Source organism: Bidens hawaiensis, unplaced genomic scaffold (genome assembly GCF_021521415.1).
Source record: "Bidens hawaiensis isolate Kalapana, Puna unplaced genomic scaffold, B.hawaiensis_p1.1 tig00023395_1, whole genome shotgun sequence".
Classification (NCBI taxonomy): Eukaryota; Viridiplantae; Streptophyta; class Magnoliopsida; order Asterales; family Asteraceae; genus Bidens; species Bidens hawaiensis.
Genome location: NW_027493665.1, coordinates 216067 through 288155, shown reverse-complemented (window position 1 = coordinate 288155; position 72089 = coordinate 216067). Strand labels below are relative to the sequence as shown.

At 35.8% G+C, this 72089-nt stretch overlaps 7 protein-coding genes and 1 pseudogene across 8 annotated transcripts; 3 read left to right on the top strand and 5 right to left on the bottom strand.

Moving 5' to 3' along the window:
- Window positions 1-1501: 1501 nt before the first annotated feature.
- Window positions 1502-4319, bottom strand: LOC143567379 (RPM1-interacting protein 4-like). Its single transcript, XM_077053817.1, has 4 exons — window positions 4191-4319; window positions 2864-3385; window positions 1987-2172; window positions 1502-1752 (listed from the first exon to the last, which is right to left on the bottom strand). The coding sequence occupies exons 1-4, from the start codon at window positions 4194-4196 to the stop codon at window positions 1729-1731; spliced, it is 738 nt and encodes a 245-aa protein (XP_076909932.1). The 5' UTR covers window positions 4197-4319; the 3' UTR covers window positions 1502-1728.
- A 3916-nt stretch (window positions 4320-8235) lies between these two features.
- On the bottom strand, window positions 8236-10051 carry LOC143567369 (putative pentatricopeptide repeat-containing protein At3g25060, mitochondrial pseudogene; annotated as a pseudogene).
- A 12580-nt stretch (window positions 10052-22631) lies between these two features.
- On the top strand, window positions 22632-24008 carry LOC143567391 (putative late blight resistance protein homolog R1A-3). Its single transcript, XM_077053829.1, has one exon. The coding sequence runs from the start codon at window positions 22632-22634 to the stop codon at window positions 24006-24008; it is 1377 nt and encodes a 458-aa protein (XP_076909944.1).
- A 2553-nt stretch (window positions 24009-26561) lies between these two features.
- Window positions 26562-27737, top strand: LOC143567390 (putative disease resistance RPP13-like protein 3). Its single transcript, XM_077053828.1, has one exon. It carries the CDS (start codon window positions 26562-26564, stop codon window positions 27735-27737), a length of 1176 nt encoding a protein of 391 aa, XP_076909943.1.
- A 17434-nt stretch (window positions 27738-45171) lies between these two features.
- LOC143567389 (uncharacterized) lies at window positions 45172-47305 on the bottom strand. Its single transcript, XM_077053827.1, has 11 exons — window positions 47245-47305; window positions 47074-47169; window positions 46801-46877; window positions 46588-46667; window positions 46436-46493; window positions 46257-46324; window positions 46073-46154; window positions 45910-45993; window positions 45717-45818; window positions 45516-45635; window positions 45172-45417 (listed from the first exon to the last, which is right to left on the bottom strand). Exons 2-11 carry the CDS (start codon window positions 47165-47167, stop codon window positions 45229-45231), a joined length of 954 nt encoding a protein of 317 aa, XP_076909942.1. The 5' UTR covers window positions 47168-47169; window positions 47245-47305; the 3' UTR covers window positions 45172-45228.
- Window positions 47306-48642: 1337 nt separating this feature from the next.
- LOC143567368 (xyloglucan endotransglucosylase/hydrolase protein 2-like) lies at window positions 48643-50340 on the bottom strand. Its single transcript, XM_077053809.1, has 4 exons — window positions 50160-50340; window positions 49947-50047; window positions 49397-49590; window positions 48643-49067 (listed from the first exon to the last, which is right to left on the bottom strand). Exons 1-4 carry the CDS (start codon window positions 50338-50340, stop codon window positions 48674-48676), a joined length of 870 nt encoding a protein of 289 aa, XP_076909924.1. The 3' UTR covers window positions 48643-48673.
- A 14158-nt stretch (window positions 50341-64498) lies between these two features.
- On the bottom strand, window positions 64499-66278 carry LOC143567388 (putative protein FAR1-RELATED SEQUENCE 10). The gene is made up of 5 exons (XM_077053826.1): window positions 66133-66278; window positions 65912-66021; window positions 65704-65798; window positions 65130-65603; window positions 64499-64921 (listed from the first exon to the last, which is right to left on the bottom strand). Exons 1-5 carry the CDS (start codon window positions 66276-66278, stop codon window positions 64499-64501), a joined length of 1248 nt encoding a protein of 415 aa, XP_076909941.1.
- Window positions 66279-66876: 598 nt separating this feature from the next.
- Window positions 66877-70560, top strand: LOC143567367 (protein XRI1-like). Of its 2 annotated transcripts, none has more exons than XM_077053808.1 (9): window positions 66877-67007; window positions 67918-67964; window positions 68073-68192; window positions 68273-68421; window positions 68500-68563; window positions 68927-69026; window positions 69114-69148; window positions 69223-69306; window positions 70078-70560. In XM_077053808.1, the coding sequence occupies exons 1-9, from the start codon at window positions 66985-66987 to the stop codon at window positions 70353-70355; spliced, it is 900 nt and encodes a 299-aa protein (XP_076909923.1). In that variant the 5' UTR covers window positions 66877-66984; the 3' UTR covers window positions 70356-70560. The 2 variants fall into 2 exon arrangements, with proteins under 2 accessions (XP_076909923.1, XP_076909922.1); XM_077053807.1 differs by having other exon boundaries at window positions 68485-68563.
- Window positions 70561-72089: the final 1529 nt, after the last annotated feature.

Below are 72089 nucleotides of genomic sequence, written 5' to 3'. Positions count from 1 at the left end.
TAAATAATATTTCAGGATAAATTTGTTTAATAACTTATTACCGAGACCAATAATTTAAAAATATAGGATACAACGAAGTGAACGAACGAATGAACAATCGAAAATATAAATTTTACTCTAATAAACATATGAAGTAAAGATCCTTGCCTCACTCCTATCATGTTCAAATTATGTTCTAATTACAAATTTAACTTTGATGCCATTCGATAAGATTATGATTAGCTGTACTCATTTTCGTATATTTCAATATTGGTTATATTGTTATGATAATATCAATTGCTATGATGATTCAAATAATTTGCATTATGTTATCCCAAGCACTCACTTCTTGTGGAGTGTCCCACAAGTATGTTCTTGCAGCGTCAACAACATGTGTTCCTTCTGTGATGGAAAGATTAGTTTACGGCGTCTCTAAAGTACAAGTGTGGTACATATGGCTACTAGGATGTTTATGAATAGATCATATGATCTCTGGTTATAAGAAAATGGATGTTGAGTATGCCAGCCCAACCGTTTCAAGTAATTGATATGCAAGAGTAGCTACCTATGTGTCGTTAAGTACTATTAGTTCAATAATGCTTATGGGTATGTCCATATGACACAATATAGTTCATTAAATGACATTATGTTGCGTGATAACAATTACCTAATAACATATCTTGAGATCGTTTCTAATGATAATTGTGATTAATTGAGACTATTATTCCGTACTGGACATTCAACTCACTTCGTAAAAGTTTTGTATACAAAGATTCACATATTACTTTGGGCAGGGTAAAGATAGAGGAATAAACTCTAAGAGTAATCTGAAGCTGTTTGTTAGATTGTATTTCATGAAAATTACGTATTTGTATCTCGAGTTTGAATTACCCTTTAACCGTACTTCCGACTTTTATATTAATGGAACTATGTCTTTCATTTTTGAACTATTGTTATAGTGACACATCATTCCATTCGGGCCGGGGGGGGGGGGGTGTTAACAATAGTTAACGTTAATACACAAACTCGTTACAATTTGAGACCTCCAAACCCAAACTTGTTATCTTTTGCTTAGTATCCAAACATGTTACTTTAGTCAAACTATATGAACCATTTATGTAATTAACTCTAAAATTCAAATATTCAATTCGACTTAAATAAAATAATGGAAACTTTTTTTGAGTTGAACAACTCAAAATTAGTTTAAGAGTACTAAATTTATACGTTAAGAAGTTTAGCACCAATATTGCCATAGATGAGTTGGCAAGCAATTTTAACTTTGAATTGAAGTTAGTCTACAACTTGCAAAATATTATAAGCACTTAAAATGTAAGTTGGATGTATAAATTCGATTAAATTGTGTGTTTTGGATGTATATGTGTTACATGTAAGTTGTATGTTAAACATGCAAATTAAATGGTGTGTTGTGTGTTATATGTTGAAGTCCATAATTAAACATGTTTTAAAGTCTTCTTCAAGATTAATGAATTTCTATATTATCTCATAAGAATAAAGATTAACATACAGAAACTAAAATGAAAGAATATCTACTGGCATTGTTACAGCCAGATATATAAAACCAAAGTTAAACATCAAACTCTCATTATGTCATTAACCCAATTTCACCCACAAAACACAAATTCAAACTTACAAATTGCAAAGCAAATAACCCATTTTGATGTATGCATAGAACCCTTTAGAAGCTATTCACAAATCTTCCAAAATCCAAAAAATCTTCATTTACTTCTTCTACCATGGGAAGCAGCAGGATTGCTAAACAATAAAACAATATAATGTGTTACAACTTACAAATAGTAGTTATGTATCTTGTATTTAAATAGCTGTATATTTTTACTTGAAATTATTTATAACGTGGTCGATTTTTTATAAAAAAAATCGGTAAGATGACATGTTCGATAACTGATCTAGTTATAATAAGACGTGTTACAAAAAACAAAAGAACCCTGATAGTTAATTAAAAGTACAAAGTTTAAGTAAAGATGATACCTTCTTATTGGTTTTTTGGTTTCTAGGAATATTGTAGTTTGGTCTTGCTTCTGGACCGGTTTGCATTGGTGAACCGGTTACACGTTCCTCGCGAACCTTGTTGAAGATATGCGTATAGTTGTCGCCTGATGACGGGTTGTTTTCATCCCACTCCCCGAATCTAGGAACAGCGGCTCCTCTATCGGGCTGAGGGTAAAAACATAATTCAAGAAAAAAAAATTATTAGATTAAAAATAACGAAAAGAGTAAGATTTTTGTAGTAATAATATAATTATTGTAATCATATTTGTCACAATAGATACTCTTAAGAAAGAGTAAACTGCGGTTTTCGTCTCTGTGGTTTGTCTAAATATGCGGTTTTAGTCCAATAGTTTCGAATTTGCGATTTTCATATTTGTCACAAGGGAAATGAAACCACAGGGACGAAAATCGCAAATTTGTAACTATTACTAAAACCGCAGATTTGGACAAACCATAGGGACGAAAACCGCAATTTACTCTTTAAGAAAAGAGCAAATATTATAAAAACCAAGATAGTTTCTGTTTTTTTCTTACGTGTTAAGTTCGAACAAAATTGTGATATTTTTTAAAAATAATTTGGAACTGGTACATCCGAAGGGAATAAGTTTTGTCTAACAAACAAACTACATTTTGACTTTTGACTTTTGAAGTCAAACGCACCGGATTTCAACTTCAAAACGGTATGAATTTGTTAAACTAAATAAGAAACTGATAGTTGCATCTAACTCTATAACCAATACTCCACACTGCAAAACTGTTTTTGTTAACTTGACACAAAATAAATGTAATGTTTTGGACCTATAAAAACCACAGGATTGACTCAAAAAGTCAAAGTATATAACAACAAATAACTTACAGTATCATCGCCTTTCGGCTTCATTCTTGACCGGCCCGGTGTACCATGACTACTATCATAAGAATTCTTTCCTTCCCATGCAGGGGACCCGGTTACCTTACCCTGATAATGTGGATGCATCGGTGACCGGTCAAAGCTATTTTCAGACCCGACGCTATGCTTCGCAGACCGACCCACACCCGGCCCTTGGCCGCCACGTTGATGGGCCGAGCCACCAGAAGTTCTCCTTCCCGGGTTAACATTCTGTGCCGGGGACTCATAGTCTTCGTGGCTAACCCGAGGGTCAGGAGTGGGTCGAACTGCCCGCCTGTGGACGGGCTCCTCAGGTTCAGCATATGGTTTGGCTCGAGGTGCGGGTGGTGGAGGGTTTCCATTATTAGCAAACAGTTCGGGGTATTCTTGTGGGTCGTTTGGGTTGATCATTTTGTCGCCCTTTTTACCCTTTCGGGCCTTGTCGAAATAAATCGTGTAGGGGACATCGTCTTCTCCCCAGTTGCCGAATTTCGGTACTGTTGGACGCTTCTACAAATAATATAAAAATGTTTAAAGTGACATATTAATCACATACTACTATACAGGTCGTAAGAGGTGTTATACTGACACATCATACGGACAATAATATTATACACACACCGCTAACATACTAACTAGACACTAGTGACACATCAAGCTAGCAGTATAGGGTTATACGGGTCGTATGATGTGTTATACTGATACATGGACAATAATATTGTAGCACCCAAAGTAAACAATGTAGAAGTTCAATCATAGAACATTAGAACATATCTCATAACTACTATTGTCAACTAAAGTCAACTCCATCAATAATATCTTCAACAAATCAACAACACTAAAGCAATTCAAATATTCAATCATCAAGATTCAATACAAGAAAAAAAAACATGGATCTAATTATCATTTCAAAGTAATTATCAATCATACCAAGATCCATCTAAGAACATATTCACTTAATAATATTAATATCTCAAAAACAAAAGTCAACTCTTGACTTCTAATACCAAAATTGGATATTTTCCAAGATCAAAAACCATTGTCACCTAATTCAAGATTATCATCATAAGATTTGTGAACAAAAAACACAATTTAAACATATTTAGTACAAACTTATGTTAACTAGTTGACTTTTTGCAATAGCTTGAAAGATAACAATTGCATAAAACATTAAAACTTCCAAGTTTTTCATTTCAAATTATTACAAAAAAAAATGACAGGTAAACTGGCAACAAGCTGCGCTACAACAGCTTTTGGATATCAAAACTGATCCTACGAAAAACAAAGCTTTGGGACTCAGGGGTCGAAAACTTACCGCCATGTATAACTAGAAGGAAGTGATCCAGATATTGCAGAGTATGATAATTCTTTAGGAACTTGAGATCTTAATATAATATTTGAAATATGAATATTAAGTTTTTTGATATTGGGAGAATGAAAAAGACAAGAGAGAAGGAGAGATTAATATGGCGGAAATAAGAAGAAAGAGTCTTGAATGAAGAATGGGTTATCAAACCGTTGACTGGCGCCACCGGTCATATTTGACCAAGTTTTATGGATCGTATATTATCATACAACAACTGCCGACTTTTTCAAATTATTTTGTCTGGCTTGTAAAAAACAGTTAGGACAAGAGAAGTGGTGGCACAATGGTTATTGTGTTCATTTTGTTTATTTAAACAAACGGACATGAACACATGTTTCATTCGTTTGTTTATGTCCGTGAACGTTCGTTTATTTATGTTAATTTATGTCCGTTTATTTATGTTCGTTTGTGTTCATTTACATTTTAATAGCAAATAATTAAACATTATCTTGGAGAGTTATCTTACTTAATGGTTTTATATTTATTCATTTCTGTTCATTAGAGCTTGTTAATATATGTCCGTTCATGTTTGTTTGTGTTCATTTACATTTGTTCATGTATGCTCATTTTATGTTTATTTATCTTTTTTTATTTATGTTCGTGAGCTGTTCGTTTAGACTTAAACAAACGAACTTAAACGAACACGAACATGTTCATTTTTAAAATAAAAGAATACGAGTACAAAATACATGTTCGATTAAGTGTTCGTGTTCGTTTAAAGTTAAATAAACAAACACGAACATGCCTACTTAGGCTAGCCCACTTGTTCGACACACTTGCCTTGGTTCAGACGTGAGGGCAATGAAGTAGAATTATTAATGTAATAAATTATACTAGGAGTAACATTTACGGTTTAAAAAATAAAAACTATATTCAGTTTAAAAAACTATATCATAAAAAAGGGGTCTCATATTGTTTGGAACAACAAGAGACTTGACAAATTTAGGAAGAATCACTACACATACATGTGTGTTTTTACCTAAAGTACAAACTCTCAATCTTGTCTCATAAATGATGATTACTATTTTATTCTTGTCTAATCTAGTCATTAAAATATGGTTTCATGTCCCATTTGGCCACAAGTACCACACCACCCACCATCAACCTAACGCATTTTAAACATTCTTCAACACACAACCACCACTTAATTGCCTCATACCACCATGTACCAACAAACTCACACCACCACCATTAATAAAAAAACAAATTGCAAATTCATAAATCATATCTACATATATTTTCTCAAAAGCAAATAGAAATATAAGAAACCAAACATCACAAAATGAATAATATGAACATGTATGTAGATAAAATAATGTAAGCAAAGATCGAATATCACACACATATGATGTCGTGACCGGTTCTAAGAATACACACATAATGAAATGGATCCGCAAAAATCAAACACGCAAACTTTTTTTACCCAAAGTTATATCAGTTCGTTATTGTGACAACACTTATATCTATAATAGCCGATACCAAATGACACAATCGGGACTTGAAGCCATGCAAACTTTAATATTTTTTTTTTGAGAAAACGAAAGTACTTTAGATATTTTGATTTTAACATATTATTAATATTTTTTTTTGTTTTTTTATATTGTTGACAGACGTCTACATGAAGTTAAATAAGGAGAGCTACCAACTACCTCCAACCGCTTTTTTGTCATCACCAGCTGTGCATTAATTAATTAGTAATTACAAACTTCAAAATTCTATCAAGTTGTGGACTAATTTGTATATATTGCTAATCAGATAAAATATAAAAATGGATTAAAAATGGAATGTTATATCACAATAAAGTGATTAAACATAGATTAATAATTTACTTTTTAACAAACCAACAAATAAATCATAACTACCTGGGCTAACCTGATAATAAAAGGCAACCCCATATGTTTACGATTGCGGACAAACATACATTGTTGGTAGCCATAGCCCATCATCCAAAGTTTTGGGTAATACCCACCCACCGCTTGAAGATCTATTCCATTAAACCTTGTTGGGATCAGATACAAACTCAAAACAAAAATCTTCATTTATCCTTTAATGTCAATTAAACCAAAGCTCGTTGACTTCCAAAAAATACTATTAATTGATTTTTTAGAAGTCACCTTATATTTGTGAAAAAATTAAATAACTCATTTCACTCATTTTTAACATGAATAACTTTATTACTAGTGAACACGTTAAATGATTGTTGTAATTAAAAATTTAATGATTTTGATAAAGTAATAATAAAACTCGGTAAAGTTAAACAAAAGTCGCAGTTCATTTCTTAAAGTATAAAGTTTCTTTTGAAAGGCATGTTTTAACTCGAAACCTTATTTTACCATCATATATTTTAACTCATCCTTGTTTAAGTCAAACACTCTTAAAAGTCAAATCATGTTGTTGGACTTTTTAATCCACTTCCCACTGGCACCCATATTGATTCCCGCCGTCGTCTCCTAACACTGATGCCATTGCCCATTGCCACCATTGCAACCTTCACTTATTTTATATACATCTTTACAAACTTGTGAAATAATATATATTATACAGGGATGAGTTAATGTACAATTATCGCTTAACATACATTACATACGCATAATACGTTCAAGGTAAAATATAAAAAATGTTCAGGCAAAAAAACTTAAAAGTTCAGGCTTAAAATTGATAATTAATTGATCAAAATTGATCAATTGAAAATTGATCAATTGAAACTTCAAATTGATAATTAATTGAATCGATTTCAAAGTTTAACCGATCAATTGGCTTTACTTTCAATTTCAATTGTTATCAAAAGCAAAACAAAAGCATGTGAAACAAGGGAAGCGGCTTTCGTGTTTTTTTGGCGAGTTGCGGGACCCTCGTTGTCGACTCCCGGTGATGGTGAAGGAGGTGTGTTGATGCCGGCGAGTGGTGGATCGGTGGTGGTGGAGATGGATGGAGGGAGAGTGACGGGACATATGAGTGTATTGTGTGATTTTAGGGTATCTGAAATCAGCGTTTTTATGTGCTCGTGCACGTAATGTACGATAAGGAATTAATGTATCGGATCCTTTATCATTATATTCTAGACAACCATAAAATATCACATACTCTATTAAAAAGTAATTAAAATATCATATTTAAACATACACATAATTCGACCCATAATACTATTAGCTAATTTCAATTTCCTCAATCGTAGCCAAGGGTAATCCCAGACTCATAGTAGTGTAACATCATAGATTTACATTCGATTACATACTCGACTTTCTTATATGTTTTTATGTTTTATTTTAAATCATCATTATGTGAGAAATAAAATTGAAATCAAATATAATCTATGATGATCATACTACATGAATTGTTCTTGGCTATAAAAGTGAAAGTAAATAGCGTCAATGTGGTCAAATTGTAATTGTAGATTTAGCGATCAGTGAGTAATAAACTTACAAAATATTTAAGGTTATTTTTCGATCATAGGTTCATTTTTAAGTTTGTACAAGTCATTATGACATTAATTTTATGGTTTGGTAAGACGTCACATATCCATAAAGTTGATAATTGTTTAATGTCATGTGTGTAATTTATATTCAATTAAACTTTCATTTTCAAACGTCTAGCAACCATGTCCCATGTTTATTTATTTATTTATTTACTTTTAATATTTAAACATATAACCATGTATTTTTCAAAAGAGAAGCACTGTAATTAAAATTCAAGAATACGAGCCAACTCCAACTACATGCCGGATTGAGTTAAACGTATTAGATAAATTGAACAAGTATGGTCGTCCCTTGTTGGAATATACTATTAAATCTAAATTGAGTTTATCCGCTAAAAAACTAATGTAGAGCTTGTTATGAATTCTTCATGGTGGCTTCAAACGGGTAATTTTCTCCCCACCTACGAATCACATACTACTTGGTGTTTATAGGTCAACCTAACCTGTCATGAACCACGATTCTCCACTTTTAATAATAACCTGTTTAATATACTTCACCGTCAAATTTACAAGTAAACAGATCAAAATTGTCACTTGACTGATACAATTTTCGGCCCGATTTTCATTACATCTAATCCTCTAATGTTGTCATCTCAATATCCAAAATTTCCAAAACTTTCAAGATTTCTTGATACTCAAAATGGCTCTTATCTTCCATAACAAATGCATGAAGCATTCCATTCACTTCCACAACACTATTACCAGCCACTTTCTTTATCCCACTTTTCTTCATTACATTCCTCACATTAGCAACTTCATCCCACTTTCTTAACTTAGCATAAAAATTAGAAATCAAAGCATAAACCCCAGTATCAACATCCGGGTTCAACTCCAAAATCTTCTTAACCACCATTTCCCCTATCAAAAACTTTCCATGGTTATAACATCCAGACAAAAGCGCAACCCAAAACGCTAACCCTGGTTCGGTTTTCATCGAGTTTAACTAGATCATAAGCCTCTTCAACGTGCCCCCCACGCACCAAAAGATCAGCCATACACGCATAATGTTTATCACCCGGCTCAATGTTATATTTATAAACCATATGTTTGAACCATAACCTTCCTTCTTGTACTAACCCTGCATGACTTAACGCTGACATCAACGAAGCAAAAGTTGTATGGTCCGGTTTCGTTTTTGCTTCTAACATGTAATAGAAAACTTTTAGCGCTTCGTTCCCATGCCCGTGTATCCCGTAGCTAGCAATCATCGCGTTCCACATTATTAAATCTTTTTTAACCATTTTATCAAACAGGCAGCGTCCGTAACAAAGTGAACCGCATTTCGAGTATGCATCGATCAACGCTGTACCTAGAATCTGATCAAAAGCTACGGTCTTTATCGCATACCCGTGTAATGATTTAGCTAGTTTTAAAGATACGGTTTGTGAACAAGCTAAAAGTGCACCAACAATGGAAGCCAAATCCGGTTTGAACCCGAAAGTTTGCGTGTTTACTAATAAATCAAACACGTTACCAGCAAGCCCGTTTTGCGCATAACCAGAAATCAAGGCACTGCAAGCAACTATATTCTTGTGATCCATTGTTTTGAATACTCGAGACGCAAGCTCTATGTTACTAGTTTTAGCATACATATCTATTAAACTAGTTTGAACAACAACATCCATTGCAAGAAGACGTCTTCGTATAACATACGCATGAACCGAAAGACCTAACTTTACATTTACAACATTAGCACAAGCCTGAACCAAACCCAATATCACAACTCTATCCCCCACAATATTTTCCATTCGCATAAACCGATACATATCTATCGCTTCCCAACCCCTCCCGCATTGTGCAAACCCCGTAATCATCGTAGTCCACGACACAACGTCTCGTTTAGGCATTTCATCAAACACCTTCAACGCATCATCCATTTCGACAACCTTCGCGTATAAATTCAACACCGAAGACGCGACAAACACGTCGTCCTTATACCCGCACTCGACCGCACGCTTTCGTATCTTTTCTCCCAAATCCAAGTTCATTAAACTTGTGCAGGCTTTTATTGCCAGTGTAAAAGTGGAGCTGTCAGGTTTAATTTCAGTCAAATTAAGTTCATGGTAAAGGCTAATTACTTCATTGGGGCAATTGTTACGAGAGTATGCGGTTATTATGGCGTTCCAAAGGTCCAGTTTTCTGTTGGGCATTTGGTCGAACACCTTGTGGGCATGTTTGATATTACCAGTTCTTGCAAAGGATGATATGAGCTGTGTGGTGTACCTGCTGTTGGTGATGTACCCGGTTATTATCAGTAAAGCATGGATCTTTGAGACAGATGATGCGTGTTTACAACTGAGGAATAAGGATTTGATGTTCTTTTGGTAAAACATTCATGTATGGTTTAATAATATGAATGTTTATGAACCATGAAGTGTACATAACATGTCAACTTGTTTGATGTATTTAAGTGAGCTTGGCAATCAAAACATGATTATTTTTATGTCTGTGTTCGTGTCAATAATCTCATTGTTAAAAATCACTGCCAAGAAGAAAAAAAAACAGTTTTTAGAAATCAATGACAAAAGAAATCATATGACATAATTAAGGCTAATTCACTAAACTATCCTATATACATCATAATCAAACTAATGAAATAATTAATAATCAAGTAAATGCATAACCAATAATACAAATTGAAAATCAAACTTTGAAGCCACTTATTTTTTCATTTTCAAGAGTATAATAAATTTTCTAGTAACTTATTATATGGGAAGGGGTGATGGATAATTGTGTGAGCGTGTAAATTCGTGTTTTCAGTTTACACCTATTTATTTTATCATTTTTAAGAATATAATAAGTCACATTTTCCTTCCTTTTCATCTTATACTAGAAGAAAAAACCCAAAAACTTTCAAATTAAGAGAACTGAAGCTATAAAACCCATTTCTAAACCCAAAGTTATGCTCCGCCCTTGTACATGAGCGAAGCTAGAATAACAAGACTCGAAAGAGAAAAAAGATCATTAACAGATTAAGCAATAACAGGGTAGTTATTCAAATTTAACTAATGTTATTCAATCAAAAGATTACAACAAGAAGTTTAATCGATTAATTTCTCGGTCCATTTATGTTTAGATTACATTTTTAAAATTATTCTGAATTCTTCTTGAAGGCAAATAAAACCTTATAATCACCTTTAATAATTTCTCAAAATCTGCTTCAATTTTGATATAGATTAGTAAAATTAATCACTTAATAATCACCTGTAACAATCTCACTCAATATCCATTTCGGTTCATGTGCATTGAGGACCTTTGTGTAAATTTTTATACTTATGGGCTAAACGTGTAATATAGATAAAATAGAAGGACCATAGTTGGTTAACTCTAAGAACTTATAAGGAGATTTTTACAATGATGTTTTTGTTATGAATTATTGGTGGATGCATGAATTATTGGTGGATGACACAATTGTCAAACACCTTTATTCACACGAACACTTAAGTGAAAATTGAATAGTTTAGATTGTCGGTATTTTACTTTTTGCACAGTAGTTTTTTTTTCCTTATAAATAGAATGATTTGAACGAAGGTTGATATCCAGTAAAAAATTCTCATATTCTCATATTTCCTTGTTTCTTGAAGTTCATATATTATAAGCTTGTTAAAGTTTGGGCTAATATCACAACACGTTATCAGCACGAGCCGCTTGTATCCTAACCAAGAAAGGTAATAGACACAAAGGTATCTACATAAGCATCATAAACACTTCTTTAATTATGTACATTAGATATATATCTATGCATATACATATACTAACTAATATACTGAGTAATAGCAATAATGTGTATAAACATTGTTATTAAAATTTGATAACTGTTTTAGAAGTTAGATTTATTTACACTAACAATTCTATTCTTATTATTGTGCATACTAATTATATATATTTTATAAAATAAACTGTATTTAATATCTTATTTATTATCTTACTTTAAAATAATTAATATTATATATTATATATACACACACACACACAAACGGTAATATAACCGTTATAAACGGGTTATAAACCTCCACTATAAATAACCAATCATTAACCCCATTTCATTTACAACAAACATTCTTCTTATTAAATTTATCCAAGATAAAATTCTCAAAATGATTCACCCGGTTTTGATGTTGGTCACTATAATGCTTATACTACTTCTCATTCTAATTTTTAATCTCCCATCTGAAGATTTCGGCATTTTCTTTTTCTTTTATATGTTTATAGCTCTACCAATGTATTGTATCTCATTGTTGATTGATATATATGGATTCTAATATTTATCTTATTATTTGCTCTATTATGTTTAGCAACAAAATGTCAAATATAGCAAAACTCGAATTCCCAGCACTCAACATTTCTGGAGAAAATTATATGTCTTGGACAGCAAATGTCAAAAGACATTTAAAATCTATGGATGTGCTAGACGCAATCCAAGAATACAATGATTGCTCTGACCAGGATAAAGCAAGAGCTGATGTTTTCATCCATAAACATATTGATGAATTGCTACAGCATGAGTATTTTAATTATGATAACCCATATATGATATGGGAAGATTTGAAAAGCAGATTCGGTCATCTAAAGGAAGTTTTACTTCCTACTTCTAGAGATGAATGGAACAGTCTTAGGTTCCAAGATTTTAAGAGGGTAAATGATTACACCTCTGCTTTATACCGAATTTGTTCAAAGCTAGAATTTTGTGGGTATCCTGTAACAGAGGAAGAAAAGTTAGAGAAAACTTTCTCCACGTTTCATGCATCAAATATAAACTTGCAAACACATTATCGTTTGCAGAATTTTAAGAGATACTCTGATCTAAATGCATTACTCCTTGTAGCAGAGAAAAATAATGAATTATTGATGAAAAATCATCAATCTCGTCCCACGGGTTCATTAGCAATACCAGAAGCACATGTTGCTCACAAAAGTTCTCATAAAAATTCTGATCATAAATGGGAACAAAGCCGAGGACGAGGCCGTGGACGTGGACGTGGTCATTTTGACAAAAGGCATTTTAACGATTGTAAGCATCCATTCAAATGGAACAATAACTCTTACGGTCGTGGTCGTGGCCGTGGTCGTGGTCGTAACCAGAGAGCCAATAATTATCATGTCCCACACAATACCAATTCCAACCACCAAAATAAATGGAATGAAGCTGGTAGGTCCGAAAACAATGGCACTTCATGTTTTAGATGTGGAAGTACAAACCACTGGGCAAAGGCTTGTCGCACAGCTCCACATCTGTGTGAACTGTACCAAGCCTCTCTAAATGGAAAAGAGAAAGAAGTGAACCATGTTGATAACTTTAATAATATCAATGCTGAGCTGAGCGTTGAAGACTTTGGGGTGGAATTTTGAAACAAAGTTGCTTGACTATTATAATTAGATGCAATTATTAAGTGTGTTCTCATTATCTTTAATTATGTAGTTTCTCTTTCATGTACTACTTGTGTTTCAATTAAATAAAGTTCTTATTAAAATATCATATGTCTTCGTTATACACTTATTTTTTTTTCTTAATATTTTTCAAGATTTAAAATGAAAATCACCGGAGCACAAGATCAAACAAATGAAGAAGATATATGTATAGCGGATAGTGGAGCCACGCATACTATACTTAGATCTAAAAAATATTTTTATAAACTGAAACCAACAAAAGGGATCATCAATACAATATCAGGTCCTACAAACTTGATAGAAGGAGTGGGAAAAGCTAATTTAGCATTACCAAATGGTACAAAGCTCAAAATAGAAAATGCTTTATTTTCCCCAAAATCAACAAGAAATTTGTTGAGTTTCAGAAACATATATCATAATGGATATGATACTCAGTCAAGGACTGTCAGTAATAAAAAATATTTGCATATCATAAGCAAAGATCAAATATTGGAAAAATTGCCAATGCTCCATTCTGGTTTGCATTATACATATATAAATGTGCCTCAAGCACATATGGCAGTCAAAGAAAATTGTTGCGATTCTGGTATCATAAACTTATGGCATGACAGGATCCACAATGATGAAAAGGATCATTGAAAATACACATGGGCATCCACTGAAAGGTCAAAAGATCCACAAAATAGATAAAATGCCTCAATGTACATCTTGTTCTCTTGAAAAATTAATTACAAGGCCTTCGCCATTAAAAGTAGATAAAGAAACACCAATGTTTCTTGAAAGAATTCAAGGTGACATATGTGGACCAATTCATCCACCATGTGGACCATTTAGATACTTCATGGTCTTAATAGACGCATCCAGCAGATGGTCTAATATCTCTTTATTATCGACTCGTAATGTTGCTTTTGCAAAATTTCTTGCTCAAATTATCAAATTACGTGCACATTTTCCGGATTATACCATTAAAAGAGTAAGGCTTGATAATGCGGGAGAATTTACATCACATGCTTTTGATAATTATTGCATGTCTGTGGGGATTGTTGTAGAACACCCTGTTGCTCATGTACACACACAAAATGGCTTAGCCGAGTCGTTGATCAAACGCCTACAGCTAATAGCTAGACCATTAATAATGAAGACAAAACTCCCTGTTTCTATTTGGGGTCATGCAATTATGCATGCTGGATCATTAATCCGCGTGAGACCAAGTGCAAATCATAAATACTCTCCCACACAACTTGTTTCTGGAAATGAGCCAAATATCTCTCATCTTAGAATTTTTGGTTGTGCTGTGTATGTTCCTATTGCACCACCACAACGCACAAAAATGGGTCCCCAAAGAAGGTTGGGAATATATGTTGGATATGAAACATCTTCCATCATAAGATACCTTGAACCTTTAACAGGTGATGTATTTACAGCACGTTTTACTGATTGTCATTTTAACGAGACAATGTTCCCGACATTAGGGGGAGAGATGAAAAAACAAGAAAGAGATATATCATGGTGTGTGCCATCATTGTTACACCTAGACCCAAGATCAAAACAAAGTGAGACAGAGGTTCAAAAAATAATACATCTACAAGAAATTGCAAATCAGTTACCTGATGCATTTACTGATATAAACAGGGTCACTAAATCTCATATACCAGCTGCTAATGCTCCAGCTCGAGTTGAGATTCCAAGCAAGCAAAACCATAATAATGCACCTTATGAATCTCAAAAACGTTTAAAACGTGGAAGGCCAATCGGTTCAAAGGATAAAAATCCTCGAAAAAGAAAGAGTTCTGAGAAGGATACTGACCCTAAGGAAGGAATGATTGACAAAACCTTCCCTCAGGAAAGAATAAATGATATAACATTTCCTTAGGAAGAAATAAATGATTCCAATAAAGAATTGTCAATAAACTATGGTAAATCACATATAATGTGGGATCGAGATGAAATGGAAAATATTGATGATATATTTTCTTATTCTGTGGCAAGCGATATCATGGAAGAAAATGATGACCCTGAACCAAAATCTGTAGATGATTGTAAAAATCGACAAGATTGGAACAAATGGAAAGATGCTATGCAAGCTGAATTAAACTCACTAAACAATCGAAAGGTTTTTGGACCTATTGTCATTACACCAAAGTCAATGAAACCTGTAGGATATAAATGGGTTTTTGTGAGAAAACGAAATGAGAAAAATGAAGTTACAAGATATAAAGCAAGACTTGTAGCTCAAGGTTTTTCTCAGAGGCCAGGAATTGACTATGAAGAAACGTATTCTCCTGTCATGGATGCTATTACGTTTAGATATTTAATCAGCTTAGCAGTCTCTAAAAATTTAGAGATGCGTCTTATGGATGTTGTCACAGCTTACTTGTATGGATCACTAGATAGTGACATCTATATGAAAATTCCCGAAGGATTTAAACTCCCCGATGCAATAAGCTCAAAGCCTAAGGAAATGTATTCCATCAAATTACAAAGATCCTTGTATGGACTGAAACAATCTGGAAGGATGTGGTACAATCGTTTGAGTGATTATTTGATAAGCAAAGGATACACAAATAATCTTATTTGTTCATGTGTCTTCATCAAGAAGACAACATCAGCATATGTGATCATAGCTGTGTATGTTGACGATCTAAATTTAATTGGGACACAAAAAGAAATTAATGAAGCAATTGCTCTTTTAAAGAAAGAATTCGAAATGAAAGATCTTGGAAAAACCAAATATTGTCTTGGTTTACAAATTGAGCATATGCATAATGGGATACTTGTGCATCAGTCAACTTATACTGAGAAACTCTTAAAACGTTTCAATATGGACAAAGCAAATCCTTTAAGCACACCGATGGTTGTTAGATCACTCAATGTTGACAATGATCCATTTCGTCCTTGCGAAGATAATGAAGAGATTCTTGGTCCCGAAGTACCATACCTCAGTGCAATTGGAGCCCTTATGTATCTTACTAACTGTACAAAACCTTACATTTCTTTTGCAGTTAATTTATTGGCAAGATTTAGTTCATCCCCTACTAAAAGACATTGGAATGGCATTAAACATATTTTTCGGTATTTAAAAGGAACTGTTGATTTAGGTTTATTTTATCTTAACGATTCAAAAGAAGGGTTAGTTGGTTATGCAGATGCAGGTTATTTATCTGACCCCCATAAAGCAAAATCTCAAACTGGATACGTATTTAAGAATGGAGGAACTGCGATTTCATGGCGTTCTCAGAAACAAACACTCATTGCAACATCTTCAAATCATGCTGAAGTCATTGCATTGCATGAAGCTTCAAGAGAATGTGTATGGTTAAGATCTATGTCACGACACATATTGATTTCTTGTGGACTAGAGAAAGATCGAATTCCAACTCCTATCTATGAAGATAATGCAGCTTGTGTCTCGCAAATGAAGGAAGGATATATCAAAAGTGACAGAACAAAGCATATACCACCAAGATACTTTGAGTATACTCGAGACCTTATTAAAGACAATCAGGTTGAAATGAGATATGTCCAGTCCAGCAACAACTCAGCTGATCTTTTCACAAAAGCACTTCCCACAGCAACATTCAGGAAACATGTTCATGATATTGGCATGCGCCATGTACGAACAATGTAACGACCTGCAGTTTGAGGGGGAGCTATATACTGCACTCTTTTTCCCTTAGCTAAAGTTTTTTCCCATTGGGTTTTCCTTTAGCAAGGTTTTTAATGAGGCAGTACTTCAAGACCCCGACGTTTTGAAATTGTGTCATCCAAGGGGGAGTGTTATGAATTATTAGTGGATGTATGAATTATTGGTGGATGACACAATTGTCAAACACCTTTATTCACACGAACACTCAAGTGAAAATTGAATAGTTTAGATTGTCGGTATTTTACTTTTTGCACAGTAGTTTTTTTTTCCTTATAAATAGAATGATTTGAACGAAGGTTGATATCCAGTAAAAAATTCTCATATTCTCATATTTCCTTGTTTCTTGAAGTTCATATATTATAAGCTTGTTAAAGTTTGGGCTAATATCACAACAGTTTTATTTGTTTGTTTTTTTCTCCTCTTATTTTTTTTTTAACTTAACGCTTTTGTTAGCTGATCGCCTGATCTTGTTTCGCTAACAGTAATACATTATTGAAATCATTAGAAATAGAACATGCAATTTTATCAGTGGTCATGTTGTGTGTCGAAAGTCTAAGATGCAAACTCAAACTAAGTCGGTTGACAAAATTGACCAGATCAATGTGCCTGTCATATCAGGTTCAATCTCGAATAATCGGATGAACACAAATTGTTTAACTTCCATCTTAAATCATCTGGTAAGTTTGCCATCCTACGTGATGCAATAATATATCTAGTAAGAACATCAAACTTTTGATATTTGTATGTTTAACACCCAATAAATAACTTTTATTTTAAAACCACTAAATTATCCCACTATTAATTAAAAAAAAATTCTTCCTCCCAAAAAAGTACTATTCACTTTTGTTTATCTTCATTGGCGGTAAGACTGAGGGTAGTGGGGGTGATCGGTGGGCGCGCCGCCTACGTGGCTCGCGAACACCGTTACACCCCTCCGGTGAGCGAGGACGCGGCCGGCGTGGCTGTGGTCGCGGGGCTAACTAGCCGTTGGAGAGGTTTTGGTTTTTAAAAATAATAATAATAATAAAATAGTATAGGGGTTACAGGAAGAGGAGGCGAGGTTATTTCGGGAGGGCGGAGGAACGACGAAGTGAGTGCCGACATCGGAGATGAAGATGATAGTTGTTGCCTATTGTTGTAAATTAGATTGAGGACGGTCCGTTCATCGGAGATGAAGATGGTGGTTGTGGCCTTTGTTGTAAATAGAAAGAGGATTGTGATTGTGATATTATGAAGGTGAGGTTGGTGGTGGGAATGAAGGTGACTTTGATTTGGTTTTGATATTATGAAGGTTTGGAATATGATTTTTCTATTTAATTATGTAATATTTAAAATAAATAAAAAAATCAATCAAGACCCTGATCACCTGGACCACTACACCCTCTGGGGCTTGGTTGAGGGACTTGATCCATGGGCATGTCATCGCCTACGTGTCAGATTTTGCTTGGCTCACCTGGGGCTCAACCAAGCCCCATTACCCTTAGCCTAAGTGGTAACTAAATTACAAGAAATTAAATTGGCACAATTGGTGTAAGTTTTGTCTGACGTGGGTGTTTCGGTTTTTTTTTGGGCTTTCCTTCGGGTTGTGGAGGCTGTTTGTGGCTTCTGCCTTTGTTTATAGAAGTTCACAGTTTGAAAAATAAAGTCGTAACTAAATGATCAAGCCATGTGATTGGTTCAACTGATTTTTTTTCTTTTTGTTTCTTTTGATATGTGCTCACAAACTCAATTTACACGCACTGACGAAGGTTAGTTAGCCACCCCCCCAGTTTTTTTGCATAGTAGTGTAAATTTACTTGTTTTCGTACGAAAATTTTTATATGTAGTGATTTAGCCGTTTTCAGCCGAAAATTTGAGCTCGACCCATTCGTTTGTGAAATATTGTATACATTTTGAGTCTGTCCCCCTCCCCCTGGTGTCTTAGTCCAAGCTTCGCCACTATTTACATGCAACTTTTATTGCATATCATATATCTTTAGATTTATTCCCTTGAGTATTATTAAAAGTACAAAGTAACCCTTATATATGGCCGGTTCACTTTTAATTTTAATAAACCCTATAGGTCTATACTTTATAAATTTATCTAAGTACAAGCTAACCCAATTGAATTGCGAGTTAACATGGTACAATGCGCACGCATGTCCCATAGTAACGTGCTTGACTTTTATACATAAATTTTTAAATACCATCTACGTCTTTGTTATAACGCGTAAGTTTAGATAGAAGATTTTCTTTGTATATAAACTTTGGGATTTTCTAACATGTGCCCGTACCATTAGATATGGAAATATTCTTGTTGAATCTATAATTTTATATTAATTACACTAATAACTACTATATTTAGCGTTATATATTCTCCTCCTAAATCTTACCTTCATTGATGACTACTAAATAAAAAATTTTAATTCCCTTTAAAATTACTATTTCATCTCCCATCATTTTTATATTCATATAAATTTATATGTAAAGAATATTCAAATATGAAAGTAATTTTTGAAATTCCTATAACGTCTCCAAGTGTTGAACCAACTCAATTGCATTAGCTATAGGATCATTATTTTCTGTAAAAGTTGATGTAATATCCAAAGTTTCTTTTTGGTGTAATTTAGAGACATTATTGAATTGAGCCTCTTATCGTCTCCATTGTGATAGTCAATAACTAAAAGAAATTTCAAAGCAACCCGTATGGAAAAGAACACTCAAAACATGACGACAAAATATCCCGACAAATTCAAAGTTTTTCAAGTCCTGTTAGCCATCTTACTATCCCAAACCACCTTATGCCATCAAGCCGCTTTGTAATGCTTGACAACAAAACTTGTGTCATTTTCATTGCAAGCCGAATATTGAATCGCTAGATCGGAGCAAGCTGATTTTGAGTTGGTTCAACACTTGGAAACGTTATAAGAATTTCAAAAGTTACTTTCATATTTGAATATTCTTTACATATCAATGAATATAAAAATGGCGGGCGATGAAATAGTAATTTTAGAGGGAATACAAAAAATTATTTAGTAGTTATCAATGGAGGTAAGATTTAGAAAGAGAATATATAATGCTAAATATAGTAGTTATTAGTGTAATTAATATAAAGTTATAGATTCAATAAGAATATTTCCATAACTAATGGTTCTTACATGTGCCCATGTGCCCTAAGGGCACATGTTAGAAAATCCCATAAACTTTTGAATACATTACAATCTTTCGCAATTTAACACGTAATTTGTATTTGTTTTTAATAGCTTCGCTTGTTTTTCTAATAACATGTAATTTAACACGAGTGTATGAAAATCGTAGTTTTTTCATAAGATTGTAAAATACTAGAAAAAAGAAAACACAAGGGCAGCCGACAAATAGAGCTGAAAGCCTGAAACCTTTACCATATGCTAGTTCTAAACCACATAAACCCAATGCTAAAATTATTAGAGTCAACATCGAAGTCTCTTCTACCGCCGGACGACCACCATCAGCATCCAAACACTGCTGCCATCAACAACCGAGAACCTAATATTCACTAGAGTTTACTTGGAGATCATGACAGACGTAGATCTGGAACTGTTCATGGTGAATTTGAGAACGTTAGTTAACGAGAACGACAATGACACGTTGTTTAGAAACAATCCTTTGATCGACGCAAAAAAGCCTGAAATCCAGCTGCTGTATGAGGAACTTAGCCACCTGATTGGATGATGTTTCAAAGACGAAGAGCAACAACCACATGATCTTGAAGATGTGGAAAACTGGAAGAGAAGGCTAATGGAAGCAGCACAAGAGGCAGAAGATACGATTGATATGTTCGTATCTTCCGCCGTCATCAAGAAGGATGGCACTTCGGGTTCACTTTATTATGACTCTGACTCAGACGAGTTGATATCTCCACTGACTCTCTAACAAACCTTAAGGGGGTGTTTGGTACAGAGAATGGAAATGGAGAGAAAATAGAAATGGAAATGGAATTGTAGAGAAAGAGAATTGGTATGGAGAATGAGAATCATTTCTCTTGTTTGGTACACGAGAAAATAAACAAAGAACTCTACCATACCCAACCCCACCTCCACCCAACCTGACACCACTCACCACCGCAGCCCCACCACAACAGCCCCACCACCACCAGCACCACCACCATAGCCCCACCACCACAGCCCCACACCACCAGCACCACCACCACAGCCCTTTCTTCAACCACAGCCCACCACCACCGGCTGCCGCCACCAAACCCCCTTCTTCAACCACAGTACACAAGAAATTAAAAAGATTCAAATTTTTGGAACATAAGATATAGAAAAAGGAGGCTCAGATCTGTCATCACTGCCTCTTTGGAGATTTTGTGGTGGTGGTTGTGGTGGCGATGATGATGATGATAATCAGAAGCCACCTGCAACCACGCCGATTTCCACCACCACTGTCACCCACCTGCGACCACAATCACCCGACCATCTGAAAACCCTAACCTACCACGAACCACCACTTGAAACCCTAATCTCTGTTCACCCGTACCACCTGCAACCTACAACCGGTTACCATCTCTGTGTTCACCACTGCGAACGGCGGAGACGGGGTGGTGGTTGCAGACTTGGAGACGAGGTGGCGGTTGCAGACTTGGAGACGAGGTGGCGGCCGGAGACAGGGTGGTGGCCGGAGAAGGGGTGGTGGTCGGAGACGAGGTGGTGGCCGGAGACGAGGTGGTGACATGCTATGAGGAGGCTGCTGAGAAATGGATTTCTCTTTGTTTTAAAGAGAAATGGAATTCTCTAGTTTTAGAGAAATAGAAAGAGAAATAGAAATGAAAAGTGGAAAACAAACAAAAGAAATATTTCTAATTCCATTTCTCCCCAATCAAATCCCTCTACCAAACACCCCCTAAGTATGTTATGGACGACCTGAAATCTATCAGAGAGGAGATCATCATGAGTAGTAATAAGGGGAACTTGTTCCAGAAACATTTGAACCCGCAAGACATGATGATGGATGAGAATATTGATCACGAATCAGCTGCTGGAACAACTTGCTCCACCGGAAATACAAGTGCGACGACACTTAGTGCAATAGAACATGAAGAATTGATTGTGGGATTTGAGGACGATGCACTATTAATATTAGATAGACTCACCGGAGACCGCAAGAAGCTAGACATAATCTCCATTGTGGGTATGGGAGGACAAGGCAAGACCATTCTGGCTACAAAAATATTTAATGATTCTCTTGTAAAGTATCGTTTCAGCAAACGTGGGTGGATTACTGTTTCTCAAGCATATTCAAAGAGAGATTTGTTATTACAACTCCTAATGTCATTAGGCAAATCAGTACATGAATCAGTGACTGAATCCAAACTGTGTGAGATATTGTACCAGAGCCTAAAGGGTTGGAGATATTTGATTGTCATTGACGATATATGGAGTTGTAAGGCATGGGATGATGTGGGACTATGTTTTCCAGATGATAAGACCGGTAGTAGAGTTCTTATAACCACCCGGCTTACAGAAGTCGCTTTGCATATAAGCCAGGGCGGATTCACTCACAGCTTATCGCATTTAAATGATGATCAAAGTTGGGAGCTGTTGTGTAAGAAGACTTTCAGGGGACATGAGTGTCCTGAAAGTTTGGTTGAGACAGGGAAGCGTATAGCAAAAAGGTGTGGAGGATTACCGCTTGCTTTAGTTGTCATAGCAGGACTTCTGGAGAAAGGAGAGAAGAGTAAAGATTTGTGGGACGAAATTGCCGAAAGTGTCGGTTCATACATTATTAAAGACCCTAAAGGATGTATGGATACGCTAGCTTTGAGTTATGACCATTACCTTGTCATTTGAAGAAATGTTTTCTCTACGTAAGCGGTTTTCCAGAAGACTACAAAGTCCAAGTACGGATGTTGATCAGGCTTTGGATGGCTGAAGGGTTTGTAAAAGAAGCAAGCCAAAGAAGCTTGAAGGAAGAAGGCGAGCATCACCTGATGGATCTAATTGACAGAAATTTGTTAATTGCTGCTGATAAGAGTTCTAATGGAGGAATTAAGTCATGTCGTCTGCATGATCTTTTGAGAGAACTATGCTTGAAAAAAGCGCGTGAAGAAAATTTCTTCAAGAAAACGAGCATATCCGATTCTACTTCCAGCATGGTGAAGCAACGCCGCATGTTCATAGACTATGAAGCTTTGTGTGAGTTCAGTTCACATGATTTTACTACACGCAGGAGGTCTGTGTTGTGCCTTCATAACGATCACTTCTTTGACAATAGAAATGAAAGGTGGGTTCCTTCCTTTTTGCTTCTTAAGGTGTTGGATTTACTAAATATTCCAATGTCTAACCTCGGCAAGATAACAATGCTAGTCCATTTAAGATCTTTAGCAGTTTGGTTACGCTACAATCAATCTTCATTCTCAGACGTTGGCAAACTCCCATTTTCAAAAGCCAAATTTGGGAGCCTTCAAACTCTCATTGTTAAAGGCAAGTTTCAAAACATTAAATTATACCCAGATAAAATGGTGAATCTAAGGCATTTGCGGTGTGACAGAATTGACTTCTCAATTGATTTATGTGCTCATAGCGTGTTCCACTTGCAAACAATTTCCAGGCTAAAATTAGATCATAGGGCTCAATCTTTGCTTGAATCTTTTCCTAATATCAAGAAGCTTGGGTGTTCTATTTCTTCAGCATCAACCAAGCATGGATTACTTAGCTTTGCCTTGCTCACTCATCTTGAAGCTTTGAACATTGACAAGTACATTTATGGCCCGCTAACTTTAGCGAGCCCAATAAGGTTTCCAGAAACTTTAAGAAAGCTGACATTATCATGTTTACGCCTTCCTTGGAATTATATGTCAACTATTCAACGATTACCCAAACTTGAGGTTCTCAAATTACTAGACTCTTCCTTCATGGGACACATGTGGGAAACTGGTGATGAGCAGTTTCACCAGTTGAAACTTTTGAAATTAGAGAAGTTGAACATCCGCTTTTGGGAAGCTTCTAGCATTAACTTCCCACGCCTCAGGAAACTAGTAGTGAGACGTTGTGACGATCTAAAGGAGATTCCGCTAGGACTAGGACAGATCTACACACTCGAGCACATTGAGCTTGATCATTCAAACTCTTGTGTACTTGAGTCTGTCAGTAGAATTCAAGAAACACAACGTGAAATCGGGAACAATGATATCCATGTCAAGTACAACTCTTGTTTACTTGAGTTTTTGGGAATTGTATTTGAATCTTCAAATTATAGAAAACAAAGATTGATTAAATATAATAAAGATGTAAACAGATGAAAAAGCCATTGTTATTGAAACAACATATCATAACATCAATCCCCTTTAAAAAAGAGAAAAATAAACCCTAAATCAATTATTAACTCTTCTTATCATAATCAAACATTTAAACAGGTTAACCCTACCATCATACCAACCCTTAAAACTTCTAATAAACTATTAGTTTCATACTTGACTCAATGCAGAACTACACAAGTCCACTAAATACATACATCTCCAGTCAGATGTTATTTAAATTACACCAACATATTCTCAGCATATCATAAAACGATTTTAACAACAAATTAGCAAAAAAAAAATCACTCAAAACTACACATACATAAATAAAAATATCCAAAAATTGTTTTAAACTTAAGCGGATAATCATAAGAAGAAAGGTCTTTGATTAAAGCTGAAATACGCAAAACTACACATACATAAATAAAAATATCCAAAAAATTAACTAAATTAAGCTAGTCAAACAAATTCTCTTCAAATACAAACTAATATACAAATACATCCAGATCTATAATTAAATTCAACTAATATACCTTCAAAAATCAGCTATGGCAACAGTGTGTCTTATGGACAAAATAGTTATTCTTCAAATATCACCTACAAGAAACCTAATTATCACTAATTTAAGATAAATATCACTAATTTGAGGATTATGGCTCAAACAAAGAACTTTACCCGGAAGAGGAGTTGGCCACGTTTCAAAATGTTACACCGTTTGTCATTTTAGTTAGTTTTTCTCATGTCACATGCCTTGCACATAAGGACAAATTGGTAAATTAACCTATTTACTTTAAAAAAAACAAATTAAATTAAAATATTTATAAATATATTATATATTGTTAATTAATAATTACACATTAATAACCCAGCCCAAACCAATTAACACCACCGACTCCCTTCCTCCAACATCGCCACCACCATCACCTATATATATCACAAAAGGATGGCTCGCCGGAAACGTGGAGTTCGGCCGGAATAGTTCCCAATTGAAACCACTGCTACCACCTTGATTTGCCTCCATGACCCGCATCGTGACCGGTTTAAAGCTACAACAACCGAAGCTGCGCCCTACCGGAAAAGCGGCGCATGGCTGACCCTAGTTGCTGCCGCCGCCGCTGCCCGCTGGGTTTCGCCGTAACAAGCCCATTCAAGCTTCCTTGCCATGACACAGCAACAAAAACACCAATAGAAATCGCCGGAAAGATGAATCGGAGTTCGAAAACGCCCAAATCAAAATCTAACCCTAGTTCTTCAAGGCTGAATTTGAAAATCAAATTAGGTCTAGAAATTTGGGGAGAGTTGTGAATAACACCGGAACTTAGTCAAAAGTTTGAGTTTTCCTGCAATTTTGTGAGATTAAATATTAATGGCCATGGAGGTTGAAAGAAGCAGCTAACAGATTTGGTGGTCGTGGATTTGTTACAGGGAAGAGTAAGGGAGAGGGAGCGTGGGGTGTGTTTTAGAGAGAGAAAGAGTATATTATTATTGTTATTATTATTATTATTATTATTATTATCTTGTAAATAAATAGATGGATAAAATTACTAATGTGCCCTCGTGTGCATTGCACATGATCATATTTTACAGAAAAAATTAACTGGGTTAAGGCTAAAGGGCAAATGGTGTAACATTTGGAAACGTAAAGTATAAATTTTGTTACTTTTAAAGATAAAGGACAACCACTGAAATTTGATGCAAACATAAAGGACAATCTCTGTAATTCTGTCTTTACTTATTGCGACGTGAATTATTTTTGTAAATAAAAGAAAAGGAAAACTAAAAAGAAAAATACCTATAGCCACGACTTATCATCGTTATAGGATTTTCGTTTGGCGCTTACATATTGGCTCTGCTGCTCAACCTTATGTCAATGATTAGCCGTCGCTATAGGGTACACCGTGGAACATTTTTGTCATTCCCTGTGGCAACGACAAGTCGTCGCTATAGGTTAAAGTGATAAGACGATAGTGTAAAATCTCCTATTAACTTATGTTCTTATATGACGTCGACTAGAAAGGGTCCTATAACACCGAACATTTATGACTTATCTACAAATGCCCTATTAACTTATGTTATAAAAAGACCTCCAGTGATCAAGTGTCCTATTACATTACTACATAATGAGACACCAACAACTACATGTCTTATAGGTTACTTTATTAGGATTTAGATTTTAAGTGTCTTATTAAGTTATATGATAATACGACCCCAAAGAATCATCCATCCTATTAAATAACGTTTTAGGACACCGGTTCTGTGGCGTACATTGTAAAAGGACCCTAAATGTTCATTTATCCTATTAAATAGATTTTAGGACGCTATTTACAAGCGTCTCACACAAAAAGGTCCTAAAAAGCCCTTTTTGTTGTAGTGTGTATAGATAATAACATTATCTATCTATTAATAATATTTGGTACAATACAATGAAAGCTAATACCAATGCATAAATATTGTTTCGCTGAATAAACCAGTTGCAAACATTACCAAATTAAGATGATCAGAAAACGAAAAAGAGAGAACAAACTGCCACACCCCCAACACAACTTGATTAAAGAGATGACATATACAGATCTAGAGATGTTCATGGCCAAGTTGAGGACACTAGTTTGCGAAACTACGTTGTTCGGAAACAATCTTTTTATCAAAGCAAAACGGTGTCAAATCCAGTGGCTTTATGAGGAGCTTGTCATTTTTACTGGATTTTGTATTAAAAACAAAGATGATCTTGAAGATGTGAGGTGGGATTTGAAAAGAAGGCTTATGGAAGCAGTACAGGAGGCAGAAGATACTCTTGATATGATCGTATCTTCTGCGATCATCAAGAACGATGGCATAGACTTTATACTTGATCGTGACACGCGGGGGACATATCTACAGAGGACATACCCTGTTGACATTGATTCTTCTCTTATGCATGTTATAGATGACTTAAAATCTATCAGAAGGAAGATCATGAGAAACAACAAGGGCTACTTGTACCAAAACCATGTTAAGGGTAACAAGTTTGAAGCTACTGGAACAAGCGGAAATACAAGAGTCAGTGTTAAAGCAACAGAACATGAAGATTTGATTGTGGGTTTCGATGACGATGCATTGCTAATAATAGATAGACTTACTGGAGACCGCAAGAAGCTAGACATAGTCTCAATTGTCGGCATGGGAGGACTGGGTAAGACTACCCTGGCTACCAAAATATTCAAAGATTCTCTTGTAAAGTATCATTTCGACAAGCATGGGTGGGTTACTGTTTCTCAAGCATGTTCAAAACGAGATTTGTTGATGCAAGTACTCGCATCAATTGGCAAATCAGTTCATGAGACTACCGGTGAATCAAAACTGTGTGAAATTTTGTATCAGAGCCTAAAGCGTATAAAATATTTGATCGTCATTGATGATATCTGGAGTTGCAAGGCATGGGACGATGTGGGACTATGTTTTCCGGATGACAGCACTGGTAGCAGAGTTCTTTTAACCACTCGGCTTACAGAAGTTGCTTTGCATATAAGCCAAGGTGAATTAAGTCACGTCCTACCACATCTAAATGAAGATCAAAGTTGGGAGCTGTTGCGTAAGAAGACTTTCAGGGGACATGAGTGTCCTGAAAGTTTGGTTGAGACAGGGAAGCATATAGCAAAAAGGTGTGGTTGTCATAGCAGGACTTCTGGAGAAAGGAGAGAAGAGGAAAGATTTGTGGGACGAAATTGCCAAAAGCGTGGGTTCATACATTATTAAAGACCCTAAAGGATGTATGGATACGCTAGCTTTGAGTTATGACCATCTACCTTGTCATTTGAAGAAATCTACGTAAGCGGTTTTCCAGAAGACTACAAAGTCCAAGTACGGACGTTGATCAGGCTTTGGTTTGCTGAAGAGTTAATAAAAGAAGCAGGCCAAAGAAGCTTGGAGGAAGAAGGTGAATATTACCTCAAGGTTCTAATCGACAGAAATATGTTAATTGTTGCCGATAAGAGTTCTAATGGAGGAATTAAATCATATCGTATGCATGATCTTTTGAGAGAACTTTGCTAGACAAAAGCTTCTGATGAAAATTTCTTAAAGAAAGTGAGTATACCAATGTCAGATGTCACACCCCGACCAAAGGCGGTGGAACATGCCGGGGTGCAACGATTGCTCATAAGCGCATGACACTATTTAAAGCGACAATATTTAACAAACTCATTTCATTTCACAACATCGAAAATGTCACATAATTAAATATTCATAACTCAAATACAACAAAATATAACAAAATATAGCAAATCAAATATTGTTCATTTTTGCTAATATCCTAACGGTATTTGTGATGTTTTCTTCACCGAACTCCATAATCAACCTAGATGCAAACCTGTAACATTTCATAAAATAAAGTTTATCAACACAAAGGTTGGCGAGCAATTCATAAGTTGAACAATAGATATATAGTATGAAAAGCCACAAAACTAGTATACAAAACCATAAATAATAGCTATAAACTTGGATAAATAGTTATCGCTAACAAGTTAGCGACACCCAACTATAAGGGGTTGCCAAATAGTTTAGGATTTTATAGTTATCGTTAATTGCATTACGTTAACGACACCTTGCCATGAGGGGTTGCCAAATGGTCTAGGATTTATAGTTCCACCATCCAAAAGCGATAAACACATAGTCAAATAAGCATAGAACACCAAATCGAGCAATTATTCAAGTAAGGTATACAACAACGTTTGTGGTTTAAGACCCAAGTATAAAACATTTAGTTTAGATAAGTTGAAATGTCACCCCCAAAATAAAAGATAGAAAACGGGGTATGAAGTTACTCACGTTCAAGTAATAAACTTGAAAGATTGATTATTTGGAGATTTGCCAGAACGACGAGTTTAACGTATGAAGCCTAAATAAAAGAAAGTCTTGGATTTAGAAAGGTTGTCTTGAAGATCTTTAAATAAAATAATTGTTGCAAAAACTAATCAATTAAAGTTCAAGGTTTAAAATGTAACTATTTAAGAATTTATAATAATAACCCTTTTAAAAAATGTAAGTTTGCTCAAAACCGGGTTAAAGTATCTAACCTTAATATTTACTTAACCAATGTTAAGTAATAAGGTGGGGAAAATGCTAAAATGCAAGTTCCATTAGGCTAAAGATACTAAAACGGGTTTTTAACGAGTGTTCAGGTTGTCGGTTCGGGTCTTGACAAATGGTCGAACCCAAAGTCAACTTTCCAAAATATTAATTGTTATGAGATAACTCATTAAAACATACTAAAACTTAACCAAGTACGTAAATCTATTGTTTAGAACTAACAACGCACGTTAAGCGATTGTTCGGTTTTGTCGGTCCAAACTATGTTATGAGATCAAGTTGGATCCAACTATTCCAATTACTTAAGAAAAATAATTAAAATCAGTTTGTAAACTATTTTTTTAAAGAAATATACAAGTCTTGATAACTAAAAACACACTTGTGTGTCTTAAGCGAGTAAAAGTCGGTATAGTTCGGTCTCCATCTCACAAATAGTTCATAGATGGTTTCTACATGCCCAAATATCATAGAACTTGTATATTGGTTTATAAATGAAGAAAACTTAAATTTTACAACAAAAAAAATTAACTACAAGTCTTTTAAGCAAAAGTTTCGGTTTAGTTCGGTTTCCATCTCCCAACGAGTTCATAGATGGATTCCATATGCTTAATATCAAAGAACTTGTAAAAATGATTTTTGAAACTCAAATCTAGCAATAAACATGTTTAAACAACTATTTTAACAAAACTAGTAAACAAAAGTTCGGTTTCCGGTTTGGACTAGTTTCGGTTAAACCGAGGTTAGTCTTATACAAACCCACACCATGGAACTTGTAAATAAGATGAACAAACTAAAGGGTTAGAAGTTAGTCGTAAGTGATATGTATAATAAGTTATGTGTGTGTAAATATATATCAAGAACACGAAGTCCTCCATGAAGCCTTGCCTTATGACATTCGAAACTTAACCAACCAAAGTCGGTGAAGTAACAAATAAAGGAAACAAGGGGTGTGTATTATATATATGTTGTACCACCATATTCAAGAGTTAGTAATGTTAGATGAACAAGTTAGAATGAAATACTATAGTTAGTTTGACTTGAGAAGTCAAAACTTCAAAAATACATAAGAAATAACAACCTTGAATCTATGGAGTTTGAGAGAGTTTTTTGGAGATGTAGCAAGAGTAAAATGAAGAAGATGGGTGTGTATATATAGGGAAGGAGTGAAGGGTTGGGTATAAAGATTCTTTTATGATTTGCATAAAAATGGGTATGTTTAAATGGTCAAACAATGCATAATATAAAAAAAACAATATTTTATATATTTTAAATGACAAGATCCAATATTTTATATATTTGAAATGTTCGGGTTACAAACGGGTCGGGTTTACATAACAAAAGTGACCCGAAATTGACGAATGTCACATCAGACAACACTCCTTTCTCTGATTTGGTTTCCAGCATAGTGAAGCAACGACGTCTATTCACAGACTATGAACTTTTGTATAATGCGTGTTTGCATAATTATGCCACACACGCGAGGTTTGTTTTATGTTTTCGTGCCAATCGACCGCCAGCATATAGAACTACAAGTTGGTTTTCTTCCTTTTTGCTTCTTCGGGTGTTGGATTTAATAAATATTCCTTTCTTAACACTGACGGGATAGAAATTTTGGTTAATTTAAGGGCTTAGCAGTTTGGTTACGCGGCTGTGGATCTTTATTCTCATGGGCTAGTGAATCCCCATTATCAAAGGCCATATTTGGAAGCCTTCAAACTCTCATTGTTAAGGGCACGTGTCAAAGCTTCGTATATTCACCAGATAATATGTTGAATCTAAGGCATTTGCAATGTAACACAATTAACTTCTCAACTGAGTCTTGCATTCATAGGTCGCACTGTTGGGTTATTTTTGCCCATGAGAAAACCCGACAACAATCTTACTCTTCATGGGTTATTACTATTTATTAATAATAAGAAAAGAAAGAAAAATATATATATGGTTTCTGAAAAACTCCCGTATGAGTTTTACACCATAAATTGGTGTTATGGGTTTGGGCCCATATATGGCCTTTTACATTGGACAAGAAAAGAAATATATAAACGATTAATTTGTTTGTGGTGATTGAAGATTCTGCCGTCAAACACACATACATACGAAATTGGATTGTGAGACATATTATTAGTTCCTCTTCTGCCATCAACACAAGTTACGAAGAGAAGAATATTTTATTTGTGCTCCACTCTTTTGGTGTTTGGTGAAGACAAGAGACGTGTCAGAGATCGATTTATTCTCTCGTTGGTGATACCTCTTACTCGTTTCTTTTGTAGTTTGGTTCCATATACTTGATGTTAGTTTGTACCAAGTATATGATGTTTTGTGTATGCCTCTAGTTTTATCTAGAGAAGAAATTTTGTATTGCTCATTATTGGTGATAGTGGATTTGATGCGGCTCTAGTAGTCCCGTGGTTTTTACTCTCGCCTTGAGAGGTTTTCCACGCTAAAATTTATTGTGTCACTTTTACTTTTAAATACCCTATTTGTTTGCATCCTCATTGGTTGATTCGGGTCGGGAAAAAGTTTAGCCAAACGAAGTTTAATTCCGCAATTTTTGTTTACCGTTCGTGGCTAGGTGGTCGTTTTTCCCAACAGAGTGGTATCAGAGCTTCGGCTCTTGTTATTGGGTTAAGACTTGTTTGAACGATGGAAGCTAATACGGGTAGGAATGTGAGTTTGAATGGTTCCAATTATCATGTTTGGAAAGACAAGATGGAAGACCTTCTTTATGTGAAGGATTATTATTTGCCTATTTTTAGTACCGATAAACTTGAAAATAAAACTGATGAAGAATGGAATATTTTGCATCGGAAGGTTTGCGGGTATATTCGGCAATGGGTTGATGATAATGTTTTGAACCAAATTAGCGGGGAGAGTCATGCTCGTACTATGTGGACAAGCTTGAAGAGTTGTATGCTTGGAAGACCGGGAACAATAAGTTGTTCTTGATTAAGCAGTTGATAAACTTGAAATACCGTGATGGAACTCCTGTTACTGATCATTTGAATGTTTTCAGGGTGTTATTAATCAGCTTGCAGGTATGGGTATTAAGTTTGAAGATGAGATACAAGGTTTATGGCTTCTTGGTACGTTACCGGATTCTTGGGAGACTTTTAGGACATCGTTGTCCAATTCCGCAGCTAACGGTATTATTACTATGGAATTGGCTAAAGGTAATATTATAAATGAAGAGATGTAACATCCTAAAATTTATAATGTTGAATAAAGAAAGTGGTGTTAGTGATTTCGCGTTTTTTTAATTATTAATGTCGAGTAAGGAACGGGTCTTGGGCTTAGTTATTTTATGAACTCGGCCTGCCTCGACCCGTAGGAAGCCAACCCGAGCCTAACCAAACCCGTAGTATATAAACGAAAGTTCTTGACACTTCCACCATTTTTCACCATCTTCCTTCACTTACACCCACCCAAACACTCTCTTTTCTAGAGAGAGAAGCTAGAGAGAGAAAGTTCTCAAATCACAAATCCGAGTCCACAATCTTGTTCCTAATCGTTTTTGGTAAGTCCCTCTCGAAAATCATCCGTTTTCATAACCATTTCGGCCTCAAAGCGAGCAAAAACGTAACTTGAGTTTTCGGGTCAGAAACCGCCTTGTTTTGGTGTCAAAATGCAAGCTTTTGTGTTTAAAAGTACTAGGAATCGATAGCCCTTTCAATCCCGAGCATTTCCATGTCAAAAACTTCGATTTTGGGTCAAAAATCTGGAAAATCTGGAAAACCCGTGGGTTTCTCCGTCGCCCAGCTTGAAGGAGTCGAATCAGACTCATTCGATCGAACCAGTCGATCGAATCAGTCCATTCGATCGAGTGCGTAGATCGAACAAGTCCAGTCGACCGAATAGGGAAGCAACCGAATGGTCTCCAACTCATTCGATCGAATAAGTTTTGTATTCGATCGAATGAGTGTTGTATTCGATCGAACGTGTTCCTATTCGATCGAACGTGTTCCTGTTTGATCGAACGTGTTCCTATTCGATCGAACGTGTTGTATTCGATCGAACGTGTTCCTATTCGATCGAATCAAGCCAGAACCAAGTTGTTTCCAAGATTCGCTTGAAGTGAAGTTCGTTTATGAAATAAATTAAAAACCTAATGGAAAATGTGTTAAGGCGGTTATCGAAAATGAGTAGTAGTAATAGTAGTAGCAGTAATTGATACGTATAAATATTATACAGTTAGCCGTGCGCAGCTCAAGAGGAGAATAACTATTAACGGAGAGCGTAAAGTATTCAGGTGAGTTTCTAGCCCCATTTATGTGTTATGTTTTCGGGGCTGTGTGCATACTCGATGTGTTGTTAATACATTTATCCTAAGTGATAAGTGTATGCCATATGTGATATATGTGATGGATATGAATGGTTGCTTGTCGGTACGCGAACGATCTTCGGATATTGCGCGTACTGTCAGGTCAAAAATAAAGGTACGAATATTATACATCGAAGATGTATGAACATTACAAATGAATACTTGTCGGGGCGTGAACGATCTTCGGATATTGCACGTATCGACAAGAGGTATGGTTGTTAGATGAATGATGTAAAGAACGCCTAGGGTGTTCTTATGCTATGATGTAATTATTGTATATGTGAAGTAGGTGTATACAGGTACACGAATGGTATGTGAGTTCTACGTTCGACATAGTAAGTTAGGATGGCAAATCCCTCTAGCTTTTGTCGGACATAGACTCGGCTGGTGATGGCGTAGTTAAGGACTGCGGGCCTTATACGTAAAGTAGATGATAGATGTAAACGTAGTTAAGGACTGCGGGCCTTATACGTAAAGTAGATGATAGATGTAAACGTAGATAGGGACGGTGGGCCTTATACGTGTTACAGATAATAGACGACAACGTAGTTAAGGACTGCGGACCTTATACGTATTATAGATAGGCATCAGCATAGGAAAGGACTGTGGACCTTATACGTGCTGTAGTTGTGTTGTGGTAGCATAGGGGAGGACTGCGGACCTCGTACGTGCTATGGTTTAGGTTGCAACATAGGGGAGGACTGTGGACCTTGTACGTGTTGTGGATGTAGGATGGTATAGGGAAGGACTGCGGACCTTGCACGTACCATAAAGGGTGAACATAGGTAAGGACTGCGGACCTTCGTACGTGTTCACGACCTTGAGTACAGGTATAGACGGCGGACTATGAACGTACTCACGGTAGACTGAGGTTAGTGGTTATAAATATGTGTGTATGTATGGTAGTAAGTGTGTATGTAGAACAGAAGGGTAACTAGTGAAGTATGGATATGTATCTACGGATATGTATGTATGTGTATGTATTGTATGGCGTTCGATTAACTAGAACTCACTCAGCGTAGCTGACTTTTAGTATGCACGCAGGTGAGCTGATTACAGAGTTAGCATGAGGACGACACACGGCATGGATTGAACGGCTGGCATCTGAAGAAAGAAGTAAAGATGTTTTAAATATAAAGTTTTGTGTTATGGTATCAAAGAAAAGTTTAACGTTTTGTAACAAATGATTGATGTTTTATATTCCGCGAAAAGTTTTAATAAACTCTGATTGAAGAACTGTGTTTATGAGTAAATCCGACGCTAAAGTAGGGCTACCGGGTTCGGGGCCTTACAAGTTGGTATCAGAGCATAAGTTCGAGAGATTTAAGCATCCTACATGCTTAGACTCGAACAGAAAATGGGATTTAAGTAAGAAAGGAAAGAAGATGCCAGTTCAAGAATGCCATGTGTCGCTCAAGCAAGATCAGTAAAGGTAAGGTATATGATTAAATGATATATGTTAATGAGAAAGGAAAGATATGTGAACGTCAGGGATAGGAATAATTGATTGTTTGATTTGACAAACTGCTTAAGTAGAACCAGCACAAATAGACTCATAAAGGGAAGTGTATAGGACACGGAAGGTAACGTGATCAGCTAATCACAACTGGCCACTGTTATTACCTGTTAGCCTTACTATCCTTGTACTAAATAGTTCCTTGAGTGATGATGTTTGTGTTTTTCCCTTTTAGAATACGGATGGCTGGAGCTGGAGAATTTGTGGGAACTGGGGGTCGCACAGGACGTCGTGGCAGGCCTCGTCTTGTCCGGCAACCCTCGGTAGAAGAAGCTTCCCACACCGAAGATGAAGGAAGCGCAGCTGGAGGAGACCAGAACAACAATGAAGAAGTTCAACTTAGCCCTGCAGTTCAAGCAGCCATTGTTCAAGCTGTAGTTGCTGCTGTGAAGAACCTGAATCCCGAAGGATCTGCTGGAAGCCGTGAGCGAACTGCTGAAGGGGCAGGGGGTGATGGTAAGGAGGTTGGGGAAGGAGAAAGAGGGGCCTCGAGCGAGGATAAGTCTGTGAAAGTTGATGATAGGAGAAGAGGACAAGGTGGGTGCAGCTATAAGTCCTTCAAAGGATGCGACCCGCCGAAGCTGACTGGGTTGGGAGACGCAATCGCTACTCTCCAATGGATAACCACTATGGACAAGGTTATCCGCATTAGCGAATGCCGTCCCGACCAAGCTGTGGGTTATGCTACTCAGTCATTTGTGGAAGAAGCTATGTATTGGTGGGAAAGTGTGGAGCAGAGAAAGACTAGGGATGAGATCAAGGCGTTGAGATGGGACGATCTGAAAGAGTTGGTGATGAAGAAGTTCTGTGCAGATGCAGAGGTTGAAAGGACGGAGATGAAGTTCCTGAATTTGAAGGCCGGTATGATGACGCATCGTGAGTATACTACTGAATTCAGCCGACTATCTAGATTGGTGCCTGATATGGTTGACACTGAGGTCAAAAGAATCAAATGTTATGTGAGGGGATTGCCACAAAAAGTCCGCATGTTGGTCAGGGCAAATAAACCTGCTACTTTTGACTCTGCTGTTGAACTCGCAGAAGTGGTTTATGCTGACCTGGCTGAGGACGATGTGGTGGTGGGGGAAAAGAAGGAGAAGAAATGGGCTACCTCTGCTAAGCGGTCTGGCGAGATGGTGACAACAACTGATGAGAGGAAGGCCAAGGTTGGGAACAAGGATGCATGTAAGACGTGTGGGCAAGTGCACCTGGGAGAATGCAAGACTGGGACAGACAGGTGCTATCGGTGTGGAAAGAGTGGGCATTATTCTCGAGAATGCCCTGATCGTCCAAAGTGCTTCAAATGCGGAAAAGCTGACCACATGGCTAGGGATTGCAAGGAATCAGGGGCGGTAGGTGCGAAAGGATGAAGACTTTGGGAAACTGCAGAGAGGAACACCTGATGAAGGAATAATTGCTCATGCAATGGTTTTATTAAATTACATTTGCTTAAGAACTTGTTTTGTGTTAAGGTCTAAAACTTATGTTTATCTGTGGCGTGTAATTATTTTGAGTTTGGTTAAGAATGATTATTATGTTATGGTGAAATGTTGTTTTAGACAATAGTGTTAAAAGTACTAATCGAAACCCTTAGAAGGATGAGATGAGTCTTGATGCATCGAGGGTCTCATGGACAAGCTACCTTAAATAGCTAAAACACATGACCACCATTCGATGGCTGTAAAGTCGGAAGTAGGAAGGGTAACTCAGAAAGCGAAGGCATTTCTATAAAACGTGTAAATGTAAGAAGTTTTCCTTTTATAGGGAATAAGTTAGGTTTCGGGGACGAAACCTCTTTAAGGAGGGAAGACTTGTAACATCCTAAAATTTATAATGTTGAATAAAGAAAGTGGTGTTAGTGATTTCGCGTTTTTTTAATTATTAATGTCGAGTAAGGAACGGGTCTTGGGCTTAGTTATTTTATGAACTCGGCCTGCCTCGACCCGTAGGAAGCCAACCCGAGCCTAACCAAACCCGTAGTATATAAACGAAAGTTCTTGACACTTCCACCATTTTTCACCATCTTCCTTCACTTACACCCACCCAAACACTCTCTTTTCTAGAGAGAGAAGCTAGAGAGAGAAAGTTCTCAAATCACAAATCCGAGTCCACAATCTTGTTCCTAATCGTTTTTGGTAAGTCCCTCTCGAAAATCATCCGTTTTCATAACCATTTCGGCCTCAAAGCGAGCAAAAACGTAACTTGAGTTTTCGGGTCAGAAACCGCCTTGTTTTGGTGTCAAAATGCAAGCTTTTGTGTTTAAAAGTACTAGGAATCGATAGCCCTTTCAATCCCGAGCATTTCCATGTCAAAAACTTCGATTTTGGGTCAAAAATCTGGAAAATCTGGAAAACCCGTGGGTTTCTCCGTCGCCCAGCTTGAAGGAGTCGAATCAGACTCATTCGATCGAACCAGTCGATCGAATCAGTCCATTCGATCGAGTGCGTAGATCGAACAAGTCCAGTCGACCGAATAGGGAAGCAACCGAATGGTCTCCAACTCATTCGATCGAATAAGTTTTGTATTCGATCGAATGAGTGTTGTATTCGATCGAACGTGTTCCTATTCGATCGAACGTGTTCCTGTTTGATCGAACGTGTTCCTATTCGATCGAACGTGTTGTATTCGATCGAACGTGTTCCTATTCGATCGAATCAAGCCAGAACCAAGTTGTTTCCAAGATTCGCTTGAAGTGAAGTTCGTTTATGAAATAAATTAAAAACCTAATGGAAAATGTGTTAAGGCGGTTATCGAAAATGAGTAGTAGTAATAGTAGTAGCAGTAATTGATACGTATAAATATTATACAGTTAGCCGTGCGCAGCTCAAGAGGAGAATAACTATTAACGGAGAGCGTAAAGTATTCAGGTGAGTTTCTAGCCCCATTTATGTGTTATGTTTTCGGGGCTGTGTGCATACTCGATGTGTTGTTAATACATTTATCCTAAGTGATAAGTGTATGCCATATGTGATATATGTGATGGATATGAATGGTTGCTTGTCGGTACGCGAACGATCTTCGGATATTGCGCGTACTGTCAGGTCAAAAATAAAGGTACGAATATTATACATCGAAGATGTATGAACATTACAAATGAATACTTGTCGGGGCGTGAACGATCTTCGGATATTGCACGTATCGACAAGAGGTATGGTTGTTAGATGAATGATGTAAAGAACGCCTAGGGTGTTCTTATGCTATGATGTAATTATTGTATATGTGAAGTAGGTGTATACAGGTACACGAATGGTATGTGAGTTCTACGTTCGACATAGTAAGTTAGGATGGCAAATCCCTCTAGCTTTTGTCGGACATAGACTCGGCTGGTGATGGCGTAGTTAAGGACTGCGGGCCTTATACGTAAAGTAGATGATAGATGTAAACGTAGTTAAGGACTGCGGGCCTTATACGTAAAGTAGATGATAGATGTAAACGTAGATAGGGACGGTGGGCCTTATACGTGTTACAGATAATAGACGACAACGTAGTTAAGGACTGCGGACCTTATACGTATTATAGATAGGCATCAGCATAGGAAAGGACTGTGGACCTTATACGTGCTGTAGTTGTGTTGTGGTAGCATAGGGGAGGACTGCGGACCTCGTACGTGCTATGGTTTAGGTTGCAACATAGGGGAGGACTGTGGACCTTGTACGTGTTGTGGATGTAGGATGGTATAGGGAAGGACTGCGGACCTTGCACGTACCATAAAGGGTGAACATAGGTAAGGACTGCGGACCTTCGTACGTGTTCACGACCTTGAGTACAGGTATAGACGGCGGACTATGAACGTACTCACGGTAGACTGAGGTTAGTGGTTATAAATATGTGTGTATGTATGGTAGTAAGTGTGTATGTAGAACAGAAGGGTAACTAGTGAAGTATGGATATGTATCTACGGATATGTATGTATGTGTATGTATTGTATGGCGTTCGATTAACTAGAACTCACTCAGCGTAGCTGACTTTTAGTATGCACGCAGGTGAGCTGATTACAGAGTTAGCATGAGGACGACACACGGCATGGATTGAACGGCTGGCATCTGAAGAAAGAAGTAAAGATGTTTTAAATATAAAGTTTTGTGTTATGGTATCAAAGAAAAGTTTAACGTTTTGTAACAAATGATTGATGTTTTATATTCCGCGAAAAGTTTTAATAAACTCTGATTGAAGAACTGTGTTTATGAGTAAATCCGACGCTAAAGTAGGGCTACCGGGTTCGGGGCCTTACAAGAGATGAGAAGAAAGTTACAAGGTTTCTCTTCACAGTCAGATGCCTTGGTTACCGAAAGTATGGGGAGAAACCATAGTAGAGGTCCGAGTAATAGAGCAAAGCATCGCAGTAAGTCCAAAGGGAAGTTTGAAGAATATGAGTGTCATCATTGTGGCAGAAAAGGGCACACAATAAAATACTGCAAACAACTAAAAAAGGAGAACAAGAAGGCTAATTACAACAATAAAAAGAATAACTACAAGAAAGATGACGGTGATGAAGGTACTTCTGAAACTAACACTACCACCGAAGAGTTTTATATTTGTTGTGATTATGATAGGGTGAACATTGCACGTGATGATTCGAGTTGGGTTGTTGACAGTGGTGCTACTTGTCATGTGACATCACAAAGGGATTTGTATTCATCTTATACTCCTGGTGATTTTGGGAATGTCAAGATGGGTAATAATGGGTTGTCAAAGATCGTTGGTGTTAGGGATGTTTGTTTGAAGTTTGATACTGGGATGGATTTGGTTTTACACAATGTGAAACATTTTCCGGATATTAGACTTAATTTGATCTTCGCAGGCACATTAGATGATGATGGTTTCCACAGTACCTTTGGTGGTGGAATTTGGAAACTCACTCGTGGTTCGTTGATCGTGGCAAGAGGTGAAAGAACTTCAAAGTTATACATGGCACATCCAAAGATTTCCAGAGACTCGGTTAATTCATTGACGAATTCTAATGCGACCGATATGTTGCATAAGAGACTTGCTCACATGAGTGAAAAAGGGATGTCTATTTTATTGAAGAAAGATGCCTTATCCGGTGTGAAAGATGTTCATTTGAAGAAGTTTTCTCATTGTATGAATGGTAAGCAAAAGAGAGTTTCTTTTCATAGTCATCCGCCTCATAGAAAAGAAAGTATACTTGACTTGGTGCATTCAGACGTATGTGGTCCTATGAAGACTAGAACACTTGGGGGCTGCTTATATTTTATCACATTTATAGACCATCATTCGAGGAAGGTATGGGTTTATACTTTAAAGTCTAAAGATCAAGTATTTGATGTGTTTAAGCAGTTTCATGCCCTAGTTGAGAGACAGACTGGGAAGAAGCTTAAGTGTGTTCGTACAGATAATGGAGGTGAATACATTGGTCCTTTTAATGCTTATTGTAGAGAGAAGGGTATTCGACATCAAAGGCCACCTCCTAAGACACCACAGTTGAATGGTTTAGCAGAACGGATGAACCGAACCTTGGTTGAAAGGTTTAAGTGTTTGCTCTTACATGCAGGGTTGCCTAATTCCTTTTGGGGAGAAGCTTTACATACAGTGGTACATGTTATTAATCTTACTCCTTGTATTCCTTTGCATAATGATGTTCCAGACAGGGTTTGGAGTGGCACAGATGTTTCGTATTGTCATTTGCGGGTCTTTGGATGCAAAGCATTCGTGTATATCCCCAAAGATGAAAGATCAAAGCTTGATGTGAAGTCTAGACAGTGTATATTCCTTGGTTATGGGTAAGATGAGTTTGGATACAGGCTATATGATCCGGTTTCAAAGAAGCTTGTTAGAAGTCTTGATGTTGTGTTTGTGGAAGACGAGAGTTTGAAAGATATTGAGAAGACACAGGTAGTTCCTCAGTATATTGATGATCTCTTTGATTTGGACCCTATTCCTACTCAGCGTTCTGAGCCACATCACGAAGATGGTATTCAAAATGACAAACAACATGGTACCGATAATGTTAATAATCAAGAGCAGGTGGATTTCGATGAGGATATTCATCCCGAGTTACCAGTAGATATGCCTGCATTTGTCCCACTCAGGCGGTCTACGAGAGATCGTCAACCTTCTACTCGTTATTCGGCTGGTGAGTATGTCTTACTCACTGATGGGGGAGAGCCCGAGTATTATAAAGAGGCCATGGAACATAAGCATAAACGAGAGTGGTTTGAAGCCATGCAAGAGGAGATGAATTCCTTGTATGAGAACAATACCTTTGAGTTAGTGAAGTTGCCTAAGGGCAAAAGAGCTTTGAAGAACAAGTGGGTCTACAAATTGAAGACTGAAGAACATACCTCACGGCCTAGGTACAAGGCAAGATTGGTGGTCAAAGGGTTCAGTCAAAGAGAAGGTATTGATTTTGATGAAATTTTTTTTCCAGTTGTGAAGATGAGTTCCAGCAGGGTGATTCTTGGTTTAGCTGCTAGTCTTGACCTTGAGGTTGAGCAAATGGATGTCAAGACAGCATTCCTTCCGGTGATCTCGATAAGGAGATCTATATGGAGCAACCTGAAGGTTTTCAGGTTAAAGGTAAAGAAGATTATATTTGTAAACTTCATAAAAGTCTTTATGGCTTGAAGCAAGTACCGAGACAGTGGTACAAGAAATTTGAGTCAGTTATGGGGAAGCAAGGCTACCGAAAGACTGCGTCTGATCACTGTGTTTTCTTTAAGAGGTTTGGTGATGATGATTTCATCATATTATTGCTTTATGTTGATGATATGTTGATTGTTGGCAAGAATGCAGAAAGAATTGTCCAACTGAAGAAAGAGTTAAGCAAGTCGTTTTCTATGAAAGACTTGGGGCTAGCTAAGAATATTCTTGGCATTCGGATTACTAGAGATAGAGCTTCAAAGAAGTTACACAAGTCACAAGAGCAATACATTGAAAAGGTGCTTAGCAGATTCAAGATGTCTAAAGTTTATGTAGTTAGTACACCTCTTACTCCTAACTTTAAGTTAACTGAAAAAGATTGTCCTACTTCTGAGAAAAAGATTGAAGAGATGGATGGTGTTCCATATGCATCAGCGGTTGGAAGCTTGATGTATGCAATGGTATGTACAGGACCTGATATTGCCAATGCAGTTGGTGTTGTTAGTCGGTTCTTGTCAAATCCGGGTAAGAAGCATTGGGAAACAGTTAAGTGGATTCTTAGATATTTACGAGGTACTTCCAAATTGGGTATAACATTTGGAAATGAGGAGCCGATGCTTGTTGGCTACACGGATTCTGATAAGGCAGGAAATAAGGACAGCATGAAATCCACTTCTGGATATTTAATGTTATTTGTAGGGGGAGCCGTGTCATGGCAGTCAAGACTGCAAAAGTGCGTTGCTTTGTCTACTACCGAGGCAGAGTATATGGCAGCAACAGAAGCATGCAAAGAATTATTGTGGTTGAAAAGATTTATGCAAGAGCTTGGCTTTATGCAACAGCGCTACGTGGTTCTTTGTGATAATCAAAGTGCTATTCACCTTGCTAAGAATACTATGTTTCATAAGAGAACAAAACATATTGATGTGAGGTATCATTGGATTAGAGATGGTATTGAAGACAGGTTGTTTGAACTTGATAAAGTTCACACCGATGATAATTGTTTCGATATGTTGACCAAAGCTTTGGCAAGGGAGAAGTTGAAGATTTGTTGCTCACTCGCCGGGCACGTGTCAAAGCTTCGTATATTCACCAGATAATATGTTGAATCTAAGGCATTTGCAATGTAACACAATTAACTTCTCAACTGAGTCTTGCATTCATAGGTCGCACTGTTGGGTTATTTTTGTCCATGAGAAAACCTGACAACAATCTTACTCTTTATGGGTTATTACTATTTATTAATAATAAGAAAAGAAAGAAATATATATATATATATATATATATATATATATATATATATATATATATATATGGTTTCTTAAAAACTCCCGTATGATTTTTACACCATAAATTGGTGTTATGGGTTTGGGTCCATATATGGCCTTTTACATTGGACAAGAAAAGAAATATATAAACGATTAATTTGTTTGTGGTGATTGAGGATTTTGCCGTCAAACAAACATACATACGAAATTGGATTGTGAGACATAAAATTAGTTCCTCTTCTGCCATCAACACAAGTTACGTAGAGAAGAATATTTTATTTGTGCTCCATTCTTTTGGTGTTTGGTGAAGATAAGAGACGTGCCAGAGATCGATTTATTCTCTCGTTGGTGATACCTCTTACTCGTTTCTTTTGTAGTTTGGTTCCATATACTTGATGTTAGTTTGTACCAAGTATATGATGTTTTGTGTATGCCTCTAGTTTTATCTAGAGAAGAACTTTTGTATTGCTCATTATTGGTGATAGTGGATTTAAAGCGGCTCTAGTAGTCCCGTGGTTTTTACTCTCGCCTTGAGAGGTTTTCCACGCTAAAATTTATTGTGTCACTTTTACTTTTAAAGACCCTATTTGTTTGCATCCTCATTGGTTCATTCGGGTCGGCAAAAAGTTTAGCCAAACGAAGTTTAATTCCGCAATTTTTGTTTACCGTTCGTGGCTAGGTGGTCGTTTTTCCCAACACGCACCACTTGCAAACGATTTCCAGGCTAAGTTTAGATCATAGGACTCTTTGTTTGCTTGAATCTTTTCCTAGTATCAAGAAGCTTGGATGCTCTATTTCTTCAGCATCAACCAAGCATGGATTACTTAGCTTTGCCTTGCTCACTCATCTTGAAGCTTTGAACATAGACAAGTACATGTATGACCCGCTACCTTTAACGAGCCCAATAAGGTTTCCAGAAACTTTAAGAAAACTGACATTATCATGTTTACGCCTTCCTTGGAATTACATGTCAACTATTCAACGATTACCCAAACTTGAGGTTCTCAAATTACTAGACTCTTCCTTCATGGGACACCTGTGGGAAACTGGTGACGAGCAGTTTCACCAGTTGAAACTTTTGAAATTAGAGAAGTTGAACATCCGTTTCTGGGAAGCTTCTGGATCTACACACTCGAGCACATTGAGCTTGATCATTCAAACTCTTGTGTACTTGAGTCTGTAAATAGAATTCAAGAAACACAGCGTGAAAACGGGAACAATGATATCCATGTCAACTTCACTCACAAGGATCCAAGCGCGGTCTACTTTGAGGGAGACCCTTTCTATGACTAACTCCATCACCACACCATTCTGGATATAAAGATGAGCTCTTATTTGGAGGGTAAGTTTCTTTTACAGCGTCATTTATATATAATATCCTCATGAATAATGTATAGATTTCGTTTTCTATTGATGTTTGTGTGATCTGTTTATTATTCAGTCTTGTTTTATCTATGTTTCATTAACTGGCAGGTAGTAAAATATGTTGGTGATGTACCCAGATATTATTAGTAAAGCGTGGATCTTTGAGACAGATGATGTGTGTTTACATGTGAGGAATAAAGATTTGATGTTCTTATGGTAAAACATGCATATATGTATGCTTTAATATCAATGATTATGAACTATGAAGTATAGCATATCAACTTGTTTGATGTATTTAAGTGAGCTTGGCAATCAAAACATGATTATTTTTGTGTCGTCATTTTTGTCTCAATGGACTTCTATTTTAAAACACTTAACATCGTTACGTTTTTTCCGAGTTTCAAACCGATGTTTTAGGCTTTTGATCGTAAGAAGGATACGGGTCGAGTGATGTAAAATTTATCTCGAAACGATGATTCAAATGACTTGATTTTTGTTAATTGGAATTTCAAACACCTGAATTGAAACATTGTTTTATCGTTTGGATCACTGTTTCGAGATAAGTTTTACACCAGTCGACTCGTACCTTTCTTACGATCAAAAACCGTAAAATACCAGTTTGAAGTCGAAAAAAACCTAACGACGTTAAGTGTTTTTTAACGGATGTCCATTGAGACAAAGATATTTTAAATGTTGGACCGTTGGTGGTGAATTTTAAATGTAAGATTATTATCGGCCAACAACAAAAGATGAAATTATTTGTTTCCAATTTGCCTTTAAATAAAATTGATAGACAATGACTTTATAGCTAACATTATACTAATAACTATTGAAATCTAACAATAGAAAACTATACTAATTTGAAAATTTTGTTGAATATGATAGTAATTGATGGTCTAAATAAATATATTTCAGGTTGAAATTTTCAAGATATGCGTCTAGAAAGTCTATGCTTTAATGGGTTAAACAGATAAAATATAAAAAAAATATATAAATTAGTATACAAATGCTTAAATCTTATTAAAATAATGTGCCTTTTAAATCATACTTGATACACTAGTTATGTAAACATGTATGAATTTACATAATGATTCATTCTTCTGGTGATAGAAGTCCAAAGTAGGGATTTGTTATAGCAGACTGCAATATGTTCCTGGCTGACTTAAAAACCGTCATGTCGAACCTCTCTTGTGGCAGATACAAATACTTATCGCCTTCCACTCTTTCAAACCCGCAAAGCTCAAGAAACTTTACCCCTTGTTCAAATATCCCAACTCTTTCCTATCAGAATAAACGGTTTAAAAGTCACTCAAAGCGTATTCTTAACACATTAAATCCCATTTTCTTTAATGATATTTCAACAGAGATGATATTGATACCTTGAAAGCGGGATTACTCATTCGGATCTTCCTGAATTTATCCTCGTCGGGATCTCTTGCGACGTTTCTAACATAAATTAGAAGAGTCTCAAAAGCTCTCTTCACTTTAATACCATCATCCTATATGTTCTAATAACATGTAAGAATGTACATTTTGGTCATGTTAATATGTTACAACTGACTCTTTATATGAAGACTTACCTTATTTTTTCGCTTGATCAACCTTAAACATTCTCTCATCAAATCTACCTTTGTCATCAAATTAGCACCGGTCTCATTAGACGTAATAGGTAGCAGCATCTCCTGTTTTTCAATGATTAATATTTCATTGTTGAAGATTATATGATATTCTCAATTATGCAATAAAAGTTCAAAAAATTGTACTAAAGCTTGCCTTATTTTCTTGAACCGTAGGCGTGCTAGTCTTAAGAGATGCATGACTTTGCATAGGTAATTCAAGCCGCCCCCTTCTTTCTACCTAAGACGTAAAGAACACGATCGATTAAAAAAAATAAAAATAAAATTTAAAAGCTATATATAATACTTAGAAGAGTTACCTTGTCCTGCTGCAATTTTTGACGAATTTTTTCCCGGGCTCTATTTTCTTCCTCTTTTTCGGCTTTCCTCAAGGCTATAAAACTGATTATAATGTTGCGAATTGAAACAACACATACTCATAAAAAACAGAAAATAAAATTAAAAATTAAAGTTTAAGTATTAACAGGTTTTGTAGCAAGAGACCGTTTTCTTTCGTTTTCTTCTGCGATTTTCTTTGCTTCTTGCAGTTCTTTACCTGCCCGAATTCTTTCCTATAAATGTGAAACAAAGAGATAAAACCATTCATGCATTCATATTACATATGTTAATTATGTATGTTGGCGGGTCGGGTCAGTTTAACCCGTGTTAATAATTTGCAGTACCTTCTCTCTATTCGCTATGGATTGCACATCTTCCTTGGTCCTTTTTCGAGATTTTTCTCTGTGATAATATTGTTATTATTATTATTATTATTATTAACATTACTTTTGGATAAAAGTCATGAAATGTTTCACTAACAAAAGCCGAAACAAACCTTAACTTTTGTGCTGTTAGCTTAACTTCTTCGGATACAACAGAAGCCTCAACATCCTCGATATCGATTTTTACTGAAACCTGGTTATGTTAATAAAATACTAAATACTTGTTATGAACTAATTTTATTATTTTCATAAGTTATAACAAGCTAAAAGGTATTAATATGGTATGCGATAAAAAAACAATAATTATTAAAACAAGTGAATCATACTGAGGGCATTTGATCAATATCAGGGTCATTCTCATGATCAACAATCCAGTTAATAGCATCCTCCAAACTAGAGTTACCTTAACAAAAAAATATTATAATCAGAATAACATAAAACCGCAATAATCTAGTTATTTGTGTATAGTGTACAACACATTTTGTATTATTTTTCTACCAGTTTCCTTATGTAATGGACATGATAATAACTAAACGAGTTGAAATTATCATCGTTTACAAAATTAAGTAAACGAGTTTTAACATGTATTTATGACTAACCTGATTTATAAAGCGCGTTCATTGATCGAGCCAACGGAAACCCCATTTCCTCAAGTTCATCAAGTAACTTCTTGTTTACTTCTTTATCATCCATTTCTATATATTTTACAAATACCATAAAACTCAACACATGCATGCAGTTTAATTTAGATAATAAAAAGTGTTTCTGACCTTAATTATATTCTGGGAATTGTGAAGGCAACAACTTATGAAAGTTTGTTGAAACGCAAAGGTTGATAATGAATGCTGAAAATTAAGCTGATTCTTTTCTTCAGCTGATCATGTTTCTGGTTTCATCTAATAAAGTCTAAATGTTTCTGCTTTACATACAGTTCATGTAGATTCTTTTTTTATATCTATACGTATCCTCAATTGCCAGGTTTGAAGTTAGAATGTAGATTAACGGTGTCAAAGGTTGGAATAAGTTGTTTGGTAAGTTAAAAATTAATTTTTATTTGAGTAAAGTGCCAAAATGGTTCTTAAGATTTGGTCAAATATGCGATTTTCGTCCAAATAGTTTTGTTTTTGCAACTAGACCATTGAGGTTTCCAATTTCTTGCCAATATCGTCCAAATCATTAACTCTGTTAGTTTTTTAACGTTAAACCAGGGGTATTTTGGTCTTTTTACCTAGTATGTTTTATTTATTGTATTTTTTATTTTATTTATAGTTTTGATTGTTATTCTAGGTAAAAAAGACCAAAATACCCCTTGTTTAACGTTAAAAAACTAGCAGAGTTAATGATTTGGACGATATTGGCAAGAAATTGGAAACCTCAATGGTCCAGTTGCAAAAACAAAACTATTTGGACGAAAATCGCATATTTGACCAAATCTTAAGAACCATTTTGGCACTTTTCTTTCATTTATCTTCATTTTATTTTTAATTTCTTTGATAATTTTAAAAGTGGCTTGTTATAGAACCACCATCCTAATAGTGCACACCATCGTACTTATCATATTATATTGTTCGTAGACAGGCGAGAATAGTCATATAGGTCGCATGTCTTTGTCAATACTTATTAGTTTTGTCAGTCAAAAACATATACATATCATGCGACTTACAAGAGTTATATGATCATTTTTCACATGCCATGCGACTTATAAAGTTATAAGACCATTTTTTCCCCTTATCATATTACCTTTATGGGCCATAGGATATGACACGTCACTAATGTCCGGATCATATGTAAATCGTGTTTGTTTAACCCAATCCTTTTACATGGCAATTATATTAAGACGTTACATGTTTCAATTCGTCCATATGATAAATTTCTTGATTCTTGTTTGAAATCATTCAAAAATATTCATGAACCAAACACTTATTAAAGGTTTTTAACATTACAACCATGTCATGATATCCAGCTCATAAAAAGAATTTACACATTTTGCCTAACCAGTCACTCAATTTAACCTATAAGCAGATTGTAACTTATAACATTAGAAGAAAAACAAAATCAAACATTACTTTTTTAATACCACTTTTTGGAAATCAAGCACATTACATAATACTTATTGCTTCATGTTTATTGCTAGTGGAATATGGGCTGTTACACTAGCATAAGCCCAGCCCAATTCAAGTTAATACTAAAACTACTAATTCATTCCTCAAGGCACTCTACTGGAGGAACAGGGTACCTATTCTTATCAGTACAATAATCATAATTCATATATTTTCTTCTCACAGCCTCTAATTTTCTCAATTGTTGACTGTTTAATTGCCAATAATTTCTGTTATTCCAAAAGTACTTTGTGGAATAACAATCCTTATTTGGGCTATTGGGGTCAGAACGGCAGCCCACAATGTTAAAATCTTGAAAATGGGCCTGAAATGGTGCTTGGGTCCAATTAGCTTTGGTTCTGCCTCCATCAGTAGCCCAATTAGATCCATCCCATAAGCTTACAACCACTTGCATTGCTCTATGAGGGTACCCAACTATACCACTCACTAAGTAGTTCTTGTATACCCTAATCGGTATGTCGTCCACGAAAAACCTGACGAGAAAACCATTAAAACAGGTCGATTTGGGTTGTATTTTATTGGTTACATGTCAAAAGAGTAAAACTGATAAAAATAAATGAGTAAAATGGTCAAGTGTATTGTTTATGGGTTGAATGACGAAATATATTAAAATGAAACAGATAAATAGATATCATCGTCACGTAAAGTGTAACCGAATGTTCACAACTTTTTAAAGTTTTGTTAATAATGCGATATATGTAGTGTTATACATAATACAATAAACTAATGTTTATAAGAAAAAATTTGACAAGTCAAACCAACCCGTATTGATATCCCGGGATAAGAATAGATAAGTACTTACACAATTTGATGTTGGTTCCATAGGAGTTTGTAATAATGAAAATCAGCTGAGGGATCAAACCAAAGACGGGTTCTTTGCTCTCTACCGCCGAGGCCATGTGCAAATACATTTGTTTGTAAAACAACGGGTTTACCTGGTCTGTTTCCCAAGAACTCAAAGTCCAACTCATCGTGTATACCCACATCAGAATTTAACTACATAACATTTCATATAAGATTAAATCAAGCAACATAATAGGAAAAACATTAAAAAAAATGTATTGAAGAGTATAAAAAGTCGACCTTTCAATAGAGAAGGGCGTTTGTAAGTGAACAAACGTATAGTTTCATAAAAACTTAATTAAAGATTCATAACATTTTTTTTAACACATAACCTTAATTGCATCTAGATTTCAATTGTGTGAATAGTATGTAAAAGTAATAAGTTAAGCTCAAACAATAGGCAAATGAGTGGTTTTCCACCATCTCGATCACCTTCACTCGTTTTTGTAAATATTTTTAAGAAAATTTATTTAACAATTAATAAACTAGTTTAAAGTGTTCGTTTGTACATAAAAAGCAGTAACAACGCCACCCGAATCTTTATCTGGAAGTTTAATCTTCATTTGAAAGAATCCGGATCCATAGTATGATTTAGATGCGAATCCAGCACCTATCATAAGTTAAAAGATCGAAGAAATAAGCACACTACAATAAAATTGTAATAATAGTAGACATGGTAAAATGTATACGACTGAAAATCCAATTTATATTAAAACTATAACCTGAAGATTGATCCAATGACAATTGAACTTCTTGTCCATGTTTAAAAAACAAAATACGATCCTTTCCCCAAGTTACATAATAATTTTTATCAAAAGTAGTGTTTTTTGTTGTGGCGTCAAGACAGAAAAACATTACAAACAAAGTGACAATGAGCATCAACATCCTTGGATGAAAACCCATTCTGTGAGCTGGAAGTATAACTTGTTAGTGTGTGTATGATTTATTTTACAAATCAATGGGACTTATATAAGCCATAAGCATATGTTCTTCTCTTTATACTTTCTACAAACTATTTGGTGTTAATTTCGGTATGCCCAAAAGTGATAACACAAACACATCATCAGTGCCAATTTGGAAGTTACTTTGTGGCTCAAACAACTTTATCTGTTTATTTTTGCTATTAATATCAAATACTTATGATTGTAACAAAAAATATAAAATAAAATCAAGTCATTTTCTTGACTTGAACTTGAACTTACCCATGTGTATTTTATTTTATTTTATTTTATTTACCCAATTAATAATGTATTCTTATAAACATCCGCGTAAAATATATTTATCTAAAATGAAGGCTCATGTTAAAACGATTTAGTTTCATATTTATGATCATTTTATTTTTTAAATAGTATGAGGATTAATCAGAGACTAGCTTATATTCAGAAGATATTTAGAGATAAATATCATAGCAAGAATTTGATTTGTAATTATCTTTATAGATTAGCTCATATGTCAATCTCAATATCTATTCATCTCTGTGTATCATTACAAATATGTTAGAATGTAGAAATATAACCATCTTTCTATCTATTTTCACGTGTATACATTTTTACACTTATCTACTATTGTGTATAGAATGTTTACACATTACACTTATCCACTTATAAACTTTAAAAGAAGATATGTGAGTATAAAATGAACATAATTCTTGTAACCTTATCATCTCACTTGTTATACGGGTCATATATCTTCTAACACAGCATAACACTGTCACATCGGTCAACTTTAATAAATTTACATGCTGGTATAAGGTTGTATAACTTTTACATATCACCTTAAATTATTCATGTAATTGCTTGTATAAAACCTAATATTATTTTTATATGGGCCTGAATAAACTTTTTCCACATATCATACTGGCCGTATACCTCCAAACTGCATGATATGTGAAAATGTTATATGGCCTGTATAAGCGCGTTAGTGATATACGTATGGCTTGCAACTTGTAAATTGGTGGCTGGGAAAGTAATCTATAACATTAATGAAGCCTTGAGGTAGTTTGATGTCAGATTGGAGGCTCCCTTTTTAGTTTGTTTGATGTACTGGCTATATGCAACGGTATTAAAGGCATGCTAATCTTACTTGTCTATTTTTAAAAGATATTATATAATAAATAGTTGGATACTCATATGCTAAGATTAGGGATGACGACTATATGGATATACAAGTTGGAAATCATTATATCATATTTCCCATTATGGTATAGTTGTTGCATTGTATCCATATCGTTATATCTTCTTCCATAAGATATACATCTGATATATCGTTACCTCATCACATGTGCGCTAATCTCGAGTTGTATTTAATATACATCGTGAAAGTTATATAAGGTTATCTTAAATGCAATACAATTCGTGATATCTTTTTAACGTTGACGGCTTGGAAGTGAAGTAACATGACCAATTCAAGCACGAGAGATAATTGTTGTCACTTATTTTAGAAAGTTAAAAGCACCGTTAATAACCTGTTTACTTTTTATCTTATTTGAGTTATTTTTTCTAATTGTGCTACAAGTCACATGATTAACAAACTTGAAACTTGGTTGCAATTGTACCATGTTTTCCCTATTTAAAAAAAACCGCTTAATGGTTGGGTGTTTTGGAAAGTTGTGTTATTTTGTCATTTTGCTGTTTATTTTTTTTGTTTTATTATATTTTTGTTTTTTTGTTGTCTTTTAATTTTATTTTGTTTCTTTGTATTTTTTTGGCTCAAGTAACATTTTTTTGATCGGTTTTGGAAGGTCATTTTGATCGGTTTTCGAAGGTCACAACGAGAAAACAATTTTAAAATTAATAATGAACAAAATAAAACGAACGACTTTTATATAATAATAATTAGTACATAACGACTTATGTTTGTTTTCTTTTTTTGTATGTCAGGTGTAACAGATTTTTTGTCTGTTTTAAACTAATAACGAAACAACAATTTTAAAATTGAAAACAAACAAAATAAGCATAACGCATAACCAGGTTTATAAAATAATAATAATTAATACATTATGAGTTCGAAAAAAAACCAAACGAGTTCGGGCAAAAAGTAACAGCATACAAAAAAGAAATCTAAAATGCGCACCACTCGCGTCGTCATCGCCCCCATCTCGTCGAAACGTGGCGCTGGTACTGTGTACTGGGCTCCATGCTGCTGGGTAGACAAATAACCAACCATCCAGTTCACTTGACGCTCTAGTCTCCGTAGGCGGGAGTTAGTGGCTACATCCAAACGCACGGCGCGATGTGTACGCGGAACACGCTGCGGGTGCTGATGCGGTGGCTGTTATGAACACGATAAATTAACGTTAATAAGACGAAGATACAAAAAAAATCAAACGATAAAATATAACGTACCAGATCACTGTCCTCCATGTCCTCATCACCGTCAACCTCGGCCCCCTGAATATCCACATTCGGCTCCTCGATTGGCGGAGGCTCAACAAGCGGGACCTCTACGTATGGGCCAGAATTGAAATTAGTGACCAGCTGATACTGGCGCCCAATCTTCTTGACGATTTGCATGCCATGTGCCCGTCCACGGTCCAGCTCTCGCGGCAGAAGCGGCGGCTTAATGGGTTGGTCTTCCAGTAGGTTCCCGTAGCCCAAAGACAACGCAATCCGCGTAACGTACGTGCCACCGACCAATTTCCCGCGGCTCTGCCTATGCGAGTAAATGGCGAAGTAGTCGCCGAGACAGCGAGCAAGGTTGCAGTGTCTCCCCGTAAGCAGGCATCGCAAAAAAAAGAGGTCATGGAGGTTGCAGTGATCCCCCCCCCCCCCCCCCCGTGACGATCCTGTACGGTATGTGCAATAAGCCTGTGTAGGTACCTGTACAAAAAAATAATAAAATTTAATATTATTATATTATATATAATAGAATATAAATTATAATATAATATAATACTAATATGATATAATATAATATTATACATATACGTGTACAAACCTGTGCAACGGGTCCCTGATGGCTGAGGCTTTGACGTCTGGATTGTATTCTCCTAAGGGGGTAGTAGGCCAAGGTGTATTGCTAATCACCGTCCAAAAACCTCTCAACACGTCATCTGGTGATTCGTGTATGCTCTGCGTGTAAACAGGGGCGGTTATATCCTCAATTGTGTACAAGCCCAGCGCCCTGGCAAACTCCTCCATCGACAGATAACGCCAATTCCCAAAAATACGGAACCGAACCTCCGCCTTACTGGTATCCGCACCCTCAACCAGCATCGGGGCCTGCAAATCTCCCGCCGGGCGTGGCCTGAAACAATATTTACATGTTGGCCTAAATTTTAAACATTGAGGACAATGTCAACCTCAAGTGTGGGGATGGGGGTAAAATTAAAATTTTTGCCTTATAGTGCCTCGATTGTTCGCAAAAGCCGGAATTGTAAATAATTTATTGCTATTATTAATGCCAAGTAGAGGTCTTTGGTCATGGTCAGTTTTTAAGCTTCTCGAAAGTCTTCCCATGCAAATGTTTTTCAAAAAGAAATTTTGAAAATGGGATCGTTTAGGCGGGGATAACGAGTCATGGGGACAGGTACACATGTTTATATCGTCAGCCCTATTCCTCCGGTACGTGTGTGAGTTGACCCAGTATATATAATCCACATATAATACATAGTATATACACATGTCATACGAGTGCCATTATGGAGAGTAACCAGTATGTCCATGATATCTAGAACTTGGTCGTCTCATGCATTTCGAGATCTTAATACCACAACCTGTATGGAGAAATAGGACTGTAGAAACCCACATTATAATGGCCTTTACATATAAAAATAAAAAAATAAAATAATACTCCCTACCCTACATTGTCCCTTAGGAGCCAAGTTTGTGCCTTTTCCCTTTCGTTTGTTTAACCCACATTACAAGCCGTGTTTTCCCTGGGCTTTATTATTTTTAACCATGTGGATGAAATTCGGTGTGTCAAGAGTTCTATATAAGTTGTTTGTCGATCATAGTACACAATGTACGTATGTCTCGATTCAGTGGTTTGTATATATTGATGTTAGTATTTGTAAAAAAAATGAAAAAAAAGAGAGAGAGAAAAAAGTTGGAAAATCAAAGAAAAGCTCAAAAAGAGTCATGTTTGAGTTAATGTCGTTTGTAAATAATAGTGAGTGAGTTGTTTGTTTGTTTGAATAAATTGGGTCTCATCCACCATAAGCTACTAAATAAATCCGCTTCCACACCCTAACCTAAGCCACAACAAAACCCTTAGTTCTATTCTCTATGCAATCGGTGGGTAATGGGTGGAGATATGACTTGCTTCCAAACTTATTACATTGTGTTTATACTTGGTATAGAGGGAAGAGAGATACTAGCACATTTTTTGCTGGTCCAGATATTAAACCGAGAGGAGAGATATTATATTATGAGGGGTATGACCATGTGTGCCTTAACCGGAAATAAAGTACACTTGTTTGGGCGGTTCCATAGTTTTAATTGTAACATTAAATTATTTGGTGGGTTATCAACCTTGACAGTGTCAGTTCTTGGGAATTGGGTATGACCTTATACCTCATTAGTATTAACCTTGGTAATTTATGAATCATCGATCGAGGTGTATGTGTTGCATGAGTGTTTGCTTGAGGGCAGGCAAAAGATAAGTGTGGGGATGTGATGGTTGGGCAAAAGTCGTGTATATTATTATAGTTTTTTGTCTAATTTTAGTTTAAATATTATGTGAACTTTGGTACTTCAAGCGTGTTTATGTGTTTCAGGATACTTGACGTTAAGGACGCTTATCGGGATGAATTACGGGCTTGGAACGAAGATGTAAAAGACTCATAATGATTGGCAAGCTTTCTGATACAAAATAAATGAAGAAAATGAAGAAAATTCTGTCAGACACCCTTAGAGCGGCACTAAGGGAGTTTAGAGATACTCTAACGACTCACATCAGGAAAGTTGACTTTATAGCGGCGCTAAGGGAGTTTAGAGACGCTCTAAAGTCCTCCAGACGGGAAATTAAAACCTAACTCTATTATATTGAGTTTTTAGCCCCCATTCGAGAAATCCTTCATTCCTTCAACCAAGTACAAGCCCTAGGACGATTTTGCATCATCCCAAAGCCTCCGGTTCGTCCGTTCATCGCATGCTTTCATCCTCTCATCAGATAAGCGAATCTTTCGTGATGCCGATGTCAGGCTAAAACCACTGTATTCACTTTAGGCTAGGGTTTTGTGTAAACTAACTTTGATCAGATTCTATGTTTAGAATGAGTATGAACTTGATTGATTGTTTTTAATCTTATTTTACATTACGAGTTGATTGTTTAAACAGTTTATGATTTTGATTGTCAAACTTTGCATCACTTTTCTGGTTGTGTTCATCACATTTAGGGTTAGCTCTTATGTCATTGAACCAATAATCGTTAGTCATTGCTTATAACTGATTTTCATATTTTAAACTGGTAATTGGGTAAACCGGAGTTCAATTGTGTCAACAATTCGGTTAGGGTATCGTTTGTCCTCACAACCCAACTGTTAGGTTTAGTAATTACTGTGCAATTAATCTTATGAATATGTGATTAGTCGGTTATCACATTACCTGAACCTGAAGTGAATCGTTTTCTCATTATTGTTTACAAACTTTTCCAAGTAACCGTGTTTTCTTATAATCATCTTTATAAACTGCTTGACATCGACTGTCCACCTAGAATAATATTTAATAATAATGAACTTTACTTGCACTTTCCACTGATTCCCTGTGGAGACGACCTTACTTACCCATACTAATTATAGGTATTTAAGCTTTATAAATATGTGTTTTTGATTAGAGCACGACATCTACATCAGGCCCCTTAGAGAGAAAGGAAAGAGTTTGAGTTTGATTTGATCGTCTGAACAGTTTTGGATTTTAAAAGTTCCGCAGATTCATAGAAATCGAGATATGTGAGAAAGAGGGTCTTCGTCGAGGAGACCATGAAATTGAACTGAATTTTCCACCATGTGAATGGTTCTAGATTTGATTTCGAAATTTTCGGTGATTTCGGGTGGAGCCACTCCATTGCCATAGCCTTCGAGAGTTGGCTTGGCATATTGGCTAATGTTCGGCTCATTGTTCTAGGCCGCCATCATCTCTTCAATTTGATTTTCTCCTGATGTGGTGGCGTCTACTGATTCGTCTTTGATTGCTTCGGCGGTTTCTGCTGTCCGTTTACGAGTTCGTCGACGAAAGAGTCGTTCCGGTTCAGAAATTGGAGAAACAAGCTCAGGCTCAAAAGTAGAGGACATACACGGGACTAAATCAAAATTAAACACTAAAGTAAAAGTTAGCTAAGGTTAGTCTAAAGGTTAGTCTAAGTTAAACTACGAGTTATGCTACGCTATTTTAAACTAAACTAAACTAAGGTCTAAATTAATTAAGCTAGAGTTAGGTAAGGTAAATAAAGATAAAAAGTAGGCTAGCCGTAAAATTTATATATTTTAATATTTAATAAAAATAAAGGTAAAACAAAATAAGATAGAAGTTAAAACTTTGTACAATTATAGACAATGATTAAATTAAAACTTGAATCGTTCTTAGAAACGTACCGTGTATCCCGGGAACGGTGCCAAAAACTTGATGTGCTTGCGCGTGCGGCTTGTAAAATATAAAAGGATGGTAGATTGGATATTTAGCTTTTGCACAAGATCGTGTTTTAAATTTATAAAAGTGATTTCTACAAAGACTAAACACACACAAAATAGGCAAGTGTACCTATCGTGTATGTAGAATAGTATTGGTAAGAACCAAGTATCGATCCGTGGACACAAAGGTTTCTAATAATAAATCGTTGTTTTACTTTAATCGGAGGTTTTAATCATTTTGGGGTTAATTTTTGAACTTTTTATAAAATGTAAATACTTATATATATAATATATAGGTGACCAAGACAAGAGATTCTAAACGAGTTATTCAATTATGCGAAGGTTACCATCTAATATCTAGAATCCACTCCATTGTTCCTTGATGATTAATAGTTAAACATGTGATAGTCTTGTCCTAATAATATATGATAGAATTATGATCCTCATTTTGGAGTGAACATATTCTATGACATAATGAATAATAGCATGCATATTTTCAAGTCCATCCTATGCTTAATAGCATGCTACCCTGAGAATGTCAATTTAAGTAGACAAGTAGTTGGTAAAGTAGAATGATTAGAATTGACTTTGATTTCTCAAATACCAATTCTAACAACTTCGGGTGGTTGTAGTTAACTCACACAACCTCCCCTTGGTTGATTTATGTAGGTTATAATTACACATTCCATTAACATATGACTTCTTTAACTAATTTGATATCCTAAGCAAAGCCATTTTCGGATTACCAGGGTTTAGAGAAATACATCATAACTTATATCTCATCATTTCTAAGTACAATATATGGATCCATGTTTCGATAATGTATCAAAGTGTTTCTATCTTTCAAGAACATGAATCGATCATGAATGATTGCTAATATAATTGACAATCACCAACTTTGAATTAGTATTTTAAGATGGTGAAACATTTCTCATCAAAAGATAATTTTAAGATAACCATGTACTTTACCAAACTAAACCACATGTTTTATATAATTATCAAGTAAAACAAAGTTTCTTCATATATTTTAGATGGTAAATGGAGTTTAGCTCATAATGAGCATGATGATAAACATTAAGATGGATGATAATAACAAATACATGATTAAACTTGGAACAATCTAACCAAATGTAGATGAAGCTTCCTTCTTAATGATGATGATGATGATGGTTGATGGTGATGACCTCCAAGCCTTCAAACTCTTCACTAAACCTTCTATGTGAGTGTTAGTGTGTATTTTTATAAGAGAGAATCGGATAGAACTCTTTTCAAGGCACACTCTTCAAATGGCACAAGAGCCTCTATTTATAGGCAATCTGGAGTGAGAAGCACGGCCCCGTGCTTAGTGTGCACGCCCCCATGCATTTTTATGACATGTGCCAGATTTATTTTGTCGTTTCTGGAAGGTAGGCACGGCCCCGTGCTTCCTGAGGCACGCCCCTGTGCTTTTTAGTGACATGTGCTAATTCTTTTTGTCGTTTCTGGAAGGTAGGCACGACCCTGTGCTTCCTAAGGCACGCCCCCGTGCTTTTTAATGACATGTGCTAATTCTTTTTGTCATTTCTGAGAGGGAAGCACGGCCCCGTGCTTCCAAAAGCACGGCCCCGTGTCCAGCTGTTCACTATTTTGTCTTTTCTTGTAGATTTTTTTGTCTTTTCTGAAAAGTGACCAGAAGCACGGCCCCGTGCTTCCAAAAGCACAGCCCCGTGTTTCCCAAAAGCACAGCCACGTGTTTTCAAAAGCACAGCCCCGTGTTTTCTGAAAGCACAGCCCCATGTTTCCTAAAGCACAGCCCCATGTTTCCTGAAGCACGGCCCCATGTTTTGCTGTTTTCTTTGGTTTTTCTTTGTTTTTTTCATTCGTTTCTTCGTTTGAGGCTTGGATTCACCTGAAAATACATTTTAACATGATAAGTAGTTATTTTAACTATATTATACGATAAAAGTTGCAGTTTTTAGAGATTATTTGATGCTAAAAAGATGTATATTTTTATATACATCAGTAAACAATCTCTCCCACGGTGTATTCTTCCAACAATTCTTTCTATCCTCTCTTCCGCCCGAACCATATTTATAAACTCCGTAGACAAGGTCGAGGAAGGTTGTGGCTCCATTTTCTGAAGCTGCGTAAACCGGATTTGATAATCGGACTGCGGGTCAAACCTCAAATGCTCGTAATCATCAAGTACTTCGTCCCCGAAAATGTATGTATCCGCCATCTATGTTAACACATAAATATAACCGGTTATTGTCAAACCCGTAAGCCAAACCCGTTTCCTTGTCAAACCCGTAACCCAAACCCGTTTCAGGGTCAAACCCGTAACCCAAACCCGTTTCCGGGTCAAACCGTAACCCAAACCTGATTATTATCAAACCCAATTAAGCCAAAACCATTCCTCTGTTTCGGCTAAATCCAAATCCAAACCACAATCCACACAAACACTATCCAATTATCAATTCATATCATAATCTAATTCACTCTAAATTTGATCTGAACTCAAACCGAAACCAAAATTATAAAAATAAACAATAACAGAGTCTAATTACGGATCTACTAACTAAATCAAGAGCAATCGAACAAGGTAACCCAAACCCGTTTATCACAAACCCAAACCCGTTAAACACCATACCCGTAACCCAAACCCGTTTTCTATCCATCCCTTAATCAAAACCCTTAAATCAACCAGTTTGATGAACACCTATATCAAAATAGAGTAAACCATAGTTACCTTTTTGTTGCCGTGTCGGAGTTGGTGACGAAGTTCGGGACTATTGGGGGACGGCGAATTAGGGTTTTAGTGTCAAATGTGGTGTTTGTTTGAGATGGAATGTGTAAACTGATGGGGGGAGGCGGGTTAGGGTTGTGTTTAACGTCGATCCGCGGCACATCGCTCGATCCGCCGCTTAGTAGTATATATATATATATATATATATTAATTAAACTATCTAAGGTATAAATAAATTTTATATAAAATAATATTATATATTCATAATATACAAACGGATTTAAACTAATAAAAACTCAAATTTGATATGGAACCAATACTAAATTACAAATTTGAATATATAAACGAATTGAATTAATAACAATTAACAACACAAATTTTATATTAAACCAATAATAAATTACAAATTTGAATAAATACATCAAAAGGCACTGGATATTACATCAAATTTGAATAAATACAAATTCAAAATAGCATCAACACAGCAGCTCTTTGCCGGCCCACGGCTACAGGTTTCCCCCACTAGAAATGGTGGATAATTATTACGCTCGGGTATCTCGGCCGGCCGACAGCAGCTCCCCAGCCACCCGGAATGTCAATTCCGGAGCACTCCTAGATACACCGGAACTAGTACCGTAAACAGGTACCGTTATGCCACATATTTCCTCCATCAGCTGGCCCTTGCGATCTATCATGCAAGGCGACTGCTTGTGGGGACACCGAATTCATCAAAGATCGGTGCCATCTTCCTTATTACATTTGGGAACCCACCCCATGGAGGTGATACGAGACTTTATTACAGAGCTACCAATGCTTCCCGACACAATCACCAAAATCCCAAGTAAAGGACACCGTCGGGATATATGAATGGGGACTACTAAAGTGTTCCGCCTGCTCACGGCAGTTGCACTGGTAGCTCAAAAGTTCAAAATAGCATCTACACAGTCACCACTATTATTTTTAAAATATATGTAAACAGCCGAATGCAACTTGAAAAATATATATTTTTATATATATTTTTAAAATCTATTTTATATATATTATTAATTTTTAAAATCTACTTTGTATATATTATTAATAAATATATATTTTTATATATATTTTTAAAATCTATTTTGTAATAATAACGGACTCCAAAATAACATCTAAGCAGCCACCACTATCTGAGAACGAAATTATTATGGCTGCATAGAAGCTATTTTCGGACTCCGTCGTCATTATTTTCCGCCAACATGTGGTTTTATCTGGGCCTTTATTTTGTAATAATAACGGACTCCAAAATAACATTCACACAGCCACCGCTATTTCTGAACGAAAATTATTATGACTGTGTAGATGTTATTTTCGGACCCCGTCGTCATTATTTTCTGGTGGCGATGGTGGTTTTGGTGGTATAATCTGGAGGATGTTTTGAGTGAAAGGTTGAGCGTTTATTTTGATTTTGGCGATTTGAACGGTTAGAACCCGTGGGTATTTAACATCTTCAAAAAATAAATTCGATAAGCCGTGGATCGACCACTAAGCCGCGGATCCGATTTACAGCAGAATCCGTCGCGGATCGACCCCTAAGCGGCGGATCCGATCTACTTTTTGAAGATATTTATTATTATTTTAATATTTATGGTTCTGTTATATTTTTTTTTCTAATTTATGTTTTTTTTAATGCAATTTTTATTTTCTCATAAAAGTTATATTTTATAAGTTAGATTTTTAAAAAAATAAATTATTTATAAGTTAGATTTTTTATAATGTTTTATATTTTTAAATATCATGTTTTATATTTTGAAATAATTTTTTATTTAAAATTTATTCTCGAAAATATTATTTTAAAAAATATATTATATTTAAGTTATACATGTTATCATGTTTTATATTTTTAAACAAATATATCATCAAATATAATGTTTTATATTTTGAAATAATTTTTTATTTAAAATTTATTCTTGAAAATATTATTTTAAAAATTATATTATATTTAAGTTATACATGTTATCATGTTTTATATTTTAAACAAATATATCATCAAATATAATGTTTTATATTTTGAAATAATTTTTTATTTAAAATTTATTGTCAAAAATATTATTTAAAAAAATATATTATATTTAAGTTATACATGTTATCATGTTTTATATTTTTAAACAAATATATCATCAAATATAATGTTTTATATTTTGAAATAATTTTTTATTTAAAATTTATTCTCGAAAATATTATTTTAAAAAATATATTATATTTAAGTTATACATGTTATCATGTTTTATATTTTTAAACAAATATATCATCAAATATATTTGTTTAAAAAATATGTTATTTTTTTAAATAAACATATTAACAAAATATAGTATTTTTTAAATATCATTTCTTATATTTTTAAATAATTTTTTAACATGTTTTATATAAACAGATTTATACTAATAAAAACACAATTTTATATTTAACCAATATCATTTCTCTTTGCCCCACTAAAAATGGGGTAGAATCATGAAGCCCGCGTATCTCTGTTGGTCGGAGCACTCTAGCCACCTGATTATCAAATCCGCCAGGATACACGGGATAACTTTAAATAAGGTACCCTATACAGTACCGTTGTGGAAGCTCTTGCGATTTACTATGGGTGCCATCTTTGTTGATACAGGAAACCCAATACAGGCATCGGTGCCATCTTTGTTGACACAGGAAACCTCATGGTAAATCGATCGCTCACGTTTTCAAAATAACATCTACACAATCACCTTTTAAAGTTATATATTTTATCAAGTTATTTTTATTTAATAACACAAACATTTTACAAATCATCCTAAATAAACTGGCTCTTCAGCTTGCACTCGCCAAGTTTCCCTTATTTGCATATACTCTTTTATACGATCTTCGTACAAAGACCTCCATTCGTGCGCCGCTTCGTTGGCGTATCCTTCCCATTGACGTGCTGGTAGCGGCACAGGGAAATTCCATTCTAATTGTATGTTAAGCAAATGATTATCCTTAACATTTAACACTACTATTATCGGAATCTGAGATAGTGGTTCCGGACTCATTCTCATTGGGAAGTAACTCTCACTGGAGGTCAGATGGAGGTTGATTAAAACACAATCATACGTCTGAGCCACTACGTGTCCGTGCCCAGGTAACTTAAACCACCTACTCTTTTGCTGGAATAAAGCGGACGTTGAGCAGTCCAGCGAATCACGAACCGTGTCATAATTACCTGTTACCTCATAGTTCAACCTTTGGCTCCACCAGGATTTGTTAGTGACCATCTCATTCCTCATGCTTGCTCTGACCTTCCAGTTCTGTTGACGCATGCCTAAGCCGACAGCGATTGCTCTAAAACCGCAATTACCATCTGGCTTTATATCTTTTATTCCTGAAATGAATGGGTATGCCCAGGTTGGAATGAGGTGCCTATAACTTTCTATGATTGGGACACCCTTAGGGTCACGCAGTAATGGAAAACGAAGGTCGGTTGGAGTTTCATGCTTTTTAGATGAGCGTTTCGGTGGTTTAGGTATCTTAAACCGGGCATGTGACTGAGACTAGGAACGCGACAACGATTGGGTGGGGGCTTCGGGTGTTGGTTGCTGTGACATAGAGGGGGCGTAGGAGCTATGTCTGTGGGGATCAAAAGACATGGAGGGGGCGTAGGAGCTGTGTCTGTGGGGATCAAATGACGGGGAGGTAGCGTAGGAGCTGTGCCTGTGGGGATCAAATGACGGGGAGGTAGTGTAGGAGCTGTGCCTGTGGGGATCAAATGACGGGGAGGGGGCGTAGGAGCTGTGTCTGTGGGGATCAGTTGACCGGGACGGGGAGTACGAGCTCTGTCTAGGGGTATCTCTTTTCTTGGCTTGTTGGTTTAGATTTGGACGCCTCCTAGGGTCGTCACGTTTCTCAGGCTCCTCCTTGTTTGATTTCCCAGAAAAAACAGACATTATCTTTGAGAATAAACTTTTTTTTTGCATTCGGTTGTTTAGTCCTAGAACTTGTTTTTTCACATGTTCCAGTTCCGCTTCATAGTCTGGTTCTTTGTGTCCAACAGACGCCAGACTGAAATCGAGCTTCCTCCAAAAGGGGTCTATGTCTTTTAATGGAATGCGTATATTGTTAATAGTGTGCCAGTTAAGCTTACAAGCACACGGTAAGCCCCATGATGTTTGTAACCGGTGGTCGCACTCCGACCCCGTATCTAGCAATGTGTCAAGCAAGGTCAGCTCTTTGTCAAGTTTAGCGATAGCAAAAAGTGACACCCTGTTATGTAGCTTTTCAAACAAAGTCAACTGATGGTACTTCTTGATCCTAACACGAGAGTCTTCAAGGGTCGCACTGATTTCTTCCATTTGGGAATTCACGACTTCAAGGGCAAACGCCGCAATAGAGTCTAGCGAATTGTTTGGCCCCGAAAGGTGTCTCTTCAAGTTTGCGTGCTGGCCCTCTACTCTGTTTGTTGTATGCTCGCCGAAGTTTAGTCGGTCGTCAATCCAGCACGACACGAACTTCTCTTTGTAGGGTACCAACCAGTTGTCGCGAATATAATACCAAGCCTCTACAAACAAATAATAAAAAAAACAATTTAGGCAATGTACAACTAGAATCTAAAATCATGTTTACATAAAGGACAAAGACTTACCACGTCTGCCGTGTCCAGCTAACGCGGCTTCCATTTGACCGCAGTTATAGTCGTACATAGATTTTGTTGGCGACTCATACAATACTTTCCACCAGTAATTGAATGATTTAGAGATATCATCCTGGAAAAGACTCTTATGTTTTCTCTATATGTTCTGCATGATGTGCCACCTACAAAGGTTTTTGGTAGCATTGGGAAAGACTGTTTCACAGGCATTCATCAAGGCTTGGTCCCTGTCAGTCAGGATGACACGCGGCTCCCTGCAGTCGACGAGCATGTCTTTAAGGCGTTCAAGGGCCCATGTGAAGTTACACTCTTGCTCCCTAAAGATAACTGCGTGCGCAATACAGAAAGACTTTGATGTCGACGTCACACCAACAAACTGAACGAACGACCACTTGTACATGTTGGTGTTGTACGTCGTGTCAATCAGCAGCAAATCTGGGAACACACGCCACATGGTATGCGACTTCTCATGAGAAAAGAAAACATTCTCCGTCCTATTGGTGGAAGGATTCTCCCATGTGTAAAAGGTAAACCCATGGGTTTGAAGAAAGTTTTCAAGTACCTACATTGGGTTTAACAAAAAATTAATAAATATTACAAATATTCTTATTAAACATGATAATTATAATAAAATGATATTATTAATAATATTCTTATTAAATCTTACAGAATATATATTTTTTATATATGATAAAACAAAACAATATATATTCAAAATAATATATATTAAAAAGACACTTACAAAATAATAATATTCTGACAACAAGTACCTGCATGGGGGTGTCACCAATTTTATCTTGGTCACGAAGAACCTTCACGACGTTGTTTATATCCCTAGTAATACATTTGTTACCGGGAAAGCTTTTCTTTAGGGCTGACTTAATTTTAGCAGGCCTCAGACCCTGCCTATGCAACGTCGCAACCATATCAATTTCCTCGTCGGTCAGTTTCCTTAGTGTCGGGCGCCCCTCCTCAAACAAAACGGGATCGTGGTTGTGCGTCTCGTTGACAACCTCTACCTTCCAACAATCACCTGGCGCGTTGTACCTCCCGACAAGTTTAAATGGACAACCCCTTTTAATACTCCCGGTATGCCTCACCGTTCCCTTGAGTTTTGGTTCCCCACCTCGATTGCATACAAGTTTAACACTTCTCTCCCTTGAACGTTGGACTGAGATAACACAACCATGCTCACGTCCTGTCTTCTTAACCCAATCCACCAACTCAGCAACAGAATCAAAATACTGATATCAAGCAATGTAAATAAAGTAATATTTAGTAACGTGTTGAAAAAGAATAATAATAATTTTTTTTAAAAAAAATAGGTTATACATTATTAGTTACATAAGAAAATGACGTCTCCCGTATGAAACGATCACCACTACCACCATCATCATCATCATCATCAACATCGTCATCGCCTCCTTCGCGGTGACCCTCTTAAATGCCATCAACGACGTTGCTCGTGACTGGTCTTGACATGTATGGTTGCTCTCTTAAAGGTAACTGGTACGAATTCTGAGTTCCGTAATACGGACCGTCTACATATAACTGCTACGAAGAGTGACAATAAGACTCCTCGACTCTGGCCTCATATGTATTAGACGATGTCCTATTATCCTCCGGCCACGAAGGGTGACTACTGCCGTATATGATATACCCCTGATAAAAAATATTTTGGCAAGACAACGTATAATATTTAAAAAATAAATAACGCGTTGTTGTACTATATAAACACACTAAATAACCTGGTCAGGATTTGGTAAGTCTTACTGCTCGATATTTCCATACCCCGGCTCATGGTTCAAGTCGCGAAGTTCATTCAAATCTGGCAAGCCCGACTGCTCCGGCTGATCGTTGTATGCGTAGCCCGACTGCTCGTCGTTCCCGTCACCAAACAAAATATCATATAAATCCATTATAGTTTAACAAACACAAAACACAAATGCTTTCTATATCTAATCAACAAAAAGTATTGTCTACAATATTTTGATGATATATGAGAAATGAGCATGATATATGTAGAGAAAGGGAGACGGATGTGCCAAAATTAAATTATTGACTTGATCAGCGGCGGATCGATCGATCCTCGGCGTATTAGGTACGGTTTATGACGGATTTGATATGCCGATGTTGATGTGTACTCGATAAGCGGCAGATCGCTCAATCAGCCGCGTATTTGGTACAAACATAATAAGACAAAACCTGTTGACATAATAGGACAAAAAGGTGTGATCCGCAGCGGATCGGTCGATAAGCCGCGTAGTGAGTGGGTGTTTTAATTTTTGAGTGGTGTCTCTAACATCACCCTTTGAGAAACAAGACTAGATATAGATATTATTCATATCGACATATATTTATTATAACACATAAATCTAACAAAAAGTATAGTGTCGTTTAGCTGTATAAACATAGATACATTACATATCTACATATACATACATACAGATTCCTAAAAAAAGGGGTTGTGGTGCGATTGCCTGCGGCAGTTTCCATACCCATTTCACAGTTTCCCAAAACTACTTCTATTCTATTCCTTCTTCTACACACCTCTTCAACTGTCTATTCTCATTTCATTTCGTTCCAGTTATTATTATTATTATTATTATTATTCACTCAAATCAAATGAACTACAATGATGCTGACAAGTAAGTCTTAACACTAATTCACACCACTCTGCTTCTTCATTTGTTTTAGGGCTTTTTAATCTACTGGTTATTATCTTTATTATAGCTTATTTATATGATTTGTTATGTGGTTTGAGAACAATGCAGATAGATTATGTTATGTTATGCCCATTTTGTTAAGTATTTCAGACTTTGCTTTTGCTTCATTTCATGACTTCTGCTTGGTCGGGGTAAACGGGTTCGGGTCAAACCCGAGAACCCATTTAGCTAAATGGGTCGGGTATGGGTCAACCTGGCCGGTTCGTGGGTTGACCCGTTTAACCTGTTTATTTTCATTTTATTTTTTTAAAATGTCTTTTGTGTTAGAAGTTAAATAAATGGGTTGGGTATTTTGTGCCAAAATTTATAAATAATAAGGAAATTGGCATCACATTTTATAATTAAAATGTAATTGTTTTGCATAAATTTGTATTCTCTGTTGTAAAAATATAAATTTTTATAAATAATAAGGAAATTGGCATCACATTTTATAATTAAAATGTAATTGTTTTGTATAAATTTGTATTCTTTGTTGTAAAAATATAATTTTTTATAAATAATAAGGAAATCGGCATCACATTTTATAATTAAAATGTAATTGTTTTGTATAAATTTGTATTCTTTGTTCTAAAAATATAAATTTAACATGTTAATATGTTGGAAAGATAAAAAAAATAATTTTCAGGTCAAACGGGTCGGCTTCAGGTCAACCAGCGAATATATGGGCTGTGTTCATGTTCATGTGCGGTTGGATCCGCCAACCTGCAAACACGACCCATTCAAATTGTCGGGTTCATGTCAAAGTCTTTTGCTTGATAAATTAAGAATCAAAATGAAGTTAAGGATCGGGACTTTGATTTTGTTCATAATATTCTTTTATGTTAAATTTCAGCAAGGAAATGTGGGATTGGCAAGATGAAGACTACAGTTTGCAAACAAGTAAGATTCGGTTCAGCATACGATTGCTTATCGTTTATCTCTCATTAACATGATCAACATATGATAGTATTTTTTTTAATATTAATCGGTTAAAATGGTTGTAAGCAGATGCTTCTAATAGCCTATGGAACAACGTAACCGAGAATCAAGATGATCTTTCGTGCGTGTTTAATGAAACGACTCCAGCAAAGGCCTTAGAGGATTTGGATTACCAAGTTAACTACAATGGTAACATTTTAACTTTTTTGTTCTAACATAGGTATAAACTTGTGACATTAATAATTTAAATACAAGGAATAAAAATGCAGATAACATAAACAAGGAAACCGAGCCATGTAAAGAAGCATTTTCACAAGCAAAAAGACGCCGAATGCTGCATTTTGATAATGAAATTTCGGATATGGATGTTATGCCATTTTGTGAAGAGGACTATTCGTCTGTATATCTAAAATCTAAGGTTGGTTAAATTTATTTTCAAATTTTTATTTTTAATCAAGTGAAATAAGTTATGTTATTTTAGGTGTTAAACGAGCAGGAATGGGATACTTCGATGGATGAAGCTTTATCTGATATGAATCAATGGGTTGCTGGATTTGCAGGTTTGACTTTAATTTAACCTCACAGTTGACTTTTACTTGCATTTACACAAATTTGACCGTTTTCACATTGTAATTATTATTTTAAGGAATGAACATAAACAGACATGAACATATTCATTTTGTTAACGAACAAACACGAACAAGAAACCTCGTTCACTTAATTGTTCGTGTTCGATCATTTGCTCGGTTAAAGTTAAACGAACGGACACGACACGTCTCGTTAATGTTCGTTCCAAATGTTTACATGCCTACCAACACCTCCATGATTGTTTCTTATAAAAATTTGTACTTGGATCATCTACCATATTTCAATAATACTAAAATCCTTATATTAATTATGACCAGTTAATTCGTTGTTTCTAGATGACACATCTGGTAACGAGGGTCTAGATCTGTCTTCAGAGGAATGGCTAGCCGATTGTTTAATAAGCGATACGGAAATGCATTTAAATATTGATGATTCGTATGTTTCTATAAACTCTATGGTAATTCATTAAATTAACTATTAACGACTGGAATATTAACTTAATTACCAATATGTGCAAAACAGGAATCCATCTGCTGATGTCCAGATTGATCTTACCGGTACACAAACTATATCTAATATTTCATAATCTTCACTTATATGTAATATCTGTTACTAAATCATAACTTTATAGAGTCAAATGATTTTGAACGCGAGAACGGATGCGGTGCCAGTCAAACACTCCTCACGCCTACTCGTAAAAATATCACCTTAAAAGGTTTGTTTCATTTTTAATCTTTTTTTTCTCTCATTTCGTTTATGTTTAATTTCAAATAAATACCATTTCTGATAGTTTAAATTAGAGGTGCAAATGAGCCGAGCCGCCGGAGCCCGAGCTCAACTAGTCTCAAGCCCGGCTCGTTTACATAAGAGAGCTCTAGTTTAAGCTCTATCTAAAGCTTGGGCTCAGCTTGTTTATTATTATTATTATTATTATTTTTTTTTGTATACATGTTAAGTGTTTCCATATATATATTTATACTTGTAATTATATAGTTTAACTAAAATGACTAAAATACCCTTCCATTTAGGATAAGTGATAAGAAACTAAAGGTGTTAGTGTCTTGGGCTAAAATGGGAAAAAAGGAAACCACATGGACTAAATCTGTGAATAAAAGGTTTTGGACCAAAACCGAGATTTTTGCCAAACTAAAAGGGGCGAAAACCGTATTTAACTCCGTATATTATTTAGTTTATTTAATAATATTTTTACATAAAATAATTTTTTATATAAAAATATATTTTTTATATCAAATAAAGTTTATATCTTTATATTAATTAATTGGGTCGCTCGAGCTCGAGCTCGTTAATGTAACAAACTATATATTAATTTAGTAATAGTTAATGCATTAATTATAAATAAATAAATATTTTTTTATATCAAATAAAGTTTATCCAAAGACATGTTTGATCCATTTTTACATGAACCCATTTTCACGAGAACCCGTTTTCTTGATTGATCTTAATCTTGGCTTCTTCTAATGTTTAGGAAAAAGGTCTTTTATCAAGAAGCCAACAAAGACGACATCATCGGTTGTGCTTCCATTCGACTTTGTAAAACCATGCGGTATGCAAGGAGCCGTTACCATAAAAGACATAAACCAGAAAATATTGACTCCACCGCCCTCAAAATTAAAGTACAATAAGGAAAATGCCACTAAATCATACCCGACTTCCGCCTTCTCAGGCAAACCCGTTGTTGGTCAAACCAAGATTCGAACCGAAGGGGGAAAAGGAAGTATTACTATTATGAGAACCAAAGGATGATCAAGGAAGGGTATTTTGGTCCTTTTAGTTAGTCTTTTTGTGAGTAATAATATCTCCTTAAAAATGAGAAAAAGACCAAAGAGAAAAGGTTAAAAGAGAAGCATTTTGGTGGTCATGATTAAGTTATCAAACTATGCAAAGTGTTTGTATCTTGATGAAATGGTTTTAGTTGGCAGATTCCTGTTTTTATCTTTTTGTATGTAGAAAAATACAACTAAAACTAATTTGTATTTGTATGTTGTTTTTGTGATATGTTCTTATCAAGGTGGGGGTGGGTCTGGTTGTCTATCTCATAATGGGGTGTTTGGATGCTTGCAGTGCATCAAACCGAGAACCGGTTTAAATTTTGATGGGGTGTATGGATCGATGCATGTAGTGCGTCATAAGTATTGAGCCAAGAAATGAACCAAAAATCGCAAAGGTAGTAAGGGGTGGTGAAAAAGGTTGGTTTAAATTGTGGTGTTACTCCACTTGTGTGTTTGATGTATGGTTCAATGATTCAAAATTGTCATAAAAGTTCATAATTGTATTACATGGATATGGGTGTTTAATAGGCAAGTGCCCGTATTTGATGGTATGTACAAGAGTTGGTGCAATAAAGTCCATACTTTTATGGCACTAAATGGATGGGTTGGATAATGAATGTTTGTTAAAACCGGTTACTTTTATGTGCAGGTTGCTTTAGGGTTATTTAAATTGATTGGGTGGGTGGGTGACTTAACGAAAAAATACCAGGTTCTTGAGGGCGTCCATGTTTTATCATTAGTGGGCGGGTTATTTCTGAAACTGGAGATAATTTGGAGACGCTTAAATGCTTTGTACGGCTGGGTTGGGCTAGCTGATGGGGGCATTTTACCATTGGGTCACTCCGTACAGGGTACCTAGACAATTCTCAGTTTGTTGGTCGTTCAAAAAAAAAGAATAGGCAAATTAATTCAAAATATATATCGTCTTCAATTCAATTTCCGAAATAAACCCACTCCATGATGAGACACTTGAGACTTGTCACGTGTATTATTTGTTCAGATTGTATGAGACGTACAAATCTTAACGGGTCCCACATAATAGTTAATATATGCACGTGTAATGTACAAAGAAAACTTAAGTTTATATAGTATAATTTAAAAATAATTATAAAAACTCTTGTTTCAAAAAAAAAAGAAGTGTACTTTTTTTATTCAAAAACACTAATACATATAATAAAAGTGATTTAATTTTTGAAAAAAAAACTGTAAATTTAATTAATATTCAAAGAAAATAATATGTCATAACATATTTATTATATAATGAGTTTTTAAAATCTGAAGAAAATGTTAAGTATTTAAAATTCAAATTCTGAAATAATAAAAACATATCTATGTAATTTCACACAAAAAAGACATGTATCCTATTTGTCCATTTTGAGTGCATTTTCACACAAAAGTTGGCATATGGGGCGTGTTCACACTAACAATAGACGTTTTTTTAAAGTTTAATAGTCTAGACGGTTAAGTCCGTCCGTGTTGAAGATCTTGAGCACTCTAAAATTTTGAACACGGCTATGTCACCACATCTATCTTCTCTCTCCTTCCTCCTCTCACATTACATGTCCACTCAAGTGATAGCCATCCGAATAGCATAAACGGCCTACATCGATGAAAAAATGTTTCTTGTGTAGCCTTGTGAATTAAACTTGACATCATAAAACAAGCTGTATTAACATGCTCAATGTTCATTTTATTATTTTTTCACTTA

Coding starts and splice junctions, on each gene's coding strand:
- LOC143567368 (XM_077053809.1), bottom strand. CDS start 50,340: ATGGGTTTTCATCCAAGGATGTTGATGCTCATTGTCACTTTGTTTGTA. Junction 50,048..50,159: donor GTCATTGGATCAATCTTCAG/GTTATAGTTTTA, acceptor AACTTATGATAG/GTGCTGGATTCGCATCTAAA. Junction 49,591..49,946: donor GCGTTGTTACTGCTTTTTAT/GTACAAACGAAC, acceptor AATGTTATGTAG/TTAAATTCTGATGTGGGTAT.
- LOC143567389 (XM_077053827.1), bottom strand. CDS start 47,167: ATGGATGATAAAGAAGTAAACAAGAAGTTACTTGATGAACTTGAGGAA. Junction 46,668..46,800: donor ATATTGATCAAATGCCCTCA/GTATGATTCACT, acceptor TAACATAACCAG/GTTTCAGTAAAAATCGATAT. Junction 45,994..46,072: donor AAAAATTGCAGCAGGACAAG/GTAACTCTTCTA, acceptor TTTACGTCTTAG/GTAGAAAGAAGGGGGCGGCT.
- LOC143567391 (XM_077053829.1), top strand. CDS start 22,632: ATGGCTGAAGGGTTTGTAAAAGAAGCAAGCCAAAGAAGCTTGAAGGAA.
- LOC143567379 (XM_077053817.1), bottom strand. Junction 2,173..2,863: donor AGCCGAAAGGCGATGATACT/GTAAGTTATTTG, acceptor TTTTACCCTCAG/CCCGATAGAGGAGCCGCTGT. Junction 1,753..1,986: donor ACCAAAAAACCAATAAGAAG/GTATCATCTTTA, acceptor TTTATTGTTTAG/CAATCCTGCTGCTTCCCATG.
- LOC143567367 (XM_077053807.1), top strand. CDS start 66,985: ATGAACTACAATGATGCTGACAA. Junction 67,965..68,072: donor AGACTACAGTTTGCAAACAA/GTAAGATTCGGT, acceptor GGTTGTAAGCAG/ATGCTTCTAATAGCCTATGG. Junction 68,564..68,926: donor ATGGGTTGCTGGATTTGCAG/GTTTGACTTTAA, acceptor CGTTGTTTCTAG/ATGACACATCTGGTAACGAG.
- LOC143567388 (XM_077053826.1), bottom strand. CDS start 66,278: ATGGATTTATATGATATTTTGTTTGGTGACGGGAACGACGAGCAGTCG. Junction 66,022..66,132: donor GGGTATGGAAATATCGAGCA/GTAAGACTTACC, acceptor ATTTTTTATCAG/GGGTATATCATATACGGCAG. Junction 65,799..65,911: donor TATTGTCACTCTTCGTAGCA/GTTATATGTAGA, acceptor ATGGCATTTAAG/AGGGTCACCGCGAAGGAGGC.
- LOC143567390 (XM_077053828.1), top strand. CDS start 26,562: ATGACATATACAGATCTAGAGATGTTCATGGCCAAGTTGAGGACACTA.